Source organism: Pseudorasbora parva, chromosome 12 (assembly GCF_024679245.1).
Source record: "Pseudorasbora parva isolate DD20220531a chromosome 12, ASM2467924v1, whole genome shotgun sequence".
NCBI lineage: Eukaryota > Metazoa > Chordata > Actinopteri > Cypriniformes > Gobionidae > Pseudorasbora > Pseudorasbora parva.
This window is the reverse complement of record NC_090183.1, coordinates 5,230,424-5,291,622: the sequence shown is the minus strand read 5'-3', so window position 1 is coordinate 5,291,622 and position 61,199 is coordinate 5,230,424. Positions and strand designations below refer to the sequence as shown.

General features: G+C 38.0%; 2 protein-coding genes and 2 long non-coding RNA genes across 5 annotated transcripts; 2 read left to right on the top strand and 2 right to left on the bottom strand.

Moving 5' to 3' along the window:
- Window positions 1-22,023: 22,023 nt before the first annotated feature.
- Window positions 22,024-24,482, bottom strand: LOC137093429 (uncharacterized). Its single transcript, XM_067458242.1, has 8 exons — window positions 24,318-24,482; window positions 23,376-23,491; window positions 23,195-23,286; window positions 23,010-23,097; window positions 22,898-22,937; window positions 22,635-22,740; window positions 22,416-22,549; window positions 22,024-22,334 (listed from the first exon to the last, which is right to left on the bottom strand). The coding sequence occupies exons 5-8, from the start codon at window positions 22,928-22,930 to the stop codon at window positions 22,239-22,241; spliced, it is 369 nt and encodes a 122-aa protein (XP_067314343.1). The 5' UTR covers window positions 22,931-22,937; window positions 23,010-23,097; window positions 23,195-23,286; window positions 23,376-23,491; window positions 24,318-24,482; the 3' UTR covers window positions 22,024-22,238.
- A 347-nt stretch (window positions 24,483-24,829) lies between these two features.
- On the bottom strand, window positions 24,830-46,626 carry LOC137093428 (uncharacterized). Its single transcript, XR_010908449.1, has 4 exons — window positions 46,557-46,626; window positions 25,302-25,395; window positions 25,139-25,210; window positions 24,830-25,042 (listed from the first exon to the last, which is right to left on the bottom strand). It is a non-coding gene; the product is annotated as an uncharacterized lncRNA (long non-coding RNA).
- On the top strand, window positions 34,825-40,284 carry LOC137093426 (uncharacterized). 2 transcript variants are annotated; one of them, XR_010908448.1, is made up of 7 exons: window positions 34,825-35,205; window positions 35,320-35,406; window positions 35,496-35,615; window positions 36,525-36,664; window positions 39,581-39,688; window positions 39,767-39,864; window positions 40,002-40,284. It is a non-coding gene; the product is annotated as an uncharacterized lncRNA (long non-coding RNA). The 2 variants fall into 2 exon arrangements; XR_010908447.1 differs by having other exon boundaries at window positions 34,825-35,406.
- A 1,532-nt stretch (window positions 46,627-48,158) lies between the features above and the next one.
- LOC137093761 (protein-glutamine gamma-glutamyltransferase 5-like) lies at window positions 48,159-60,160 on the top strand. The gene is made up of 15 exons (XM_067458607.1): window positions 48,159-48,165; window positions 48,493-48,675; window positions 50,097-50,339; window positions 51,483-51,601; window positions 51,691-51,819; window positions 51,900-52,077; window positions 53,315-53,450; window positions 54,191-54,294; window positions 54,413-54,655; window positions 55,228-55,260; window positions 56,002-56,034; window positions 56,165-56,371; window positions 56,846-57,009; window positions 58,751-58,887; window positions 59,737-60,160. Exons 1-15 carry the CDS (start codon window positions 48,159-48,161, stop codon window positions 59,882-59,884), a joined length of 2,064 nt encoding a protein of 687 aa, XP_067314708.1. The 3' UTR covers window positions 59,885-60,160.
- Window positions 60,161-61,199: the final 1,039 nt, after the last annotated feature.

The window sequence follows — 61,199 nt, the reverse complement described above, 5'->3', positions numbered from 1 at the left end:
TCATGATTTAATATCAATGAGATTTTTTATTTATGTAATGTTTTAAATCTAGATGGTTATTTATGTAAATGATGTGTGACTGTGGCGTTTTAATGCGCATGCGCGTTGGACATTCAAATCGCGTTCTTCAAACCACACTGGAGCAGAGTTGCCATGGAAACGGGGACTCGGAGTCAAACGAGCAGCACTTCCTCAGACGCTGTTTTCACTTGTTTCAGGTGAGTTTAGTCCCTAAAACCACACAAATAATGCACACAACTGTTCCTGACACCTTTCTTACGTTAACTGACAAAATTCTGTTGAATATTTACTTGATAGAAATGGTTTAGTGTCTTCGGGAAAACTCAGCATCTCAACCGTTTTCACAAGAGGGTAACTAACTCTCGATTTGATCGATTGAGCCCTTGTTTATGAGAACTTGAGCTTTTAAATAAATCTTTATGTGAAACTTAAATGTTTTGATAGTTTTGTTAAGGTTTTGCTGCTAATTTGTCAATGGTACGTATCAAAAATCTAAAAGTAAACACTGTAACATTGCTGTTCATCGATGATGTCAGTTACATGGAGCGCGAAAATTAGCTGCAAACTGGTAAACAAATATTGTAAAAATGTTCTGTGATTTCAGGAGGGACAAAATAACCCATCTACAACAGAGGGGAAGATTCCAACATTTCCGGAGGAAGCTGCTGACAGAGCTGTAAGAAACGGGTGAACTGAGGAAGGTAATTTTATATGCATGTATTTCACATAATATTTGACATAATATCAGCATGATTTTAGTTATTTTCTTTAGCAAAATTATACATATTAAGAAGGCTTTGAGATTCATAACATTAGTGACACTGTATGAGCAATATTAAATTAACAAGTAAACCTAAAAACACAAACCCTGTTTATATTAAAACAGGTCACAAAACTATTGAGTTTTACTGGTTTTATCTATAGTGGAGATGAGTGTGATGAGGTTCAGGTGTGAGTAATCAGTATTCGGGAGAGGGAGTGCGCTGTGATTGGCTGGTGTGAGAACCTGGCAGATTAATAACAAATAGAAATTGAATTTAAATCTAAAATCGTGTTCTGTATTGTTAAAGAATTAGTTCACCCCAAAATTAAAATTTCCTGATAATTTCCATCTGTCATTTTCAAAAAAAAAAAAAAAAGCTTTTATATACCTTTTACCTGAAATGCATGACTTTGATGTTGTTTTCCCACTGCGTATTACGGCGGAAAGGTCAGTGCTGACCCAGTGCCGAAAAACTCCATCTCATGTTCTCCTCTAACTTTAAAATTGTCCGACATCGTTGTTTTACCTTTTATTTTTGTAAAGGGTGTTTGATTTAGTCTTTGCACGTTTGTTTTAACACTGGGACGATACTTCCACATACATCACACACGTGACCTTTCCAACGTAATGACGCCACAAAGCCTTACATCATCAAAGTCGAGCATTTGAGGTTAAAAAATATATATACATGTTTATTTATTTTCTACTGAAGGAAGAAAGACATGAACATCTTGGATGGCATTGGGGTGAGTAAAAGAATAGGAATTATCATTTTGGGGTGAACTAATCCTTTAATGTACATTCTTTCTGCTTTGCTTTTGGAGCCATAATAATTTATGGGTTGTGAAAACACTGAATGAATAGACATCATTGCACTTGGACATTATTAAATGGCTACTCGATAGTAAAGTTAAGAATTCCAGCAAGCCGTGTGTTAATGTGGTGTGTATTCTTCTCATTTTAGCTCCTACATCCATTTGGGCTGAAGGTCAAGACAGAACCAAACCAAAGCTGGCCTGTAACCTGCCGGCCTATATGACAGACTTCACACTGACAGCTGCTGGCATGGATGCTGCATCACATGCTTTTGAACACTTTTCCACCTAGAATGTATTCGTCCCCCACCAGGAGACTTCATGTCTTCATTTATTGTGAGTGGATATTATTTTAAACATTATTTAAAAAAAACACTAATTTCTTCTAATTTTTATTGTGTAGTATATGTATTTTTTCGTAAAAATAAAATAAAATTTTAGTAATGTTTTTAAGTAATAAAGTAATTAATTGTTAAGTAATGTTGTTATAATCCTGTTAATTTATGTACAGTATAAATTGCAAACGTATGCTTGTTTTGGGCACATGTTTACAGCTTAGACATTTTAGAGGAGGAAGATGCTGTGTATTTAAAGGTGCTTTAAGTCATTTTTATTTGTACAATGTTATTTTTGTATATAAATCATTATTACAGTGGAACAAATTGCTATTTTTTTATTTGTAAATTAGCAACTGAATTTTTTAACCATTGCACAGCACCACTTTATCAAAAATAATTTACAACTTTTTTTTTTATGTCACATGAGAACACATGAAAGTTTATATTTTTGTTCAGATTATTTAATTTCTGTAATAAAGTTTGTATCATAGAATGGTAACTTTCTGTTGTTATTATTTAGATGTTTGTTGTAACTTAATTACTTAAATGTACTTCAAGATAATTTAGTAAAACCATGGCTGCACTGTGGTAATACAACCAATTTATGGTACATGATCCATGTTTTTTAAAACCATGTTTACTGCAAAAACCATGGTTACTGCAGTCATGGTTACAAGGTTTTACTGTAGTATTACTACTTTTTACTACAATAACTGTAGTAAAACCATGTTTTTTAAAAACCATGGGTTTCGCACCAAAATACCACGGTTACTACAGTCATAGTTAAACTACAGTTTTACTATAGTAAAACCATAGTTCTTTTTCGTAAGGGAAGTTAACCTAACTATGACGACTTCCGCTCTGAGAAACCCGGAAATGTGAAAAGGGTCTAATTCTACTTTTTTTTTTTCTTACAGTGTACCAAGTATTCAGACATAGTAGCCTTGGTACACTTTGCTATCTTTGCTGTGTCCGAATATGCCTTCCCTACCATGTAAAAAGCAAAGATAGCAAAACCGCGTGCGTGTGTGTGCGTGCGTGCGTGCGTGTGTGTGTGTGTGAGAGCGAGAGAGAGAGAAAGACCCAATTGGATCCAATAAAATCCTGTTGAAATTGTCCTACAGAATATGTATGTATTGTCTTATAAGACAATTCTCACAGAATCCAATAGGAATCAGATTATATTTGGAATCTTATTGGAATCCTTTAGGATTTATCCTACGGGATATTAATGTATTATCTTATAAGACAATTCCCAAAAAATCCTATAGGAATCAGATAAGAATCTTAAAGGACAAGACATAAATTATCCTATAAGATTATTTCTAACGGAATCCTATAGGAATCAGATAAGAATCTTAAAGGACAAGACATAAATTATCCTATAAGATTATTTCTAACGGAATCCTATAGGAACGGTTCCAAAATATGATAGAAATTTTTAATGGAATCCTGTACAGATTTCCATTAAAAATCCTTAAGGATTTTTTGACAAGGGTTTTACAACAAAATCCGCCAACTACTAGCCCTAAACTTCTCGGGGGGTTCTCCGGGGGAAAAATGGTGTTTGGGGGGTAAATGTGTGTTATTTTGGCAAGGTTGCCAGCTAAAATTCGCACTCATGGGTCTATATATCACATAATAGTCGCTTCAACCCGCGGACATAGAAAACAACCGCGGAAAAAAACGCGGACTTGGCAACACAGTGCAGTTGAGCTCTGTCTGTTGACATTTGATGCGTCGCTTCGTTGCTCTTATTCAGAGCCGGCCCAGTATGGCAAGCCGTTTTAGCATTAAATACACCTTCGCATACTAGTCATAAATCAGTTTTGACTAGTCATAATTCCAGTTCCAGATATCTCCTCTGCAATTTTGACTAGTCGATATTGCAATTAAGATATCTACAATGTGATTGTGACTAGTCATAATATGGATTGAAGATATCTACAATGTTAATTTGACTAGTCATAATAGACATTCAAGATATCTATAATGCTATTTTGACTAGTCACATTCTTCCATTGACTTCCATTGGAAAATATTTCCAGATATCTTCAAATGAGTTTTGACTAGTAGAAATTGTAGTTAAAGATATCTATAATTGATTTAATACTAGGCATAATTCTAATTAGAGATATCTCAAATTACAATTGCACTAGTCATAATTAAATTAGAGATATCTCTAACTGAATTATTACTAGTAAAAATTATAATTAGAGATATCTCTAACTGGTTTTTGACTAGTCATAATCACATTTAAGATATCTTTAATTCATCAAATTTAAAGATATCTAAAATACATTTGTAGATATCTGCAAATAATTTATTACTAGTCAAATTATAATTGTAGATATCTTGAATTGGATTTTTGTCTAGGCAAAACTTAATACGAGATATCTTGAATTGGAATTCTTCCTAGTCAAAACTCATTTAAAGATATCTGCAATTTAATTATAGATATCTCTGTCTGATTTTTGACTAGAACGATCTTTCTTTGGAGATATCTGCAATTAGCTTTGTGACTAGGAAGAATATAAATGTAGATATCTGGAATTAACATTTTGACTAGTCAAAACTCATTTATAGATATCTTAAACATGCATGCAAATATGCCTGAGCTAAGCCACACCTTAAACATTTTATTAACCAATCCTACCGTGGAAACCGTTGTCATCTGCCATTTTGTTTAAGAATTGTAAAATAAAAGTCCTGCGTCTTTGGTCATTTTAAGCTTATTTATATAGAAGTATGAAAATAAAAAATGTACCTGGGACATGTGTAAAAGTGACATATAATATGCTGAGAAGATCAAGAAGGTTGTTGTCTAATTCTAGGCTATATATTAAAGTAATAAACAAGGTTGAGATGTGCATGCTGTGGATTAAATTGTGTTAGATTTTATTCCCAAACGAACACATTTAAAGCTAAGCATTTGGCCTTATTTCTGGTGCAACATTATATATGTTATAATTTTAAAATAACTTTTCAACGCACTGGCGCTCATCACTCAACACAGCAGAATATCACATCGCAGATCTTTTGCTATAATACAACACACCACTCCCACCTTGTGGATTATTACCTTTATGACACGAGTAAACACAACGCAATATACTAATCAATGTAATCAGTAGCTACATCATGTAAATGTTATTTAAACATTTATTAACCTGTAATCTTTTTTTAAATCATTCTTAAATGTTTTTGACTGGGTCTGCTGGAGACATTTAATCATATGCATCCAAATGTTGTCACTCGTCGATTATTGGTGGAAAATGTCCTCACGTCACAACCCTACACAACAGCGCAGATTTGACTAGGAGCAGGTACAATTCAGATATCTTAAAATAGAGTTGTGACTAGTCGAAATTGAATTAGAGATATCTCTAATTACCTTTGCGTATGTGTGACGCGTCTATTGAAGATATCTCTAACCTCATTACAGATATCTTTAATAGAGTTTTGACTAGTCGAAATGTATTTAGAGATATCTCGAATCAGATTTCTTACTAGTGCAATTATAATTGCAGATATCTCTAATTGTCATTTTGACTAGTCGAATTATAATTATCACTAGTCAAAATACAATTGTTACTATCTTTAAATATATTTATAGATAGTCAGACAAAGGTTTAAATGTTAAAATGGCTTGCGATAGGCCCAGCCACTAAGCGACCCTTGCAATTGCAAAGGGCCCCGTGGCCTGCAGAGGGCCCCCTAGAGAGCGCACGCACCTCGCCTCATCTGTTTGGGGAGATGTTTATTATACTCGAAGCGCAGACTGGGTGCAGGCGTGATTAGACGTCATGCTCGGCCAGATTCGACTCGAGCTTCTTCGGTTGTGGAGCCGCACGCAAAGTTACAAAATTTGACGTGCACACCGCCAAGCGAAACTGGGTCTGGCGCACTCCTCGCGTCAAGTATAAACAAGGCTTAAAGCTACACTGAAGTTGGCCGTTTGATAAATGCAAGTTAATTCTTCAGTTCAATATTTGTGTCTAAAAAAGGCACATAAGTTCCTGTAGAGATAGCAATACACATTCTCCTTTTTTTTTGCCAAATAAATGAAAGCATGTCATCAATGTCTTTCTCTTGCTGTATCAAAATCTCACCTAGCTTTCCTCAGAGATAGTCAAGTTCAGTTTGTGCATGATTACATGATATAACAATTGTGTTGTTAATACTGTATCCTGAATTGTGGATAAGTAAGCTATATATCATATTATGCTGAAGTAAATTTCTGGAGTGTTAACAAGTAAAAGCAAAAGCAAAAACAACAACAACAACCGTACAGAACTTAAAAACCGTGACCCTAAAGCCGTGATACGAACCGAACCGTGGCTTTTGTGAACCGTGCCACCCCTATGTGTACCTAAAGCAGTTTTCATCAATTTTATTTATTGCTTTTGGTATTTATTCAAGTGTATTTTTTGTTAACAGACTGAGAGTCCATTGCTTTTCTTGTTTTTTGGTTGTTTTGGTAATTTATTGTGGATATTTAAAATGTTTTCCGTATCAGAGTCTTTAGAGATAAAAGTTTATTGATCTTAAAAAAGGTGTACCTGCATTATTATGCCATTATCATTATTTTAGATGAAAATGGGTTTAGAACGAAAAATCTTATCATTTATCGCAATAATTTCTTGACCAATTTATTGTCCAGCAAAATTTGTTATCGTGTGCTGTTTTTGCCTTTTAAACTCTGGTGTCAATTAAAAATGTTTCTTTGATGGTCAGTGAAAATCACTTTATCAGTCTTTTTATTCAGCAAGTTCATCCGTGTGTGTTCATTGCACTGCACTGCCATTCAGCTCAGTGGTATCATAATTTTCCTGTTAGACATCAAACATGGAACTCAACTCAAGAACTCAAGGTCTTTTATTGACGTTCTGTACATGCTACCACATAAGAACGAAATACGTACTCAGGACCAGCAGCGTAAAAAAAAGATAATTATCATACAGTAGGCTACATAGAATAATTAAAACATAATTTAATAGACTACAAAATGTTAAAGTAACATAGTAGATATATGTACAGTATAGTTATAAGGAAGTCATTGCTTTTCTTTAGGCCTTACTTAAAACGGTCAAGGGCCTCCAACCAAATTTTGCTTAGGGCCCCCAAAGGTCTAGGGCCGGCTCTGCTCTTATTGGTTTGCTCCATTTCATATGGACAGTTTACATGCTTCCCTCCAGGGCTGGACTGGGGCTAAAATTCAGCTCTGGCATACCCAGCACATCCGGCCCATGAGTTCCCCGTGAATGTTTTTGCTGGGGTTAGGGCCTTAAATTGGCGTATATAAATAAAACTAGGACAAGGACAAATAATGATAGATTTTATCGAATTTGCTGAAAATGCAGATAAACTTAATATTGCTTTTTTTTGTCACACAGAATTCCCTTGACAGTAAAGCAAAGATGATTTTGAGCTAGGAATGCAGTGAAGTAAATTTACTTCTTTTAAATGCTGTCATCATCTACTCACTCTGGTGTCCTTCCAAACCTGTATGACTTCTGTGAAACACAAAATAAGATGTTTTCCCAGATAGCATTGTGACATTGATTCAATGTTGAAATTCCATCAGAATCATCATTTTGGTTGAGGTTGAAATTTCAATGCTAAGTAATATTGGATCAATGTTGAAAATTCAATGCTAAAACCACACTGGGCCAATGTTGAAAATTCACTGCTAAATAATACTGGATTAATGTTGATAATTCCAGGCTTTTCAGTGTTGAAAAGACAAACATTGAATCAATGCTGATGTTTGGTCATCTTAATTCTCTTAAATCTTGAATCTATCTGTCACATTATTCAACATAAGGCAAGTCCAAATCAATTGGGTACATTTCTGTGAATGTGAGCACATTTATTATCCTCAAAGGATATGATGAGTACGCCAACGAGTGTGTGGATTAACAAAGAATACATAAATGTAAATTTTGTAATTGTAAGCCTTTCTTTAACCTTTTTCTGGAAGAGTTAAAATTGTATGTGTGTTTGATTTCTGACTCTTCCAATAAGAAAGCTGTAAAACTGAATCTTTTTAAAAGGTATATTATTTTCCTGCTTACTGGCATGTAATTTTGTCATTCTGTGTTTCATGTTATTATAATAAAAAATGTAAAAAAACAATAAAAACAAAAAACAAAGAACTTCTACCATAAATTTAGTCTATCAGTTTTAAATAAATAAAAATGTAGGCTATTATTATTATTTAAATCATGTAGAATGATTACATTATTTATCTAAAGAATAAAGTTAATAAAGAATTTAGAATATTTGTCCCTATCGAATGCGCCACAATCCAATCCAGTAGGTGGCGGTAATGCACCTTCAAGACAACCACCAATCAGATCAAAGCAAGCGCAGCTGAACCAAGCCTGCAGTCTCCCTCTCATTTACTGAAGCTTTCGCGCCTCGATCGCCCTCCGGTGACCGGTCCCAGTATAGCCGCCCCTCTGTGTTTTCTAATGGACGCGAGGCAAACTAAATAATAAAATTACACTTCAAAAATGTTTCCCCAAAGTTAGTTTATGTCACTGAAGGCAGTTATAATCACGATGATTTCATTTCAGGTGTTCGTTTTAAAAATAAGTTTACTTTGAGTTAGTTATTTGATGCTATAAAAACAGGGGGTGTGACGTCATGATTGACAGCTGAGACTGACGGCTTCTCTGAGTGAAGTTGTCACTGGGGCACTAATGGACTTTTTTCAAAATTTTTGGGAGCAGATTAGAGCTTTAGCTTTAATTTCTACATTTCCATAACTGTTTATTTCACATCAACATAATTAATTGTTCTGCATCTGCGAGAGTGTGGGCGGGCTTTTGATATCGCGGCTGTACTTCCTGCTCTACTTCCTGCTCTCTACTGCGCAACTCCGGTCCTGAAATCGCTACTGCGCAGACTCGGTCCCAAGATGTCCGCGCCGTGCACCCCCGCCTGAAAGCTTCAAATATGGCAAGCGGAAACGGATGATGTCGAGTCGTCCATATTTTTTTATGGTCTATGAGCTGAACAGACTTCAATCGCGAAAAAGAAGCTGTGTCTCATTTCGTTAAATTTCGAAGGCTGCGTCCTCTGGAGGACAGGTCCTGTGTAGGACGCAGTATACGGAGTGTCCTCAATCAGAATTAAACGAGACATCCTTTGTAGGACACACAAGCTGTGTCTCATTTCAGAAGGCTACGTCCTCCGGAGGTCGCATTTGAAGGGTGCATACGTCATAAGGCCGTCTCATTTCAAAAAAGTGAGTAGGACTCTCCAAATGCGACCTTCGAATGCGTCCTTCTTTCTCAGGATTTCAGAGTGTGCATGAGGTGTAGCCTTCGCGGCTGGAAATAACGTCTCGGGTTACTATTGTAACCCTTGTTCCCTGAGAGGGAACGAGACACTGCGTCGTCGAGTGACGACACTCTGGGAACGCCCCCAGCGTGACGGCTCTGAAGTATGAATGAAATCAGCCACCAATCCGATTGGTGCAACGTCGTGACGTAACCGGCGACGGCGTACGCGGAAGCTATAAGAAGGCGCCGCCCCAAACAACAGACAGCCTTTGCGATGAAGCGAGCGCTCTACGTGTAGGTGTGGCGACGAGACGCAGTGTCTCGTTCCCTCTCAGGGAACAAGGGTTACAATAGTAACCCGAGACGTTCCCTATATCGAGGGAACTCAACACTGCGTCGTCGAGTGACGACACTCTGGGAACGTCAATACCCACTATGCCACACCGAGACACGCCCATCCTGGTGTGAAGCTGGATCCCAGGCACACTCAGGACGCAAGCACTCTAGCACCCGGCGTAGCCGGGAGGTCCAGCTTATAAAATCTTATAAAGGTGTGTGGATTAGCCCAACCCGCCGCCTCACAAATCTCAATAAGTGAGGCTCCCGAAAGGAGGGCCACCGAGGAGGCCAAGCCCCTCGTAGAGTGAGCCCTCACGGCCATGGGTGAAGGCATATTGCGCACCCGATAAGCCGTGGCTATCGTCTGCACGATCCAGTTACTAATAGTCTGTCTCGCCGCAGGCAACCCTTTCTTAGGGGGGCCAAAGCACACCAGAAGCTGGTCCGATTTCCTCCATTGAGCTGACCTGTCTAGATAGATCCTCAATGCCCTAACCGGGCAGAGCAGGTGCAGCCTAGCTTCCTCTGCCGTCGCGTGAGGCGGAGGATGAAAAGCCTGAAGAAATACCGACCCCATCCCTGAAGAAGGGACCTTGGGCACGTAGCCCGGTCTGGGATGCAAGATAGCCTTCACCCCGCCCGGGGCAAACTCCAAGCAAGTAGGCGTGACCGCCAACGCCTGGAGGTCCCCCACTCTCCTCAGAGAAGTGATGGCGAGGAGAAATGCTACCTTCAGGGTCAGATTTCTCGCCTCAGCCGACTCCAATGGTTCGAAGGGGGCCTCAGCCAACCCCTCCAGAACCACCGCCAGGTCCCAAGCCGGGACTCTGGGATGAGCCGCAGGCCTCAATCTCCTAGCCCCACGGAGAAAACGCACAACCAAGTGGTGTCTACCCAAAGGGCCCCCTTCCAAAGGCGAGTGGAAAGCCCCTATGGCTGCCACATACACCTTCAGAGTGGATGGGGTCAAACCAGCGGAGAAACGGTCTTGGAGGAACTCCAGTACTGAAGCGATTGCGCAGTCAACTGGGTTCACCCCCCTTTCTCTACACCAGCTAGTAAAGACATTCCACTTTAGGCTATACAGTTTCCTCGTAGAGGGAGCCCTAGAGCTGAGAATGGTCTCAACGACCTCTTGTGGCAGACCCTCCTCTAGGTACTGTGCCCCCTCAGAGGCCAGACCCAGAGGTTCCACAACTCTGGCCTGGGGTGGAAAATCACACCCCCTGCCTGAGACAGCAAATCCCTCCTCAGAGGGACCTGCCACGGGGTCCCGTCTAGAAGTGCCACAATGTCGGAGAACCAAGCTCGGGACGGCCACCGGGGTGCCACTAATAGGAGGCTGATGCCCTCCCAGCGGACTCGCTCTAGAACTCCCGGGAGCAGAATGATCGGGGGAAATGCGTACAGACGCTGCCTCGGCCACGTCTGTGTCATGGCATCCAGCCCTAACGGGGCCGGAGGCCTGAGGCTGAACCACAGTGGGCAGTGGGTCGTTTCTACGGAAGCAAACAGATCCACTTCCACTGGGCCGAACCTCTCGCACATGGCCTCCACCACCTCTGGATGGAGCCGCCACTCCCCGGGCCTCAGCCCCTGCCTCGACAGGACATCCGCTCCCTGGTTCTGGTCCCCTGGGACATACATCGCTCTGAGAGACGACAGTTTCCCCTGGGACCACAGGAGGATCTGAAGCGCCAATTTGCATAGTGGGCGTGACCTCAGACCCCCCTGGTGATTGAGATACGATACCACCGACGTATTGTCGGATCGTATCAGGACATGGTGGCCGTGAAGGTCTGGGAGAAAGCTCCTCAAAGCTTTGTAAACCGCCAACATTTCCAAGCAATTTATGTGCCAGGAGGAATGTTGGGGTCCCCACGAACCCCTCATGAACCGGCCTTCCATGACCGCGCCCCAGCCCGTGAGGGAGGCGTCTGTTGAAAGGATCTTCCTGCAACATAACGCTCCTAACACAGGCCCCTGGGACAGGAACCTCGGATCCTTCCATATAACGAGGGAACGAAGGCATCTGCGCGTTACCCTGATCATACGGAAAGGTTTTCCCCTCGAGGAAAACCCCTTGGTTCCTAGCCACCACTGGAGGGGCCTCATGTATAGCAGACCCAAGGGAATTACGTTGGATGCTGCTGCCATGAGTCCCAGCAGTCTCTGAAACTGCTTCACAGTGCGGCTGTGGCCTAGCTTCACCCTTGAGACCTCCGCCAGTATAGAACCCACCCGTGCGGGAGACATGCTCGCTCGCATCGAGGTTGAGTCCCATACCACCCCGAGGAACGTAGTCCTCTGGGCGGGTATCAACACGCTCTTGGCCGTGTTCAGTCTCAGCCCCAAGCACCTGAGATGGGCTAAAACGACATCTCGATGCCGAATCGCCATCTCGCGCGACTTTGCCATAATGAGCCAGTCGTCGATGTAATTCAGCACACGGATGCCCTGCAGCCTCATAGGGGCCAGAGCTGCATCCATGCACTTCGTGAAGGTGCGAGGGGAAAGAGCTAGACCGAAAGGAAGCACCCGATATTGGTACGCTTCGCCCCCGAAAGCGAACCTCAGGAACTTCCTGTGGGCAGGAAGGATGGAGACATGAAAGTATGCGTCCTTTAGATCTATCGTGACGAACCAGTCCTCTAACTGGATCAGATTCACGATCATTTGAATTGTGAGCATCTTGAACCTGAATCTCCTCAGAGACCGATTCAAGTACCTCAGATCTAATATTGGACGTAAGCCTCCACCCTTTTTGGGAACAATGAAATAACGGCTGTAAAAGCCCGACTCCCTGTCTGGCGGAGGGATCTTTTCTATCGCCCCCTTGACCAGCAGAGACTGTACTTCTTGTTCCATAACCTGCCTCTGGGCCGGGGGGACCACAGTCCAGACCACCCCGCTGAACTTCGGTGGTGGAACTCTGAACTGCAATCTGTACCCCCTTCCCACTGTACTCAGGACCCAAGCAGAAATATTCGGGAGGCACATCCATGCGCCGATATATTCTACTAGGGGAACCAGCCTCTCGAGGCTGGTCTCTGGTACCCACCGAACCCCCTGCCCGACCCCCTGAAGCGGCCACCCGGCAGAGCTTAGTCGGGGAGGATTTTCGGTGTGCGCACGCATTCGCTGCCCCGCCGCAGGTCGATTTCGAGGCGGCTGGGACAGCGCACGTACGCGGGAAAACGATGAGGCCCGAAGCGTTGTTAACGGCGGGAACACAACATCGATTTCCCCAGAGCTGCGGGCTCGGAACGACCTCGGTCGTCCGCCCCCGGGAGGGCCAGCTCTGAGCGATCCCGCCGCAGCTAGGACCGCTTGCCAGAAGCCTTCTTCGCCTGAAGGACTTCCCTCAAGTCGCCCTTCGGCTTAGAAGACTTCTGGCGAGAACGTCGCCTCCTTTGCCAGGCTCCCTCGGGAGGGGCGCGGGAAGCGACGCTCTCCTTTTGCGCCTGTCTGTGGGCGCTGGTGGAGGGCCGGGACTGGCCACCAGAGACCTCCCTGCTGGCTACAGGAGGCCCCTGGCGGCGAGGGAGATACTGCCGGAAAGCCGCCGACTGTTTCCTCACCTCCTGGAATCTCTCGACAACGCTATTGACTGCGTCGCCGAAGAGACCCACAGGAGCTATCGGGGAATCCAGAAGGAAGGATTTCTCCTTCTCCTTCATCCCCGACAGGTTTAACCAAAGGTGCCTCTCCACGCACACCATGCCAGCCATAGAGCGGCCGATAGCACGGGCCGTCTCTTTGGTGACGCGGAGAGACAAGTCGGTAGCTTTCCGCAGCTCTGTAATATCGTCCTGAGACGGACCCTCTCCCTCATCGAGCTCTTTGAGGAGCTCAGCTTGGTATGCCTGCAGTACCGCCATGGTGTGCAGGCAACTACCAGCTCTACCGGCCGCTCGATAAGCCCTGCCCACCAGGGACGACGTGTCCCTGCATGGCTTGGTGGGCAGGACAGGGGCTTTCAGGGACGCTGCTGCCTCGGGAGACAGATAGCTCGCTAGTGCCTCCTCGACGCGAGGCAGCGTCCCATAACCAGCCTCAGCCGCACCCACGACACACCCGAAGTCAAGGACTGGGGGTGTCGATAGGCGCGATGAGTATGGTTTTCCCCATGATTTGCACAACTCATTGTGCAAATCCGGGAAAAACGGCAAGCCCCTGCGTGGCGGCTGAGCACGCTTTTTGAAGAAGCGTCCATCCAACCTGCTCACAGGCTGGACTTCCACCTCTTCCTGTGGCCAGTCGATACTGAGTTTGGCCACAGCACGTGTCAGCACGTCCACCAGCTCTTCTTGAGCGGGAGAGTGAAGAGGTGAATTCACCTGCACTCCGCCCGCCTCCAGGCTGAACTGATCTGATCCCTCGGAATCAGACAGCATCAGCACTGGGTTATCGACCTCGTGGGAAGAAGCCGCAGCGCGGGCTTCCTCACGAGGCGGAAGAGCGTCTGAATCATCGGACGAGGATTGGGAAGATGCCTCAGCATGCCCGCCTCCCGTCGCGAGATCCAGTTGTGAGCCCCAGGATCTACGCCGCCGCGCTGCCTCAACAGACGCGGGACCAGACCCACGGGGCTCGCGAGCCTGACCGCCTTCGGTGAAGACGGCCAGCCGTGAGCGCAGCACCCGGAGCGGCAGCCTCTCACACTCGCTGCAGGCGGCACCCTCAAGCGCCGCCTGAGCGTGCTGCGCTCCGAGACACTGCACACACAGCTGGTGTGTGTCCGAGCCCGTAATGAAGCGCGGGCACGGATGAACACACCTTCTAAACTGCTCGCTTGCCATGCTTTCTCAGAGAGGGACTGATAATCAGACAGACAACAGTAAATAGACAAACAATATTCACACAGAGCGCCTCGCTGAAGAGCAAAGACTGTCTGTTGTTTGGGGCGGCGCCTTCTTATAGCTTCCGCGTACGCCGTCGCCGGTTACGTCACGACGTTGCACCAATCGGATTGGTGGCTGATTTCATTCATACTTCAGAGCCGTCACGCTGGGGGCGTTCCCAGAGTGTCGTCACTCGACGACGCAGTGTTGAGTTCCCTCGATATAGGGAACCCATAATTCTTTGCGTCGCCGTTAACAACCATCATATATATATTTTTATATTATATGAAAAAACTGCACCACTGCCAGATATACATGCGAGCGTTGGTGTGGTGTTTAAAATGTGAGCTCAAGCTTGTTTTTATTCTTAAGCTCTATTACCTCAAACAGATAGTTTTGGTTAACAGGATTACAACGCTTTAGTGCTTTTTAAACGTTTAGAACAGTACATTGCTATCAAGAAAAGAAACATTTCATTGTAATTTTCAAGTTATAAATAATTTTCATTCATATAAACTGGCGTGAGAGCGCAACGAGGCTGAATGTGTTGGCATAGCAACCTGATACTTCCTGCCTGTGTGTCCTACAAAGGACGTCTCGTTTAATTCTGATTGAGGACACTTCGTATACTGCATCCTACACAGGACGTGTCCTCCGGAGGATGCAGCCTTCGAAATTTAACGAAATGAGACACAGCTACAGGCAGGAAGTATCATGTTGCTATGCCAATACATTCAGCCTTGTTGCGCTCTCACGCCAGTTTTTGAACTTGAAAATTATTATGAAATGTTTATTTTCTTGACAGCAATGTACTGTTCTAAACGTTTAAAAAGTACTAAAGCGTTGTAATCCTGTTAACCACAACTATCTGTTTGAGGTAATGGAGCTTAAGAATAAAAACAAGCTTGAACTTACATTTTAAACACCACACCAACGCTCGCATGTATATCTGATAGCGGTGCAGTTTTTTCATATAATATAAACAAAAATATATGACGGTTGTTAACGGCGACGCAAAGAATTATGGGTTATCTCCAGCCGCGAAGGCTACACCTCATGCACACTCCGAAATCCTGAGAAAGAAGGACGCATTCGAAGATCGCATTTGGAGAGTCCTACTCACTTTTTTGAAATGAGACAGTTATAATGGTGAGCGCGTGTTGTGTCATTAACTGTCATAATAGCACTCACGACCGGAGTGGAAACCTAATCGCAAATGGAGTGTGATTGTTTAGCTTTCCCTCCTAGAAACAGCACATTGGATCTCATTCGTGGACTTTAGGACACAGACACTACATAGCGAATGTGTAGTAGTGAAGGTAGACGTAAAGACTTGTGTTAGATAGTTAAAAACACATTCTAATGTGTAGTGATTGTCTATTTCTAGATGTGAATACCCCAAAGCAACCACTAGGTGTCAGTAGCATGACACTTACCATTGATGTATGAAGACCGCGAGTGACTATCATAAGTGAGGTTGTTGATGTTCCTGCACTCGATATGGAAGTTAATAAAAGATAAGTTTGCTTCAAGTAAAATGTTTCTGTACTGAATTAAGAAACATTACATGGTACCAGGAGTGGTGATGATCATCACTAGTCGTCATGGAAAGTGTTAATGTGAAACCGCCTGACGCAGTGAATTGGACTGGAAATATTGATCACGAATGGCGAACGTTTAAACAAAGATTTGCCCTGTACGTACAGGCAGTGGGCCTTGATGAAGCGTCGGATGCACGCAAGATTGCATTGCTACTCACCGTCGCGGGACCCCAGTCAATAGAGGTGTTTAACACGCTGGTGTTTGAACGGGCCGAAGAAGACAAAGGCACATACAACGTGGTCATTGAGAAGTTTAATGCACACTGCTCGCCGAAAAAAAACGAGACTTTCGAAAGGTATGTTTTTCGTTCTCGTCTACAACAGCAAGGAGAGACTTTTGACAGCTTCTTAATGGATTTAAAGTTAAAATCTGGGACATGCAATTTCAGACAGTTGCAAGATTCGATGATCCGTGACCAAATTGTGTTCGGCATCAATGATAAAAAAGTGAGGGAGAGGCTCTTGAGAGAGACAGAGCTAACCATGAATGAAGCAATCCGGATATGTCATGCCAGTGAGATAGCTCTTCAGCATGCTAAAACCTTTGGTGACAACACAAAGATGAGCGGAAGTGACAGTTCAGCTGTAGCTACAGTAACAGAGAAGATGCAGAAATTCAAAATGAGTAAACTGAGACAGCAAAAGGAGAAAGAAATGTTTAACTGTAAGAGATGTGGTAAAAGACACCCACCAAAACAATGTCCCGCCTATGGCAAAGTCTGTGCCAAATGTAAAGGGCAGAATCATTTTGCAAAGCAATGCTTTTCAAAAAAAGGACAAAGTCAAAGGGAGCGTGTGCATGCAGTGGAAGAAACAGCCCTCAGTGACACATTCTTCATTGGAATGGTACAGCAGGCAGATATCGGTCAGGAAAGAACAAGACAGAATGATGTGAATAGTGTTGCACAGGACAAGTGGATGACAGATATGGAAATAAATGGAGTAACAATACTGCTCAAGCTAGACACAGGAGCAAAAGTCAATCTGATTTCGGAGCAAGACATCAGAGCAATGAAAATCAAGCCACGTATAAGTCAGAAAACGGTGCAACTTAAAGCCTATAATGGACAGAACATTACAACGAATGGTACATGCAGACTTGGGGTAAAAGTGAAAAACAGAAAACATCACCTCATGTTTGTGGTGGTTCCAGATGGTCATGATTCTGTGTTGGGAGACAAGGCATGTGAAGACCTAGGTCTAGTAAGAAGAGTATACACCATAATTGATGGAGAAACACAGAACGGTGTGGAATACATAGTTAAACAGTTTCCAGATGTATTTGAAGGGTTTGGAGAATTACCATTCACCTACAAAATACAGTTGAAAAAAGATGCACAGCCAGTAGTTCATGCACCAAGACGGGTTCCAGCACCACTTCGTGATAAGCTGAGGCAAGAGCTGGAAAGAATGACATCCATGGGAGTCATAGAAAAAGTTGAAGAGCCTACAGAGTGGGTTAATTCGATGGTGTGTGTGAAAAAAGCAAATGGTGATCTACGTGTGTGAATGGATCCAAAGGATTTAAACGCAAACATTCAGAGGGAACATTACCAAATTCCAACACGAGAAGAAATCATAAGCGAGATGGCAGGTGCAAAGTTCTTTACAAAACTGGATGCATCTCAGGGCTTTTGGCAGCTGAAACTACATGAAGCCAGCACGAGGTATTGCACCTTTAACACACCCTTTGGCCGATACTCCTTCTTGAGGATGCCGTTTGGAATTTCCTCAGCTCCTGAGGTATTCCACAGGGCTATGGAACACATAATTGAAGACATCGAGGGTGTGCGTGTTTATGTGGATGGCATTGTGTTGTGGGGATCCACAATAGAACAGCACAACAAAAGACTCATGGAAGTCCTACAGCGAGTAAGGAAGTATGGCCTGAAATTGAATAAGGAAAAATGTAAGTTTGGAGCAAAGGAAATCACATTCCTGGGAGATAAGCTGTCAGAGGTGGGTGTGGAACCAGATAAGAGTAAAATACAAGCAATACTCAAAATGCTCAGACCCAAAGACAGAAAGGCTGTATTGAGTGTGATGGGGATGATCAATTTCGTCGGAAAGTTCATACCAAACCTGTCTACAAAAACAGTTTACTTGAGAGAACTGTTACGTGATAAAGGCGAGTTCGACTGGACTGCAGGTAATGAACAAGAATGGGGGACGACTAAAGACACTCCTCACTACAGAGCCTGTGCTGACCTTCTTTGACCCAACAAAAAGGACAAAAAAATCGACAGACGCATCCAAAGATGGGCTGGGGGCAGTTCTGTTGCAGGCGGAGGGAGAGAATTGGAGGCCAGTCGCGTATGCCTCGAGAACGATGACTCCGTCTGAATGCCGATACGCGCAGATAGAAAAAGGTTGCCTGGGCTTAGTGTATGGAGTGGAGAGATTTCACAGCTATGTGTATGGCTTACCGACATTTGTGTCAGAAACAGATCACAAGCCATTAATAGCTATCATTAAAAAGAACTTGAATCAAATGTCTCCAAGAATCCAACGACTGATGATGCGGCTGCAGAGGTATGACATGGAGCTAATTTACACTCAAGGAAAGTACTTAGTTCTGGCCGATGCTCTGTCCAGAGCTGCTGAACAGAGTGAAAAACATGAAAGTTCAACGGAGACTGATGTGACTCAACATGTGAACATCGTAGCTGAGGCTCTTCCGGTCACAGACGCAAAACTCAAACAAATTGCAGAGGAGACTGAGAAAGATAAATGTCTGCAATTGGTCGTTAAACATCTGAATGAGGGATGGCCTAGGGGAGAATGTGCTCAGTACTACAACATCAGAACAGAGTTGAGTGTTGTCAAGGGACTTCTGCTGAGACAGAACAGGATCATTATCCCTCAGTCACTGCAAAAAGAGATGTTGGAAAAACTGCACGAGGGGCACCTTGGAGCAGAAAAATGCAAAAGAAGGGCTAGAAGAACTGCCATCTATTGGCCAGGAATAAACACAGACATTGACAGGATTGTGTCAACCTGTGATATTTGTTTGAAGCATCATGCAAAGCAACAGAAAGAGCCGATGATCATCACTGATCCACCAGATGAACCGTGGCAGAAAATTGGGACTGACTTATTCTTCCTGGATGGACGAAATTATTTGCTTGTGATAGATTATCTATCAAACTACCCGGAGATGGCGTTGCTTCCCAATATATCTGCTGCTTGTGTGATAACACACATAAAATCCATCTTTGCGAGACACGGCATTCCACAGGTGGTGTGCAGTGATAATGGGCCGTGCTACAGTGGCAAAGACTTTCAGAAGTTTGCTGAGGAATATGGGTTTCAACATGTGACATCGAGCCCATTATACCCGCAGTCAAATGGGAAAGCGGAGAAAGGAGTACATATAGTGAAGCTACTACTCAAGAAAGCAGTGGAGAGTCAATCAGATCCTTATTTAGCTCTGCTGAATTACCGGGCTTCTCCACTTGAACACGGCGTGTCTCCTGCAGAAATCTTGATGGGGCGCAGATTAAGAACCACACTTCCTTTCTTAGCAACACCAAGCAAGAACAAGGACCGGAAAAGAAAAGAAAAGCGCCTGAAATGGAGACAAAAAGCTAACTATGACAAGGCATCAAAGAGCCTAGAACCACTCTCCAGTAATGACACAAGACTTGAGGATTGCAGTACCTGGACTAAAAGAGCAAAAGTCCTGGAGGAGGTGAACCCAAGATCTTATACTGTCAGGACAGAGGATGGTCAAATCCTGAGGAGAAATCGGAGGAGTCTGTTGAAAACTAAAGAGACAGTACTAGAGGATACATATACAGGTGACACAGACTGTGCAGACTCAGCAACAACAACTGAAACACTTCCAGAACTGGATAACAAGGAGCCAGCTATGGAAATGCAGTCAGAATGGCTTTCACCTGTACTGAGAAGGTCGAAACGCACAGTAAAGCCTCCAGAAAGACTTGATCTGTGAATAGTGCTCAAAACATAGGCATTTGGGGGTTCATGAAAAAAAAAGGAAATGTAAACTGTTGATTATTATTACTGTGATTGCAATGTAAATAATTCTTGAGATTGTAATAACTTGTTCTTTACCTCTAAAGGAAAGGGGATGTAGTGATTGTCTATTTCTAGATGTGAATACCCCAAAGCAACCACTAGGTGTCAGTAGCATGACACTTACCATTGATGTATGAAGACCGCGAGTGACTATCATAAGTGAGGTTGTTGATGTTCCTGCACTCGATATGGAAGTTAATAAAAGATAAGTTTGCTTCAAGTGAAATGTTTCTGTACTGAATTAAGAAACATTACATAATGGTGTACGCTTGCAGTGTTATGGCAGGGTTGCCAACTTTTAAGTTCAGGTTGGAGTGAGATTTTTTTGGGGCCGATTAGATACATGTATATTTATTAAAGAGCATAAGGCACCTAATGGCATTAAAAATAAACATTAATATTGTTTAGCAACAAAATGACTCTAATTTGCCTCTTTGAATTGGAATTCTCTATTTTAACCTTAATTACTACACTAATTGTAATATAAATATTAGAAGAAATATATACAAATATTAGAAGAAAAATATTTTAAGTGGTTATTTATTGACAATAATTATTGCACAAATAGTATTTAGTACCAAAAGATCTCCTCAAAATATTAAATAAATATAATTTAATGAGTATGAGTGTGACCAATTAGTAAGGAATACCTGAGGGCTAAATACAAGAATAACATTAATGTTAACAATGTTGCATCTCTATCACTTTCCATAATAAAACAATCCTGTAAATATGGCTGACTTAATAATCAATACACACTAAACACTATGCTGTACTGTTTACCAAAACTTGCAGCAAACATCTATATAGTGAAACTGTTGTGTATCCGCTTAAGCCATTTAAATGCATTGGCACAGCGCTAGAAGTATTGAGCGCTCATGGGCCACGAGACCAGCGCGCACCGCAGGGAGACGAGAGCATGCAACTCTGCTTTTCAACGACTCTGGCTTTAACATTATGCCACATTAGCGCCAAAACCCTATTTATTGTTTGAATTTCATTAAAACACATTAAAAAATGTTAAAGCTTAGCTTTGTTTAATATCAAAAGCAGGTTTGGCAATTTGGCGTGAGATTGCTGGGCGGAGTGAGAGCGTGACACAGAGCCTGAAAGCGTGAGTCTCACGCCAGATGCGTGAGAGTTGGCAACCCTGCTATAGCCGCTCTCGTGAACTGCGTGGGGTTAAAAACCCTCAAATGACGTGCAATTTGTCAGTTTACCATCTTGGAAACAACAGGTGAAGGTGAAAGTAAACCTCAATGAAAATAAACAGCTTATACAAAATGTGTCTTTATAATTTGTGTTTATTTATTTATTATTCATAACCGATATATTACAGATTTATGATTTCTGAACCGCATATGCGTAACATTACGCCATAAATAATGTAAACACATCTGGAAATTCTTCATTGCTTCTCTCAGTAGGACTTGTACTTGCACCTTTTAAGTCCAGTAAAACTGTTTAGTAGCCTACTGTAACTTAGGCTAAAGTTGCGTTCACAATTCAAATCATTTCAAAGCTGCATTACGGGCCATACTCTCATATGTCATCCTTTATGATTACGTTACGCTATGAAATTGCGATATGATATATGTTGATTAAACAAATGACCCACAGGCTGAGATCAAGCAATATTATTTTAAATATCAGATACAGACCTTTTCGTTAGGCTATATTAAAAAAAAACTGCGAAAGAGAAATCAATGTGTAGTCCTGTGTGTGGTGCGATCATAGACGGCCGAAGCAGTCGATTCTGTTCTGTTCCCTTCGGAATGTCTGTTTCCCTTTACGCAAACATACTGTCACTCGTAGTTGCCGAGTTACCATGCGTACCGTCAGAAATAACCATGGAAATAACGTGAGCACGAAGCACAACTGGATGTACGGGAAGCCGAAAGGTTCAGAAAGGTTTTTTATTTTATTTTATTTTTTTACTTTTTAGAAGCGAGGGTTTCCAGCTGCCAGTTTAACCCTGCTTATTTCTTGTCAGTTTTAAAATGTATTATCGATTTCAATGTATTGTTTACTAAGGCTTTGGTTAGATGTTCACAGGTGTTTGTCATATTTTATATTTTGAAAGTAAAGACATACTGCTTGTTTTCAGACACTGATTTTCAGGTGTAACGGTTTACCAAAAGTGAAAAATAAACACAAACTCCAAAAACAATTGCTTCATAATAGTCATTTACTGCAAGAAGCACATTTGTATTCATCTTCTGTAGATGGATTGCCCACACACTTCATGTGGAACCAGCGCCCACAGTAGTCACAGGAAATCTGTAAAAAAAAAAAAAATAAGAAAATGTTTTATTATTATTTAGTGTATGCAACACCAACTAAAAATGCAGCCATAGTTACCCATTGGATATCTCCATCTGCATCTTTTGTGTCATCCTCTGCATCATCATCTGCGTCTTTTGCATCATCATCATCTTTGGCATCTTCAAAGATTTCTGCCTCCCCACAAAAGTGGCACAGATCACTTAGGTCATCTATGATGTACAGTACAACACTAATGAAAGTGATGCACATCAAAAAGAATAGGTCAATAACAGTCAAGAGCTTATAAAGCCATACCAGATTGGCGGAGCAAAAATAAAGCAATCTCCATTCTGTATTGGGTTACATCTTGTGGCCTGTTGGAGAAGTCAACTGCAGTGTTTTGCAGAATGTGTTCTGCAAACTAAGGAAGTAACCACAAAAATAAAACTACTGCAAGGTATCATACCATTTTAATGAACATTATTTACTGCCATTTAAAAAAAAAAAAAAACCTTTAAAGTGAAAACGCCACATGACGTAACATCCCTCTGAAGTGGGTGAGGCAGGCTTTCACACACCCATTGTGAAGCTGAAATGCCATTTTCTGTCATCAGGGCTCTACAAACAAGAGTTTTTTCAAGAATACATAATTTCACAATAACACTACATCTGACTGTGGTGCAAAAATACCTTGTTGTCTCCAAACACCTTTTCTTCTTGATGTTGGACTCTCCCACTGAGTCAAGCAGAATGGATTTTTTTTAGATGGGTATACAGCCTAAATAAAATGCAAAAAATATCCAGACAACACGATACGACAACAGGAATATTGGAGAATATCAACAGGAAAACTATTCACTACCACAAATACTTACAACTAGGAACCAGTGGTGGCCCTTGTTCACAATGTTCACGGTGAGGTCAAATTGTGGTCCCTCAGCTTCAGTGACAGATATGCATTTATAACCTTGACAAAAATAGCAAAATTAAACATTAATACAAAATCTTAATGTGCAGATGAAAGGCTTAGCTGTTAAAAATCAATTAAATGTGTACCTCACTCTCCAACTCCTTCCCAGGGCCGATCTGCAAGTCTTTATAAAATAATTTATACGGTCCCACTCTGGACAGCGGTACAAAGCTGTTGTTTCCAGCCCAGGCACTTTTGATATCTACAGAGGATAACCAAAAAGAGCATTGCACCTACCACCATACAAATATATTAGAATTCAGACTAATATGGAGCTTTTCTAAGATCTGACTTTACATCACTACAGCTATACACAGTGTCTGTGTTGTCAGCTGGTACAATTGAAGTGGTGTGGGACACAGGTGAGGAACGTGGCATTTCCAGTGTTGATTTTTTTGACAAGTCCAGTGGAGACAGGGGAGAGGAAATTGTAGATTGTGTGGATGTAGGTGATTGTGGGGGCTGGTTTTCTTGTGACTTAGTGATGGTGAGGTCTACAGGTGGGAGTGAATGGCATGGTCCAGTTTCTTCGTGTGATCTTTTATGTTGTGATTCTTGGGTAATTCTGTGGGGTATCCGGGGGATGTCTTCTTTAAATGGTTTGAGGTGATCGGTGTTGATTTTGGGGAATATCTTCCCCTTTTCATCCCTTAAATCAGCACTTTTTTCTTCAACATGCATTATTTCATAAGGTCCCAACCAGCTGCGCTCAAGCTTGCCCCCTTTACTTTGCTGGGACCTTATGTTTTTTCTTAGGACCTTCTGGCCTAAGGAGAATGGTACCTGATTTACCACCTTCTGTGTCCTGTCCTGTCCTGTCCTGTTTTTTTTTTTTTTTTACTTTTTTTTTGACAATGTTGTCCATTTTCTCCTTTAGAGAAATGGCCTTGGATATTGTGTCCTCTGCAATGACAGATTCCACTGTGCTGTTGATCTTTTCAGAAACAATATTGAAGATTGAAATAATTTCATTAACTTTTAATTGATACTATATGATAGTTATATGGAACATGTAAATTATAACATACCTCATATGTCTCAGGAACCTCACAGGGATATCTTGCCTCCATGCCAAACATTAAGAAAAATGGTGAGTACCTAGTTGTCAGCTGCGTCTTGGTTCTAAGACCAAACATTACCGCATCTAGGTACTCGTCCCATTTTTCAGGCCTTGTATCCACTAGTTTACATAGGGCTCTAGAGTCAGAATCAAAATAAGTTTAAAAGTTATGAGTAACCAGTTGCAAAGGCAACTATTTCCTTGAATATTGCACACCCACCACGCAACCTGTTAATGAAGATTTACCTCTGAATGGTTCCATTTAATTTTTCCACAAGCCCATTTGTTTGTGGATGGTATGGGGCACAGAGGCTTCTCTCCACACTGAGGAAAACATACATTAAAAAATTATTCAAATTGATTAGAATCATAAATGTGCGCAAATCATAATCCAACAAATCTTATGAACATGACATTTCTCATGCATACTTAATTTGGTTCATTCAACAAACTACAAACCTGGTTCACAAACTCAGTGCCTTGGTCTGTAAGTATCCTCTTTGGTGCCCCAAACCTGTAGAAAAAGTTAACGATGCAGCGTGACACAACTGCTGCCGATTTGTTGGGGATGGCATAGGCCTCGGACCATTTTGTATAATAGTCAACAAGGACACAAATGTATTCATTCCCCTGGTTGGTCCTGTTGACTTTTCCCACCAAATCCATGCCCAGCAGTTCCAGAGGTTTATCCACCTTAAAATTAAAATAGCCCAATGAATACATTTCAATTTGGTGGCCTCAAGAATTACCCATCTCAAACTCCATATACATGTGGACAAGTTTACATACACATATTGGGATGTACTTGGGCTCCTGCTTGATGGTCAGTCTGCTGAACTGGCACTGGGCACACTGCAAAACCTAATGTTCAGAAATAAGCAAGAAATTAATTCCAAAACAATCCATTTGTATGTCAAACAGCAAAGTTAAAAGGGAACAATTTAGTATTTACCCATTTATCAATGTCCACCCCTATTCCAGGCCAGTAAAACCTTGCTGAAATGGCAAGCTTTGTCTTCTCCGTTCCACAGTGTGCTCCGTACGGGCTGGCGTGGAATTCGGGGAATATTTGGCCTCTTTTTGTCCAACGACCACTTTTCGTCGTACATTTTTGGAGGAAATGTGGAAAAGTTGGCCGTTGAAAAGGTGTTTAAACTGTTATTGTTCATGGTGAAGCCTGACAAATGAAACAATAGACTTCTTTTTTTTATCTTTTTTTTTATGCATGATGTTATTGAACCTGCAGACAAAATCCTAAAAAAAAGCACATATTTTCTTCAGAAGCCAAACTGAGCAATAATATGCAATATGGTGGAGATCCTGATAGTTATATTGCCAAAAAGTAAGATGATGTCATGCAACACAATGATTTTTTTTTATAAAGGCAAGGCAGACTACTTGCATAGAATGCATACAGTACATGTCAAAAAATTTGAGAAATTAAGATTTTTTTTTAAATGTTTTTGGAAGAAGTCTCTTCTGGTCGACAAATGCTGAATTAATTTAATCAGTAAAAATAAAAATAATAATATTGAGACATTTTATTACAATTTAAATGTAAACAACTGTGAATATGTCTATTTGAATATATAACATGTAATTTATTCCTGTGGTAAAAGGTTAAATTTGTCACATGATCATCCTTCAGAAATCATTCTAATATGCTGATTTGCTGCTCAAGAAACATTTCTAATTATTATTATTAGTGTGTCTTTTACTGTCTATGGTGTGTGGCGGTCTACAATGCATCGCACATCACTCAGCTTGTTTGCCAATGCCAACTGCCAATAAAAACTAACGAAGAAGAATATATACTTCTTCGTCGTTGTCATCAGGGATTGGCGGGCTTTTGTATTTCACCTGCGTAGTAGTTAACTATAGTTAACATGGACACTACACATTTTTTTTAAAGGAACACTAAACCTCACGGCAGAGAGAGATTCTGCGTCAGGCGAAAGTGTTACAGGTTTGTGAATCGCTGTTGTAACACTTGAGTTACATGACTGGATTGCTGGCTAGCTAGCGAGTTAATGTTAGGTGTTAGGCTACTTATTAAGGCGAGACACGACACGTGAAAACATAGTCAATTTTGAGATTTTGGGCCAGTTTACTCCCTTAACATGTAAGCTTCCATGTCAAAATAAAAAAGACAACATTTAAGGTGGTTATTTCATTATATTTTGTCACTGTGCGCCTTCAGATTTCTACCTGAAATTATCCAAAGTTACTCTAACGCGAGCTCCCGTGCCGTCTCCATTCACAGAAGCATGTCATGCCTGGTGTCATTATAAAGATCTCAGTCACACACACAGCGCTGTCTAATCCAAATATGGGCATTTCCTTTGTGGAACTATCCAACTGCGAAAGTTTGCCAGTAGTATCTGATTGGTCATGGATTCTGATATAGCAAATTTGTCAGCTAAGCACAAAGTAAACCAAACTGAACTCTAAAGATGAATAACGATGTTTACACCAAATCCCAATTTTACCTATGCAGGCTAACTTAAAAATAGTCAGATAATGGTTGCCTTTTTATTTGCCAGGGGTTAAAATGAGTCATCCTTAACATTTTTGGTGTTTTGGATTCACTACAGCTGGAGAACAGTTAAATACAAAACAAGTTGTAGGCTCTACTGGGTGATTTTTTTTTCTCTCTCTTTTTTTTTCTTTCTTTCAGATAGTATATAGATGTTTAGGCATTCTTTTATCTCAAACAGCCTGAAAAATAGTGCATTTAGCTGATGTAAATCAAATGGGAAAAAAATCTCCCCGGGGGAGTGTGCCCCCGGACCCCCCTAGGTTTAGGCTAAGCCCCGAATGTTGCAACCCGTTCTCACCCCCAAGGCGTATGGCAAGCCGTTTTAGCATTAAATACACCTTCGCATACTAGTCATAAATCAGTTTTGACTAGTCATAATTCCAGTTCCAGATATCTACAATGTGATTGTGACTAGTCATAATATGGATTGAAGATATCTACAATGTTAATTCGACTAGTCATAATATACATTCAAGATATCTATAATGCTATTTTGACTAGTCACATTCTTCCATTGACTTCCATTGGAAAATATTTCCAGATATCTTCAAATGAGTTTTGACTAGTAGAAATTGTAATTAAAGATATCTTTAATTGATTTAATTCTAGGCATAATTCTAATTAGAGATATTTCAAATTACAATTGCACTAGTAAAAATTATAATTAGAGATATCTCTAACTGGTTTTTGACTAGTCATAATCACATTTAAGATATCTTTAATTCATCAAATTTAAAGATATCTAAAATACATTTGTAGATATCTGCAAATAATTTATTACTAGTCAAATTATAATTGAAGATATCTTGAATTGGATTTTTGTCTAGGCAAAACTTAATACGAGATATCTTGAATTGGAATTCTTCCTAGTCAAAACTCATTTAAAGATATCTGCAATTTAATTATAGATATCTCTGTCTGATTTTTGACTAGAACGATCTTTCTTTGGAGATATCTGCAATTAGCTTTGTGACTAGGAAGAATATAAATGTAGATATCTGGAATTAACATTCTGACTAGTCAAAACTCCTTTATAGATATCTTAAACATGCATGCAAATATGCCTTAGCTAAGCCACACCTTAAACATTTTATTAACCAATCCTACCGCGGAAACCGTTGTCATCTGCCATTTCGTTTAAGAATTGTATAATAAAAGTCCTGCGTCTTTGGTCATTTTAAGCTCATTTATATAGAAGGAAATCAAACGAATGAAAATAAAAAATGTACCTTGGACATGTGTAAAAGTGACATATAATATGCTGAGAAGATCAAGAAGGTTGTTGTCTAATTCTAGGCTATATATTAAAGTAATAAACAATGTTGAGATGTGCATGCTGTGGATTAAATTGTGTTAGATTTTATTCCCAAACGAACACATTTAAAGCTAAGCATTTGGCCTTATTTCTGGTGCAACATTACATATGTTATAATTTTAAAATAACTTTTCAACACAGCAGAATATCCCATCGCAGATCTTTTGCTATAATACAATACACCACTCCCACCTTGTGGATTATTACCTTTATGACACGAGTAAACACAACGCAATATACTAATCAATGTAATCAGTTACATCAGGTCAATGTTATTTAAACATTTATTAACCTGTAATCTTTTTAAAATCATTCTTAAATGTTTTTGACTGGGTCTGCTGGAGACATTTAATCATATGCATCCAAATGTTGTCACTCGTCGATTATTGGTGGAAAATTTCCTCACGTCACAACCCTACACAACAGCGCAGATTTGACTAGGAGCAGGTACAATTCAGATATCTTAAAATAGAGTTGTGACTAGTCGAAATTGAATTAGAGATATCTCTAATTATCTTTGCGTATGTGTGACGCGTCTATTGAAGATATCTCTGGCCTCATTACAGATATCTTTAATAGAGTTTTGACTAGTCAAAATGTATTTAGAGATATCTCGAATCAGATTTCTTACTAGTGCAATTATAATTGCAGATATCTCTAATTGTCATTTTGATTAGTCGAATTATAATTATCACTAGTCAAAATACAATTGTTACTATCTTTAAATATATTTATAGATAGTCAGACAAAGGTTTAAATGTTAAAATGGCTTGCGATACAAGGCGTCAAAATCCGAAGCATGGTCAAGTGCCTTCCGCGTCACAATTAAGACGCTAAAGGTGCCCCTGGGCGTCATTTTGCGACGCTATCGCAAGCCATTTTAACATTTAAACCTTTGTCTGACTATCTATAAATATATTTAAAGATAGTAACAATTGTATTTTGACTAGTGATAATTATAATTCGACTAGTCAAAATGACAATTAGAGATATCTGCAATTATAATTGCACTAGTAAGAAATCTGATTCGAGATATCTCTAAATACATTTCGACTAGTCAAAACTCTATTAAAGATATCTGTAATGAGGTTAGAGATATCTTCAATAGACGCGTCACACATACGCAAAGATAATTAGAGATATCTCTAATTCAATTTCGACTAGTCACAACTCTATTTTAAGATATCTGAATTGTACCCGCTTATGGCAAGCCATTTTAGCATTAAATACACCTTCGCATACTAGTCATAAATCAGTTTTGACTAGTCATAATTCCAGTTCCAGATATCTCCTCTGCAATTTTGACTAGTCGATATTGCAATTAAGATATCTACAATGTGATTGTGACTAGTCATAATATGGATTGAAGATATCTACAATGTTAATTTGACTAGTCATAATAGACATTCAAGATATCTATAATGCTATTTTGACTAGTCACATTCTTCCATTGACTTCCATTGGAAAATATTTCCAGATATCTTCAAATGAGTTTTGACTAGTAGAAATTGTAGTTAAAGATATCTATAATTGATTTAATACTAGGCATAATTCTAATTAGAGATATCTCAAATTACAATTGCACTAGTCATAATTAAATTAGAGATATCTCTAACTGAATTATTACTAGTAAAAATTATAATTAGAGATATCTCTAACTGGTTTTTGACTAGTCATAATCACATTTAAGATATCTTTAATTCATCAAATTTAAAGATATCTAAAATACATTTGTAGATATCTGCAAATAATTTATTACTAGTCAAATTATAATTGTAGATATCTTGAATTGGATTTTTGTCTAGGCAAAACTTAATACGAGATATCTTGAATTGGAATTCTTCCTAGTCAAAACTCATTTAAAGATATCTGCAATTTAATTATAGATATCTCTGTCTGATTTTTGACTAGAACGATCTTTCTTTGGAGATATCTGCAATTAGCTTTGTGACTAGGAAGAATATAAATGTAGATATCTGGAATTAACATTTTGACTAGTCAAAACTCATTTATAGATATCTTAAACATGCATGCAAATATGCCTGAGCTAAGCCACACCTTAAACATTTTATTAACCAATCCTACCGTGGAAACCGTTGTCATCTGCCATTTTGTTTAAGAATTGTAAAATAAAAGTCCTGCGTCTTTGGTCATTTTAAGCTTATTTATATAGAAGTATGAAAATAAAAAATGTACCTGGGACATGTGTAAAAGTGACATATAATATGCTGAGAAGATCAAGAAGGTTGTTGTCTAATTCTAGGCTATATATTAAAGTAATAAACAAGGTTGAGATGTGCATGCTGTGGATTAAATTGTGTTAGATTTTATTCCCAAACGAACACATTTAAAGCTAAGCATTTGGCCTTATTTCTGGTGCAACATTATATATGTTATAATTTTAAAATAACTTTTCAACGCACTGGCGCTCATCACTCAACACAGCAGAATATCACATCGCAGATCTTTTGCTATAATACAACACACCACTCCCACCTTGTGGATTATTACCTTTATGACACGAGTAAACACAACGCAATATACTAATCAATGTAATCAGTAGCTACATCATGTAAATGTTATTTAAACATTTATTAACCTGTAATCTTTTTAAAATCATTCTTAAATGTTTTTGACTGGGTCTGCTGGAGACATTTAATCATATGCATCCAAATGTTGTCACTCGTCGATTATTGGTGGAAAATTTCCTCACGTCACAACCCTACACAACAGCGCAGATTTGACTAGGAGCGGGTACAATTCAGATATCTTAAAATAGAGTTGTGACTAGTCGAAATTGAATTAGAGATATCTCTAATTACCTTTGCGTATGTGTGACACTATCGCAAGCCATTTTAACATTTAAACCTTTGTCTGACTATCTATAAATATATTTAAAGATAGTAACAATTGTATTTTGACTAGTGATAATTATAATTCGACTAGTCAAAATGACAATTAGAGATATCTGCAATTATAATTGCACTAGTAAGAAATCTGATTCGAGATATCTCTAAATACATTTTGACTAGTCAAAACTCTATTAAAGATATCTGTAATGAGGCCAGAGATATCTTCAATAGACGCGTCACACATACGCAAAGGTAATTAGAGATATCTCTAATTCAGTTTCGACTAGTCACAACTCTATTTTAAGATATCTGAATTGTACCTGCTCCTAGTCAAATCTGCGCTGTTGTGTAGGGTTGTGACGTGAGGACATTTTCCAGGAAATTTGACAACATTTGGATGCATATGATTAAATGTCTCCAGCAGACCCAGTCAAAAACATTTAAGAATGATTTTAAAAAGATTACAGGTTAATACATGTTTAAATAACATTGACCTGATGTAACTGATTACATTGATTAGTATATTGCGTTGTGTTTACTCGTGTCATAAAGGTAATAATCCACAAGGTGGGAGTGGTGTGTTGTATTATAGCAAACGATCTGCGATGGGATATTCTGCTGTGTTGAAAAGTTATTTTAAAATTATAACATATGTAATGTTGCACCAGAAATAAGGCCAAATGCTTAGCTTTAAATGTGTTCGTTTGGGAATAAAAACTAACACAATTTAATCCACAGCATGCACATCTCAACATTATTTATTACTTTAATATATAGCCTAGAATAAGACAAAAACTTTCTTGATCTTCTCAGCATATTATATGTCACGTTTACACATGTCCCAGCTACGTTTTTATTTTCATACGTTTGATTTCCTTCTCTATAAAGGAGCTTAAAATGACCAAAGACGCAGGACTTTTATTATACAATTCTTAAACAAAATGGCAGATGACAACGGTTTCTGCGGTAGGATTGGTTAATAAAATGTTTAAGGTGTGGCTTAGCTAAGGCATATTTGCATGCATGTTTAAGATATCTATAAATGAGTTTTGACTAGTCAGAATGTTAATTCCAGATATCTACATTTATATTCTTCCTAGTCACAAAGCTAATTGCAGATATCTCCAAAGAAAGATCTGTCTAGTCAAAAATCAGACAGAGATATCTATAATTAAATTGCAGATATCTTTAAATGAGTTTCGACTAGGAAGAATTCCAATTCAAGATATCTCATATTAAGTTTTGTATGGAAGGCCGTTTCAGCATAAAAACGTTCCAGCGTTACTCGTCGTAATTATATTTTTACTAGTAACAATTCAATTAAAGAGCTCTATAATTCAATTTTTACTAGTAACAATTACAATTACAGAGCTCTATAATTGTATTATTACTAGTAACAATTATGATTATAGAGCTCTCTAAATGTATTATTACTAGTAACAATTATGATTATAGAGCTCTCTAATTCAATTGTTACTAGTAACAATTCCAATTAGAGAGCTCTACAATTCATTTATTACTAGTCATATGTCTCCATTGACTTCCATTCATTTTTAATTATAGAGCTCTGTAATTCAATTGTTACTAGTAATAATTGGGATTATAGAGCTCTCTAATTGAATTGTTACTAGTAACAATTACAATTGTAGAGCTCTCTAATTGAATTGTTACTAGTAACAATTGGGATTATAGAGCTCTGTAATTCAATTGTTACTAGTAACAAATACGATTAGAGAGCTCTCTAATTGAATTGTTACTAGTAACAATTCAATTAGAGAGCTCTGTAATTCAATTATAGAGCTCTGCAATTACACATATCCTTAATGTGTATTTTTACTAGTAATAAATCATTTGAAGAGCTCTGTAATTCAATTGTTACTAGTAATAATACAATTGTAGAGCTCTCTAATCGTAATTGTTACTAGTAACAATTGAATTACAGAGCTCTATAATTGGAATTGTTACTAGTAACAATTCAATTAGAGAGCTCTACAATTGTAATTGTTACTAGTAAGAATTCAATTAGAGAGCTCTATAATCCCAATTATTACTAGTAACAATTGAATTACAGAGCTCTATAATTAAAAATGAATGGAAGTCAATGGGGACATATGACTAGTAATAAATGAATTGTAGAGCTCTCTAATTGGAATTGTTACTAGTAACAATTGAATTAGAGAGCTCTATAATCATAATTATTACTAGTAATAATACAATTAGAGAGCTCTATAATTATAATTGTTACTAGTAAAAATTGAATTATAGAGCTCTATAATTGTAATTGTTACTAGTACAAATTAAATTATTGAGCTCTTTAATTGAATTGTTACTAGTAAAAATATAATTACGACGAGTAACGCTGGAACGTTTTTATGCTGAAACGGCCTCCCATAGTTTTGCCTAGACAAAAATCCAATTCAGGATATCTTCAATTATAATTTGACTAGTAATAAATTATTTGCAGATATCTACAAATGTATTTTAGATATCTTTAAATTTGATGAATTAAAGATATCTTAAATGTGATTATGACTAGTCAAAAACCAGTTAGAGATATCTCTAATTTAATTATGACTAGTGCAATTGTAATTTGAGATATCTCTAATTAGAATTATGCCTAGTATTAAATCAATTATAGATATCTTTAATTACAATTTCTACTAGTCAAAACTCATTTGAAGATATCTGGAAATATTTTCCAATGGAAGTCAATGGAAGAATGTGACTAGTCAAAATAGCATTATAGATATCTTGAATGTATATTATGACTAGTCGAATTAACATTGTAGATATCTTCAATCCATATTATGACTAGTCACAATTATGGAAGGCCGTTTCAGCATAAAAACGTTCCAGCGTTACTCGTCGTAATTATATTTTTACTAGTAACAATTCAATTAAAGAGCTCTATAATTCAATTTTTACTAGTAACAATTACAATTACAGAGCTCTATAATTGTATTATTACTAGTAACAATTATGATTATAGAGCTCTCTAATTGAATTGTTACTAGTAACAATTATGATTATAGAGCTCTCTAATTCAATTGTTACTAGTAACAATTCCAATTAGAGAGCTCTACAATTCATTTATTACTAGTCATATGTCTCCATTGACTTCCATTCATTTTTATTTATAGAGCTCTGTAATTCAATTGTTACTAGTAACAATTGGGATTATAGAGCTCTCTAATTGAATTGTTACTAGTAACAATTGGGATTATAGAGCTCTGTAATTCAATTGTTACTAGTAACAATTACGATTAGAGAGCTCTCTAATTGAATTGTTACTAGTAACAATTGAATTACAGAGCTCTTCAAATGATTTATTACTAGTAAAAATACACATTAAGGATATGTAATTGCAGAGCTCTATAATTGAATTACAGAGCTCTCTAATTGAATTGTTACTAGTAACAATTCAATTAGAGAGCTCTCTAATCATAATTGTTACTAGTAACAATTGAATTACAGAGCTCTCTAATCATAATTGTTACTAGTAACAATTCAATTAGAGAGCTCTGTAATTCAATTATAGAGCTCTATAATCAAATTGTTACTAGTAAGAATTCAATTGTAGAGCTCTCTAATTGCAATTGTTACTAGTAATAATTAAATTATAGAGCTCTCTAATTCAATTGTTACTAGTAACAATTTGATTATAGAGCTCTATAATTAAATTACAGAGCTCTCTAATTGAATTGTTACTAGTAACAATTGAATTAGAGAGCTCTATAATTTAATTATTACTAGTAACAATTGCAATTAGAGAGCTCTACAATTGAATTGTTACTAGTACAAATTGAATTACAGAGCTCTACAATAGCAATTCTTACTAGTAACAATTGCATTACAGAGCTCTCTATTCGGAGACATATCATTATGCTAATCGTGCCTATGCATATTCAACTGGGGTACACAGTAAAATTGGCAGTGTCAAATTTGCAGTGTTAAAAGTTATTTATTCCCAAATAGTTAAATTAACAATATAGAGTGTTAAAGAGTACTCCTCTTTAGTGTAATTATGGTGTTCTACATAGTGTAAATTTTATTTTTACACTGAAAGTGCAAAAGTATTCTTGACTCCGCCCTTCGATGACTGCTGCCTCACCAGACGACGACGCCATTTTATATTCATGCAACCGAGCAGGTAGGTTGAATAGCTTTTCTCTTTCTAAAATGAAATAGTAAATATATTTGTTAATATTTTAGTCAAATATGATGGTGAAAACATTTAGAAATGATTAACGGCTTGTTTTGTCAGGAATAAGGAAGCTCTTCGAGTTCATGAGATGCCGAGATGTACAGAAGAATGAAAGTTTCTCATGCCGATTTGATTTCCTGGATGAAGGTGATTTTACGTTTAAAATAAACTTGTTGGAATGTGCTAATAATTTGTTATATATACGTTTAGCTTCTTTCACTTTGGTTTGTTGACAGCGTTTTTTGAAGTTAGGTGAGATCGCATCCAGTCACGCAGAGGCCTGGTTTTACGACGAGTCTGACTGAAGTTGACGAGGAGGTCTGAAGCAGCCCCGTTTGGTCTTTTTTTCTCCGCAGGTGAGATCATTCTTTAAATGGTAATTTTATATTTGTTTTGAAAGCATTACGTGTGGTGTTACGTTGTGTCCTTTCATCGAAAACGGCAAAAGTGCCTCTGTTATAGAGTACATTAACGCGTAAAGAATAACGTTTTTGTGACACATGTACATTATTAACAGTGTGTTTAAGTGTCTTGTATCGCGCAGTGCAAACAACAAAAGCAGTCTTTTTGCAGACTGAGGAGGGGGGGGGGGGGGCGTTTAAAAACGTTTTATTCGCCCTAAATTTACTCCTAAATATGTACGTTGCTTGTTCTTAGCACTGAATATCGTCTGTAATGTCGTCATATCTGCGTCAAGAAAACAAACGCTGTAACGTTGCCAGCCGTTCAGTTATGACCGTTCAGTTCAAACATTGTGGAAGGGAGTAAAGGCTAATCTGAAAGTCCACCTGTTTTACAATTCAGTTGCCACGTATTTGCGTTCTTTGCAGAGCATTTAGGTACTTCAGCTTGAAATAAGTCTTTATCAATTCATACTGCATGCTATTTTGGGATAAATAATGTCCTAAATATTTAATCTCTCTATGTTTTACTAATATAAATCTCTATTTTCTGTTCCCATTATAAATACCATTAGTTAATAATGGTGAAATAAATTGTAAACATGTCTTAATCTAGTGTAGTACACCAAGTTCATTTTAAGATCCCCTATTACTCACAATAATCATTTAAATTATATAAGTTTATTTAATAATCAGATGAAATAAATATTTAAACTTAAATATAAATAATTTTACAACTTGACACCCATGCCTTTAGACAGCTCTCAGCATAATCAAAATTAAGGGTAATTACAAAATATTTTACTAATTTAAATTGTAGTGCATTACTGAATTTTGGAAATATTTTAAATCCCTTTTCAATAGACTTGACCCAGACCCCTGCAGTGTCAAGTGAAGGAAGCTCCTCTTGTGAGATGGCAAACTGTGACTCTGATGACACTGTTCTTCTGAGGGATGGAAGCCCTTCAGGAAAGCAACAGAATGCTGAAGATGAATCCAGAATGGTAAGTGTCATTATATATTATTCTATGTGCAGTTAAAATTTTTAAACATGACAAATGAACATGAAATATTAACACATTACTGGGCAACCACCCAATATCTGCCTTTGTTTAGACCTGGAATTTATGTGTCTTGGGTGATTGTGTGTATTGACATCAATCACTTCTGTGTTAATTCAAGATAATACATTGAAAATAGTTAACTGTTTAGTTGAACCAAAAGTGTAAAATTGTTGTAATTTCTCACCGTCATGTCATTCCAAACTCAAAAATACTTTTAAGTTAAGCACTTTCTGTCCCTCCACTTGCAGTCCACGCAATTACCACTTTGACGCTTCAAAAATTAATAAAGAGATCAAAAACCAATCCAAATTAACATCCGAGTGGTTTAGTCCAAAATTCTGAACAGGCTCGATTGCTTTATGTATAGATTAAAGGGTTGGTTCACCCAAAAATGAAAAATATGTCATTAATTACTCACCTCCATGTCATTCGACACCCGTAAGAACTTCATTCATCTTCGGAACACAAATGAAGATATTTTAGTTGAAAGCTGATGGCTGAGAAAGGCTTCAGATAGGCCTCCATGGACATTCAGTACATTCCCACTCACAAGACCCATAAAGGCACTAAAAACGTTGTTACAAAGTCCATCTCACTGCAGTGGCTCTAACAGTAATTTCACGAAGCGATGAGAATAGTTTTTGTGGGCAAAAAAATAATCAAAATAACGACTTTATCCACCAAGTTATTGTCTTCCGCTTATGCCTCGGACGTGAACTCACGAAGCACCACGACGCATGCGCGAGAATATGACTCAGATCCGCCGATCGGACGCATGACCCAGAAGCGAGGAACTTTTTTTAAAGTTTTTTTTTTTTTTTTTCTAAAGCACTATCAGCGTAGAATTCAACAGCTTAGATACGCATGTCTTCCCTTCCTCTGCTTGTAAACAAAGTTCCTCGTTTCTGGGTCATGTGTCCGATCGGCGGATCTGCGTCATATTCTCGCGCATGCGTCGTGGTGCTTCATGAGTTCACGTCCGAGGCATACGCAGAAGACAATAACTTGGTGGATTAAGTCGTTTAGATTTTTTGGGGGGCACAAAAACTATTCTCGTCGCTTCGTAAAATTACTGTAGAGCCACTGCAGTAAAATGGACTTTGTAATGATGTTTTTAGTACCTTTTATGGTTCTTGTGAGTGTAAATGTACTGAATGCCAATGGAGGCCTATCTGAAGCCTTTCTCAGCCATCAGCTTTCAACTAAAATATCTTCATTTGGGTTCCGAAGATGAACGAAGTTCTTACAAGTGCCGAACGACATGAGGGTGAGCAATTAATGACATTTTTCATTTTTGGGTGAACTAACCCTTTAAAGCAGCACTTGGCTACTTTTGCTCTCGGGGTCCCCCTACAGTTTGGAAAAAATAATGTCCTCAACTACTGTCGTAAGATCTGTCATCCTACAACGGGGGATGCCATCGCGCGTGCATTTGTTGACATGACAACCCTGATAGCCCTGAACTAGTGATGCGCGGGTCGTCTCATAACCCGCGGACCCCGTATGTCTATTTAATGGTCGCGGGTGCGCGGCGGGTTGTAAAAATATATACAGTGGTGCGGTGCGGGCCAAATCACTTCATAAAAGTGGCGCTGCGGGTTGGTGCAGCACTAACAGTTCCCCTGAACACTGCAAGAGGAGTTCAGCGTTCTTCTGGCGTCGCGTGTGAAATGTCTTCAACCCAGGTAACGTTACAGTGGCATGTTTCAGCATGTCATATGAATATAATTTCATGGGTTTTATTTTTTTCAAACGCCAAATAATCACGATGCTCACGTTTACAAGCCAGCGTCATTATAGTAGTCTATTGGTTACCGTTTTACAGAATCTATATGATACTTCAGTTCAATGTTTGAGTGGTAGCTCACCGTAACAAGCATGACAGCATCGGTCGGGCACGCCTCCTTCAGCTCACGCCGACGAGCAAACGCTGGTCACATGTTGATCCTCGTCCTGCCTTTAATCCCATCACTTTTTTGTTTCCTCTTATTGCTTTCCTCCAACAAAACCTTTTCTTTCTTATTTGTCTCTGCTGCTTCCGACATGACTATATTATCCGACGAACAAAGTTGGGCTCGCACGTCCGAATTTAAGGAAGTGTGTGTGTTGGTGGAAGTGACGTATATGCCGTAAAGCAGTCGAATTTTGTAGTTCTTTTTGTTCTCGGGGTACTACCCGAAACCCGAAGTTTAAAAGTATGATTAAAAACGATACAGACCCCATCAGGCTATGGCAGACGTGTCATTCAACCTATTGTAAGTCGATTTATCATCACAAGAGTCTTAAAAAATATATTATGAAGGTTGAAAAGTCACCTAGTGCTGCTTTAATGTAGACTTTTATTCACATATAAACATTAATCAACTAACGACTATTAATCAACTTTCTTTAGAAGAAAAATATAATTTACTAAACTGCTTGATTCCTTTGGATTAGTTTCACGGTGTCTTTATGAAGTTTTTGAAGTTTCTAAATTTGGCAGTTGCGTAGCTGGAAGGGACAGAAATCTCTGATTTCATCAATAATATCTTTATTTGTGTTTCAAATGAAATTGTGTTGCAGGTTTAGAACATTAGGGTGAGTAATTAACAGAATACATTTTTTGGGGTGAACTAACCCTTTAATAAAATAATGTGGCCTAGACCCTATCAAAACAATCAAATCTCAATGTGTCTTGGGTGTGATTACACCTGTACTTGAGTTGTTTACTTGTGTGTCACCCAAGATGAATGTTAATGCCAGGTGTGAGTGAACGGCGCTACTCTGACAACAATTAACAAAATGGTTCCTGAGAGATATGGTTGTCATTATGCTATGTAACTATTTGATGATGAACTTTGTTTTTTGTTTGTTTAGATTTCTGGTGAGAAGACCAAGGCTAAGTTCCTGGAAAAGCTTTCCCAAGACCTTCAAGGACCTGACTGAAGGAATCTGCTGTGAAAGAGGATGAAACCAATAATTCAGGTTTGACTATAGTTCAAAATAAGATTATCTATATATATTTATGCATTTTTTGCTGAAGTTGTCACATCTGTTATTTAGAATGGTGCAACGATCAATTTCTTCCTTTGATTCCACCATCACCAAAAGACTGTAAGAGACCTGGAAAGATGTCCTCATATCAAGCTGTCATCAAAAAGGTAAATTTGGACATTTTTCACTTCCTATTGTCTGACAATCAATACAAGCCAGTTAGCTTGATTGTATTGTGGAAAACTAATATAAAGACGGTCAATTGAAGAGATGACTGAGTGTTATTTTTGTCTTAGATCTTTAGGCAGAGACTAAAGAACACATTGATTGAACTGAAGAGACCACACAGCCATACCTGCTCGCTGATGGGACAGAGGAACCGCGTTTATTGATGCTACGCAACTGTCGAGTAGCTTTCTGCAATCTTGCTCAAATCTACCCGTCACATTTGTTCATGTCTAGGCAAATTTGATGATTTTACGCGTTTAATTCACTTTTTTTCTTCTTCTGTGCAACACCTCATGAATGTGATTGACTAATTGATCTTTACCTCTTTGCCCATTTGTTAAATAAACTCTGGATTTATACATCTGTCTGAAGATTCTTGATTTTATGTCTGATCTTGTACATTAACACCATGTGATAGTGTAAAATTGCTTGCACTGAACAAAATACTTTATTATTAACACTAATAGTGTAATCCAATGGAATAAAATCAACACAGTTAAACACCCATAGTGTAAAATTTAAACAACAATTGTAAGTGTAATTTTACAATCACGGTGTAAATTTTCTACACTGTAAGGTGCTAGATAAACACTATAAATTCAACACTATAAACTCTACTTTTTACACTATCTAGAGTGGGACCATATATGATCCGAAGGAGCATTAAAATTAACACTAAGTGTTAATTTGACACTGCATTTTTACTGTGTATATAAACAGGCAGATGGGAAACTTTGGTGTTGCAGTCGACAATCTGGTGATTCCTAATGTGGGACACTGAAAAGTCTATGATAAAGGCCAAAATCTATGATAATGATAATAATAATAATGAAAATAGTCTAGTTATTCTCTTGGTTATGGATGGATTGATTGATAATTGAACATCAGACAAATAATACAATATGATAGTTTTTATGCCTTTTTTTAATATAAAGACATTAGCCAACTATTTTCATGGTCTAGGTTATTATATATAATATATATTTTTATATAAAAGAGTTAAGTGCACAGTCAGAATTCCTCACTGTTCTCGTGTTCATTTTACTTAACAAATGCATGCAACCACAACAGGCATAAGCTTATTTGAAGGCAAAATATAAAAAATATCTTGCAACCTGGAGAAAAAAGAAAAAAAAATTATACAACTATACTATACAAACTTTAGGCTAGATTTAACCTCAAGTCACAATTTATAAAAAGGTTTAAGACTATTTGGGCTAATGTTTTCCATTTTACTAAACAACAAACACAATCATTATATTATTGCATAACAATACTTAACACTTGAAATATTTAAAATGAATTTATACTCCTTAATATCAAGTTTGTCAAAACACTTTGGGTGGCTTTCACACAAGGTCCCTCCTTTCTGATAAATTGCTACAGTCTCATATGACTGGACATTTGAGAGGTTATGTGATTTTGATGACATGGCCCCACAGCTTCAGATAATCCATAGTTTCACTGACATTAATATATTTATGTTGGACCTACAAACACTACAACTTAGGTGTCCCACATTAGGCACATTTAGGGCATTTCACCCTATATTATGTCCAGTGATATGGAGTGTTCTTGGCTCTTAGCTTTTCCAATATACAAAGGTGAATTAATATAACGACAAAATATAGGCTTTCATCTCAGGCATCATCTTAATTTTGCTTTAATGGGAACATGATTAATCTGTTACCTAAGTCTGTAAAATATTTCGGGATACTTTCGAACCACGCTACAGGGCTTTTATTTTGAAACGCACTTTTGTAGGCGGAAAATCTGCAATCTGTTTTGCATCTCATGAATAGGAGTTTCTACTAGTAATAATACAATTATAGAGCTCTGTAATTAGAATTGTTACTAGTAAGAATTGAATTAAAGAGCTCTCTAATTCAGTTTTTACTAGTAACAATTACAATTAGAGAGCTCTCTAATTCAGTTTTTACTAGTAACAATTGAATTAGAGAGCTCTCTAGTGGAATTGTAGAGCTCTGCAATTGGATTATTACTAGTAACAATTGAATTACAGAGCTCTCTAATTGAATTCTTACTAGTAATAAATGAATTGTAGAGCTCTCTAATTGGAATTGTTACTAGTAAAAACTGAATTATAGAGCTCTACAATTCATTTATTACTAGTAAGAATTCAATTGCAGAGCTCTATAATTCAATTAGAGAGCTCTACAATCATAATTGTTACTAGTAAAAATTGAATTATAGAGCTCTATAATTGTAATTGTTACTAGTACAAATTGAATTATAGAGCTCTTTAATTGAATTGTTACTAGTAAAAATATAATTACGACGAGTAACGCTGGAACGTTTTTATGCTGAAACGGCCTCCCATACACAATCACATTGTAGATATCTGGAACTGGAATTATGACTAGTCAAAACTGATTTATGACTAGTATGCGAAGGTGTATTTAATGCTAAAACGGCTTGCCATAGTGACGCGTCTATTGAAGATATCTCTAACCTCATTACAGATATCTTTAATAGATTTTGACTAGTCGAAATGTATTTAGAGATATCTCGAATCAGATTTCTTACTAGTGCAATTATAATTGCAGATATCTCTAATTGTCATTTTGACTAGTCGAATTATAATTATCACTAGTCAAAATACAATTGTTACTATCTTTAAATATATTTATAGATAGTCAGACAAAGGTTTAAATGTTAAAATGGCTTGCGATAATGCTTCGGTTTTTGACGCCTTGGGAGTGAGAATGGGTTGAATGTTTACATCGTCTGGCTCCGCCCCTGCTCTGCAGTGGTCAAAAAGGATATAAACAACATTGAATTTTAAAGTAATAAAGCCTATTCTTGAAACCTCGAAGATGTGGATGACGGCAATTAAACTACCACAAGCCCTTGGTGTTTGTCATAAAACAGTAGGTCACTCGGCCGGTGATTTCTCGATTTTTACTTCGGTGGTGGGAGAAAAACACTGACATTCTGGCCCCTGATGAAAATACCTTATGACCCCACGAGAAACAATTCTCAATAGGGCTTAAGCCAGATAAAAATATAGGCTATTTTATAAAAGCTTTAAAGCCCTAAGTCCTCAAGGATGAAATATGTAGGCTACTATGAAGGTTTATTTAAAAAGTAGCCTAAATTACCATTTGGTTTCAACAGTTCTCAGTAAAGTACAGATTCTCAAATATATAGGTCATGTCTGGGTTTTGCTCAATAATTAATTGTTACCTTAATAATTTTATACTGTAGGCTAAGGCTGGACAGTCAGCCGTTTCCTTTCACTTTGGGTGTGATTAAAGTAAAGTTACACATGTGTAAAGAGTAAGTGTGCAGCATCGCCTACACTAGGCCTATAGGACTGTTTTTTTTTTTTATAAATTCCAATGTGTTTAGCAAGACCATTATAACCTTCTGAAGTATCGATAGCCTTGTTTGAGGTCTTTGTGAAGAATGAGTCATTTCAGAAGACGCAACACTGAAGGTGTATGTTTATACAGGGACGGGCCTCAAAGTAACAACGATTCTGCATTAATAACTGGATTAATTCCATTCACAGCCTATAAACTGCACAACACTTGTAAATGTATTCCTAAAGTCAAATCATAAAAACAGCATACATGAATTAGTTTATAGATGTTCCTTAACGTAATTAGTATTTTTAACTTTTAATTTTAGTAATTTTTAATTAAAAAACAAAACACACACACACACAGTTATAAATATGTATATAGTTATAGTTTTTTATATATATATTTTTGTTTTAGTTATTTTAGTACATCAAGTTAAACTGAATGAAAATGAGAACTGTTGTAGCTGAAATAAAATCATTTTTCATATTTTTAAATACAATTTATATATTTTTATATTTTATTTTTTAATTGTAAAATGATTATTATACATTTATATAAAATACAATGTTATTATTATTTTAAAATATTTTATTTCAGTTCACATTTATTTTCTTTAAAGAAACAACAATAGTGTTTATTTTAGATGATTACTTTTATCTTTTTTGGAGGAGGTATCATTTATTTTATATTTTCTTGTGTCTTATGGAGCTGGGGAAAAAAAGGGATTTTGTTGTTCTTGCAGTAAAAAACATTGAATTTTGGTTTTACTAACAACCATGCATTCAGACCACATTCTAATTATAAAAAGATACGTTTTTTTCTACTAATGTCAAAGAGTTCATGAATTTAATTCTCCAGTTGTGAAATCCTCTTCTCTGTAATTACTAATATATGCAGTGGTTATGTTGTCATATAGAGTATTTCGTAATCCTCTAACCAAATGATAGTGTCTTAATCAGGGTTCTTTTGGAAAAAGGCAGAATAGAGGAGTGACGAGGGTGTCACCTGCCATGTCAGCACCACACCTTCTGCATGGAAGAGTTGCTATGTGATAATGCTATATTCACCATATTCACAGAGAGGGTGTGTAATCTCAAGCCCTTTCCATTAGTGTAAAGCACAATGTCAGGCTTTATAGAATGAAGATTTATTATGCACTTATACAACAAAGAAAATATCAAAAAAATCTATTATACCATTTCAGGACTCATTATTAGTCATCTGAGGGTGAATCGCATTAAACCTGTTAAGAGCGAGCATATCTCACCTCATAATCAAAAGAAAGTTTGCATTGCGTAAATCAGCCTTTTTTCTTTTTTTATTCTTTCAGATTTGTTTTTTTTTCCACCATGAGCCCCCCTCATCCCATTCGCATACACTGTATTAAAAAAAATCGGGTCTCAAATTGAAAATCTTCTAGTGCCTACATTTTTCAGTGGGCCAAATTTAATTTCTGTAAATTAAATTGCATCAATTCACAAAAAATAAATTTGACCCACTGAAAAATGTGATCAGGCACTAGAAACTTTTCAATTGGAAAATTCAGGTTTTTTTCTTCTTCTTTTTTTTTTTTTTTTTTTTACAGTGTATGCAAAAACAAACAAAACAGTTATTTACAATGTAATGCATCCTTTTAATATTTGTTATACTGCCTTTGATTTATGCTGATTTATATACAAAATAATTTTTACAGTATTGTATTAATGACAATATTGCTATATGAATGTCAATATAGGCCTATATTTGTATATTTGTATATACACTGAACAGAATTATTAACGCAACACTCTTGTTTTTGCCCCCATTTTTCATGAATTCAAAGATCTAGGAGTTTTTCTATTTACACAAAAGGCCAATTTCTCTCAATTATTGTTCACAAATCTGTCTAAATCTGTGTTAGTGAGCACTTCTCCTTTGCCGAGATCATCCATCCACCTCACTGATGGGCCTACTGTAGACAGCATGATTATTGCACAGATGTGCCTTAGGCTGGCCACTCTAAACTGTTCGGTAACCTATAAATGCAGGCCTTTTAACATGGGGTGTGTAAGGGTGGGTCTCCTACAGTGGCTCAGGCTGCAGGGTTGCCGAACGACTAAAAAAACTTTATCAGCAGCCCGATTGTAGAAAACTACTTTTCTTGTTTTTACCACCCACTGCTACTTATGCCAACGACGGAAAAAAGCGCAGTTACAATAGCAAAATATGTAATAATATATATACACACACACACAAACATATATAAAATATATTTTTATAATGTTGTCAAATCGATTGATTGCGAATGATTGCATCTAGCATAACATTTTGGTTATGTAATGTATTTGTGTAGATATATATATATATATATATTTGTTACAGAAAGTAGACTCGGACAACAAGAAGAGGTTAATGAAAAGTTTTATTCACAGCTTTGAGCAAACAGGTTAACTGGTGAGTACAGAGTTCAATATCTTTGATGTAAAGGTTATGCATATCTTGACTTTTCTTTGGTTACAGGTGCAGGAGACCGTGGATGGGAAGATGGCTGAGAGTATGAGTGCACACACCTCGTCAGGACAATGGTGAATATGTGAGGGGGGGCAGACAGAAGACACATAGGACACAAGACGGGGAGACGCTGGAGATGAATAATGGAGATAGACATTTGAAAGGCATGCTGGAAATAGATATTGGCGATAGATGCTGGAGATTAACACTATGATAGACGCCTGGAGATGAATGCTGGAGATGTACACTATAAAATATATATTTTAAATATGCGTGTCATATTTGTGATGGTTGTAAAAATAATGATGCTTGGTTTTGTGCTCAGTGACCCATTTTGATGTTTGTTTTCGGATTACTGTCCTGTTGGAAGGTCCAAACAGGGCCCATCACATATCTTCAATACTGTGGGCCTAATTTTACTTTTTTTCAGATACATGGCATTATGGATTTGATCAAATACCAACAGATAAAAAATCAAAACCTGACAGCCTGTGCTAGAAATCTTATAATGGGCCATGTTTGGATCTTCCAACAGGACAGTGATCCAAAAACAAACATTAAAATCAAAACAAAATAGGGCCACTGAGCGCAAAACCCAAGCATCTGCCATGGCCGTCCCAGTCCTCTGACCTGAACCCTATGGAAAATAAGTGTCTCAACTGAAGAGAAGAAGCACCAATATGGAGCTGTGAATCTGAAGGATCTGGAGAGCTTCAGTATGGAGGAATGGTCTCTGAGGCCTGTTGCATGAAGCTAGCTGAACAATGAGTTTCAGAGTAGGTTTAGAGTTGACAAATCCAGATAAAACCAACCTGTGCTGCGTTCCAGTTTGTTTTTATCATGCCCTTCACTCACAAACTTCCTTCCGTCTCGTTCACTCGGATGTGCGTCATTGCCTACGTCGCATGAGTGCCCACTACTGGCGGAAACTTTACAATGGACTGAACTGGAACCATAGACAGTAAAAGACTGGAACGCCCTAAGCCCTTGATCACTTGGAATCCACTATGGAGTTGATTTATTATTATTTTTTTCCTTTACGAAATTGTTTAATGCAGCGTTCTTCATGTATATGGATGTGTTTAGGTTGTTTTAAATGTTTTAAAAAATATCATAGAGTTGTTTGTGGTGGGGTAAATTAAACGTGATATGTGGTGACGTCACAATCGCGTTGCATTGTGGTAAAAGAAGCTGCCTGAAGTGTACATATGAAGTAAACTCGCTCACTCGGTCAAAATCGAGGGAGCAAGGGTCTTGCTCAAGGGCTCTAAAACCGGCTCCAGAGACGGTTAGCCGTGTAGTTTCAGTTACCATGGTGATGAACACTGAGCCCGAAAAAACAGAGTTTGCTCAAACTAATCACGAACTTACCTGGGTAACAACTGAATCCAGCTTTGTGCAACAGGCCACTGGTCTCATATCTCAGGTGTTCTCCAAACTCATCCGGCATTAAAGAAGAAGACTCGGAAATGTCATCTTGGGGAAATAAGTATTTAATCAAAGGGGGCAAATAATTGTTCCCAGCATGTTTTGGAGAAAAAACATTTATTTGATTTACCCCCACTTTCAAATATTTTACTCCAATGAAAGGGTAGAATTTAGTTTTTTACTTTTTCACACCAATGTGTGTGTAAGTATATATGTACACACACACACACACACACACACACACACACACACACACACACAACTGTCTAGGCGCAAATAATCAACTTGACACCCCACTATTTTTTTAACATTACAAATCACTCAAAAGTTAATGAGATTTTGGATTGTTATCTGATACAAAATGCGAGTTTAATATTTTATTGCATGTTAGTAAGACGAGGACATGAAAATATACTGCATTGTAGGAATGAGCCAGATTGTGCTAAATACATTACAATAGTGCAGGATTTCATTGTGTATATCAAATTAACCACATGTGTGCACATCCAGTAAACGTCTGGTGGTCATGATAATTTGAATTATCTCATTTGTAATTGGTGGGGCAACAACTCACCGATCTATTTCAGGGAACAATTATTCAAATGGACAGAATGCATCACGCTACCATGTTTCTTTCGTTGTTTTTGTTTTTTGTTATTCTTTGAACATTTCCTTTTATATATATGCACAAAAACTTGTACTTTCACTTTTTTAATCAACCCCAGGCTACTGTCCTTATCTTTGTAGCAATGAATGCAGATTTCTGATCAAATACATCTGTATTATTGCTCAAACGCCTCAACGCGCAGTGCTCTTGAATGAGATTGCATAATTGTTAGAGGTGTTGGTTATTATGAGTTTTGCATTTCGACATTTCGAAGTGAATGTGGTCTGACGACTCAGGGAGGGGCAGAAGGATGACATAAAAGCACAAACGTTGAATCTCAATCTCAATCTGACAGCCAACGACAACAAAGCTGTTTCTCATGGATGGTAAGCTTCCAGTTTTAGAGTTTTTCGTTTAATTTAATTTAATCTGATTACTGCGGCTGCGATTTTTAGACTTTTTTAATATGCCTAGTTGTTTATAAATTATTAATAGCTGTTAATTTTAAACCCTTAAATATTTGTATGGAAGATAATTCAGAAATGGTTAGCCTACTTTTTAAAATAGTATTGAAAATTATATAAATATTTGTTAATTATTTCTTTTTTATATTTAATATGATTTATATTATCTAGGCCTACATATTTGATATTTAGTCATGGCTGTTTTAAATTAGCTCTATTTTTATTTCACGTTTACTATTTTCTACACAGAGTACGAGCTCCGAAATGTTCACCTGCAGAAGAGCCAGAACCAGATCCGGCACAAGACCGACGGTCTGAGCTCCTCCAGCAATCTGGTGCTGCGGAGAGGACAGCCGTTCACCATCCTCATCAACAATGATGGACGGCCATTCGATCCGCTCAGGGAGAAACTAGTCTTCAAAATCGTTCTTGGTAAGTGTGTGTGTGTGTGTGTGTGTGTGTGTGTGTGTGTGTGTGTGTGTGTGTGTGTGTGTGTGTGTGTGCTTGTTATTTATATTGTAATGTAGGCTAATATAATTAATATGTAATATAATGTAACATAAGCCTAAGATCACCAGCCAGCGGTCCCCACAATATAAAAATGATTCATAAACATATAGGCCTACTCAATGTTTTTTTTTTTTTGAAAATTTAAAAATGCAGAATGTTTCCTGTGATGGTACACTGTAAAAAAAAAAAAAAAAAAAAAATCAGGTCTCCAATTGAAGATTTTCTAGTGCCAAATCACATCTAAAAAAATTGTTGGCCAAATTGAATTTTTGTAAAATAAATTGCATCAATTCACAGAAATGTTATTTGGCCAATGAAAAATTTAGATGTGATCAGTCACTAGAAAATCTTCAATTGGACACCTGCATTTTTTTTACAGTTTAGGTTTAGGGGCAGTGTAGGGGGATAGGTATAAAAGTCCTCACAAAGATCGTGAACCAGACGTGTGTGTGTGCGTGCATGCGTGTGTGTGTGAAATAAATGTGCAACATCATCTCACTCTCTCTCTCTATTACGATTCATCAGAAAATAATCATAAATGCAGTTATTCATTTAACTTAGAATCCGCATACATCTGTGAATTGTGAAAGGAATTTTATTTATTTATAAATATTCAGCTAAAATGAGGGAGATACACAGATAAACCTGGTTGTTGTATATTTAAAACACATTCAGTTTATTAGTATAGTTTAAGATATTTCATTTATGTTGTTCACATTATGTTTATTAGTTTGTTCATGTTAAAACTGTAATTTTATATGCAATTCACATCAATCTTAAATTTAGGCCAAAGGTAATTGTTTTGTGTGTGTGTGTGTGTGTGTGTGTGTGTGTGTGTGTGTGTGTGTGTGTGTGTGTGTGTGTGAACCCTTGTGCTTACGAATTGAAAGCAAACATATTTTATGCACTTTATATATTTCTTATTAAATATTGATTATGTTTTACTGTATGTGGGAATTTATGCATGCCATAATAACACATTGCAATTGATGTTATTACATGGCAATGCTTTAACAAAAAATTATAGAAATGGTTAAAAAATGAATCTACTGACTATGCATGTATTTAGATAAAAAATATTAAAGTTTTGGTAGCACTATTTTACAGCCCTGTTTGGCATATACATACTATACTTATAGTAATTGCAATAACTGTGGATTAAGTAGTGCAATCAAAGTATTTTGAGTGTAGGACTGAATGTCGAATGGCTTCTACACAAGTCATGTCATATTAGGGTTATTAATAAAAACAAATCAAATCATTTTATGTGGAAAATTAGTATTTGATTTCCAGAACCATATTTTTTGTTCAATACTGAAACGGGCTCCACTCTGCTCCTGCAGGGCCGCTGGTTGTGGAGGTGCCCGTCTCCGTGTCTGGACAGCCTTCTGCGTCTCAATGGAGTGCTTTTCTGGAGAAGAGCCCAGTGGACCTAAACACACCCCGCATGCTACCCATATCTCTGTTCAGCCCTGCATCTGCGTCTGTAGGAGTCTATACGTTTTACCTGGGAGTCGAGACCCGCTGGAGTGTGAAAACTGTTTTGCTCGGCCAGTTCACACTCCTCTGCAACCCCTGGTGTCAAGGTGAGCCGGTGGAAGAACTAACAAGAAGAACTAACAACTAACACAAGTACTTGAAGACATTTACATTTACGCATTTGGCAGACGCTTTTATCCAAAGCGACTTACATTGCAATTTTTTTTTAAGGTACACTTACATTTTTGTCAATTCTTGCTTTACATTTTTTAATTTTTTTTTATCTCTTATGCTCCCTCTTGTGCATTTATTTGATCAAAAAACAGTCAAAAGTGTGAAATATGCTTACAATTTAAAGGGTTAGTTCACCCAAAAACGAAAATGATTTCATTAATTACTCACCCTCATGTCGTTGGACTCCCGTAACACCTTCGTTCATCTTCAGAACACAAATGAAGATATTTTTGTTGAAAGCTGATGGCTGAGAAAGGCTTCAGAAAGGCCTCCATTGGCATTCAGTACATTCCCACTGACCCACTCACAAGACCCATAAAGGCACTAAAGACGGAGCTACAAAGTCCATCTCACTACAGTGGCTGTTAATGTTACAATGCGACGAAAATAGTTTTTGTGCGCAAAAAAAATAAAAATAATAACTTTATTCGCCAAGTTATTGTCTTCCGTGTAGGTCTCGGACGTGAACTTACACGATAGCAGCACTGTGGAGAACAATGAACGGTGAGAATCTGAACGGTGGAGCTGCGTCATATTCTCGCGCATGCGTCGAGTTGACGTCAGTGAGTTGGTGGATAAAGTCGTTATTTTGATTTTTGTGCGCACAATAACTATTTTCGTTGCATGCCAATGGAGGCCTTTCTGAAGCCTTTCTCAGCCATCAGCTTTCAACAAAAATATCTTCATTTGTGTTCTGAAGATGAACGAAGGTGTTACGGGAGTCCAACGACATGAGGGTGAGTAATTAATGAAATCATTTTCATTTTTGGGTGACCTAACCCTTTAAAATAGCTGTTTTCTATGTGTCCTAGATTATTCATTTATTGAAAAAATTAAATATGACCCCAAACTTTTGAACGGTAGTGTATGTTAACTTGTGATGTCTTTCAATTGCATTTTATAGAACTTCACAAACGTGCAAAACCCTTAGCTGTGGTGAAATCACAGTAATGCACGGCTTGGCTCTCATTTGCTGTCATTATTCAAAGCTCATCTTCTTCTGTGTTATTCTGCAGCGGATTCAGTGTTCCTGCAGTCGGAGGAGCTGAGGAATGAATACATCAGGAATGACAACGGCCTGCTGTTTAAAGGCAGCCCCAGTAACGTCGTCTCCAGATCTTGGTCTTTTGATCAGGTGAGATGTTTGCCTGTCGACTCTGATGGCACAGCACTGAAAAACTGCTTCTCATTAACACCTACTGTCACGCACCAATGCATTTTCAGTATGAAAAGGGGATACTGGACATCTGTATGAAAATGCTGCAGGTGAGTCCTCAATCTCAGGCCGACGCGAGAAAAGATCTGCTCAACCGCAGCAATCCGGTGTACATCGGCCGCGTGGTCTCAGCCATGGTGAGGAGGATCTGCAGTAATTCTCTGCTCTCCGCTCGCTCTCTCATGTGCTAATGTAGTTTTGCTGTCTTTTTGAACAGGTGAACAGTCAGGACGATCGAGGGGTGTTAATGGGAAACTGGTCTGGAAAATACAGCGACGGAATCAACCCCTTGATGTGGTCCGGCAGCGCGGATATTCTCAGGAAGTGGTCGGAAACGCAATTCAGGCCTGTGAAATACGGACAGTGCTGGGTCTTCGCCGCTGTCATGTGTACAGGTGTGACCAATATGAGGTTTATTACACTTTTATTTATCAAAGATGCATTAAATTGATCAAAGGTGGCAGTAAAGGCATTTATAATGTTACAAAAGATTTCTGTTTCAAATAAATGCTGTTCTTTTGGACTTTCTATTCATCAAATGCATCGCAGTTTCCATAAATTGGTTAAGCTGCATAATCAGAAATGTTAATTGAGAAGCAAATCAGCATATCACAATCATTTCTGAAGGATCATGTGACACTGAAGACTGGAGTAATGATGCTAAAAGTCACAGGAATAAATTGCGTTTAAAAACATTTGGCAATAAGATATCACAGTTTTTACTAGCCTGACAAGCCAGACCCACATCACGATGTTTGGTCTGGAAACTCACCATTGACAGCTCAATCTGAGGGGCGGATAAACGGTTGTCTTTTAAACTCCCTCTGCACGTGATAGGATAGCGGTACAACCAACCAGAGCAACGTGAGCAGAGCTCGTTGACAGATTAAACTTTTGCCGTATCCGGTCGGCAAAACTCGAACACATCTTCCCTTCTTAAGAATGACTTCAGTGCCGTTCTTTGTTCTTTTCTCAGAGAAAAGCTTAACTCCAAATCTTCCAGATTCATGGTCAAAGCCGATTCGAAAGACCGCCGTTTGCCAGTTTCTGTGTTTACTAGAAGCACGCAAACGCAACTCGGCTGTCATTATGTTAAGCCCCGCCCACTGACTCTATACACGATGTGATTGGCCCAACCAGAGTTTGGTGTTTACAGCTCAGAAGTGTATTGAGAGTGTATTGAGAGTGTATTGAGAGACTCTCGCGGGCAGATTAGATTTGCTGCTGCTAGGGTGCGTCTAGATTTCTAGGCTAAGCTTTTACTGTATTTTTGATCAGGCAAGGCAAGGCAAGGCAAGTTTTGAGGCTTCTTTCAAAAACATTTAAAAAATCTTACCAACCCCAAAACTTTTGAATGTCCTTTAAAGGTTTAATTTACCCAAAAAACCATACAAACCCGCTGTATGCAGTTATTTTCATATGGTGAAAATGGATGGGGATCTATACAGCCAAGCTTCAGGAGAATTGGCCATTTTCCTTTCATGGACTCAGTTTAGTAAAATAATCTGTGTTTGAAACAGCAAGTGGGTGTGAAATTGTTATGTGTTTGGGTGAAATATTCCTTTAATGGGTCATTGGTAATTGAATTAGTGCTGTTGATGATGGAAATCAAATGTATTTTTTTGTTTTCAGTAATGAGAGCCCTCGGCATTCCAACTCGAGTGGTCACCAACTTTAACTCCGCTCACGACACAAACGCCAACATGGTGATTGAGGAATATTACACAGAGATGGGGGAAAAGCTGTCCATCGGCAATGATAGCATCTGGTGAGTTATGCCCTGAAAGCTAAAAAGTCTTCTTGGGTGCGTCTCAAACAGCTCCCTAGTTCACTAGTCAGGGCACTGATCAGGGAGTCTGCCATTATAACGGCTGTCTCAATCGCAGAACCCTTCCAGGGCACTGAAAGTCTTGCTCCCTAAAATTCCCACAATGCACCGCAAAACCCAGGCTGCTTCGATGGTTACTATGCTCCCTTAACAAAAGTTTTAAAGCGTGAAACTCAAATCACATGAGCCAACTCACTACACGACCGATAAAGACACAACAGAAATCATTATTTTATTACAGTGGGTACAGAAAGCATTCAGACCCCCTTATATTTTCCACTCTTTGTTATTATGGCAGCTATTTGTCTAAATCATTTAAGTTCATTTTTTTCTCATTAATATACAAACAGCACCCCATATTGACAGAAAAAAACTGAATTGTTGACTTTTTTGCAAATCTATTAAAAAAGAAAAACTGAAATATAACATGGTCAAATCTTTTTGTCAATTTTGTAATTGGAAAAATCGCTACTTCATTGTAATGGTAGGACCCTTGGTGATGATTGTGGCAGTCACTATAGCCTATTATATAGTCTACCATAATAAATAATTCAGCCACAATGCTGAAAAAAATGGACAGCAAGGAAGGAGTTACACAAATACACATGAATTGATTGTGGTTGAAATTAATTGTTTCAGCATTTTTAATCTGACGGTTGAAAGGGTTTGGCCTTTTTCAGGAACTTCCATGTGTGGGTGGAGAGTTGGATGACGAGGCCCGATCTGGGTGGAGGTTACGACGGCTGGCAGGTTCTTGACCCCACGCCCCAAGAGCAGAGTGGAGGTCGGTCATGACATTCATGCTTTTTAAACAATAGCTCCAAACTATGCTGTTTTCCCTGCAGTGATATGACGCTGTTCGTGTTAAAACATAAACTGAATGTGGCGATGTTCTGTCACAGGAATGTACCGCTGCGGCCCTGCTGCTGTGAAAGCCGTTTATGAGCAGAAGGTGAACGCGCCATACGACGTACCGTTCGTTTACGCAGAAGTCAATGCAGATGTGCGCAAAATAATCATGAGAAATGGGAAGATATTATCAACCAGCATTGACAAAAAGAGAGTTGGACCCCTGATCTGCACCAAACGTCCCGGACCAGCCATGGCTATGATGGACATCACAGAAGATTACAAAACCGAGAGAGGTAATGTTAAGAAGAAGACAGAAAAAATACATACTGTTACGTAGAGTTTTATTTTTCACATTTAGAAACGGGTTTTTGTACGTTCAGAAATTATGGTAGGGGTCATTTTATCTTTTCAAGTGTGAAATAATTAATCTAGCATCACAAAAATAGACCTATTAAAAACAATGGTTGCTGTTAAACATGTTTATGAAGACATTAGAAATATTTTAACAAAATCAATGTCAACTAAAATACATTTTAACTCTTTTTATTGATGCTTTTCAACAAGAGACATAAACTGTTGCATAGATTTTTATACAAAAATGTAATTTGTTTCACATTTAGATTTTTCAGAGATGAAGTGTGTAATTCATCTAGTATCAGCATCACTAAAATATTTAAAAAAATTATTGTTGTTGTTATTTAACATGTTTCCTGAAGACATTAGAAATATTCAAACAAACTCAACATCCACTGAAATCCGTTTTAATATTTTTAATTGAACTCTTTTCATTGATGCTTTTCAACAAGAGAGATAAACTGTTCTATAGATTTTTATTTAAATAAAACGTCATTTCTTTCACATTTAGATCAACCGGCAAATGATATGTCCAGAACTAATGGTAAGTCATTTCATCTTTCCATTTTTTAGATGAAGTGTGTACTTCATCTAGTATCAGCATCACCACAATATAAAAAGAATGGTTGTTGTTAAACATGTTTCCTGAAGACTTTGAGGAAATATTTAACATAAACTCAATGTCAACTAAAATCTGTTTTGAAATTTTTACAAGAGAGATAAAATAAGGAAAAAGAAAATAAATCATTGTTTTATGTTAACAAAGATATCAAGATGAGAAAAGTATTTCTTACTCTATGAATAAAACTGTGTATGCTGAAGATAAACAGAAATAAGAATACAAAAATAAATATATGCAAAAATATATATAAATATATACAAAATTAATTACAATATAATTCATAATTTAAAATTGATAAGTAGCCAAAAGTGATGTTCAGCCTAGGCTAATGGACATCGTCACCCTTTATTAAAAATTGAATTGATTTTTTTTTTTTTTTTTTAAGATTTTGCATAGTTGTAAGTCAATACTCCATTTGTGATAATAATGCAATAAATCGAAAGCCAAATTGTTCGGACATAGTAGTTTGCCTTTTTTGCCAAATCATTTTGGCAGATAAAAACCTTCATATTTAAAATACATAAAATATTTCCCTCATATTTTGATGTTTTAATCAAACTTGTAGGGTTATTATCTAAATGTGCAATTTGATTTATTAATGTATTTATTATATTTATATATGTTTTGTTATTCATCTGCATTTGAAAAATTACTCTCTTCCAGTTCGAAGTATTGAAGCTGCTACTGAAAGAGTCGGTACGTTTTAGCATTTGGGTTTTTTCCCTCTTAAATACTTCTCTTTGATTGTTTGAGTTATATGACAAACAAATCAATGTTTTTTGATCACACAGTGATTTTTTTTAATTTTGCATGTCTTTTAATGCAGCGCCTCAAGGCATTGATGTTTCTCTCCAGCTTCTGAAAGCCCCTGTACTCGGAGAAATCATTTCTTTTAGTGTCACAATCACTAACAAAGTGGCAATTCCAAAATTGCTGAGAAAACATGTGAACGCTCAGAAAAAAGAGTACCACCGTGATCCCACTGGAACCATCTGGGAGGCTCATGACGATCTGAAGATCGGCCCGTATGAAAGTAAGAATTCTGCCAAGAGAACTTATATGCTTTTTTCCATGTTCATCATCTTTCTTTAGTGTATAATGTTGCAGTTTGAGCATGAAAAAGCTCTGCAAAGTTACAAAACACAAAGAGAGTTATCAGTGTCGATGTTTCTGAACTCTTGAGTTTTTTCCGGGAACGAACACTCACAATATTCCTCATTTAAATAATCACAGGCAGAATAAAAGGGTGGGCCTGGTTGAGATAGTTAGTTGTGAGTTGAAACGCCTGTAAGCACTTGACCAATCAGAGCACACTGTGTTTTTTAGAAGGAGGGGCTTCGTAGAGACAGGAATTAAACAGAAGGTTACTGACAGACTGGGAAGAGTCAAGTCACCTTTACTTCTATAGTGGTTTATACAATACAGATGGTTTCAAATCAGCTTTAAAGTGATAACGGGGAAATTATTTAACGATGCAAAATGATTCCTGTTTGTTGTTCTCCACCAGCTGTGACTGTAAAACATGAGATCTCCTTCGACGAGTACATGATTCAGGAGGCTGCGGAGGATAACCTGGTTAACCTGGCTGTGGTTATAGAGGACGTGAAGTCTCAGGAGAGAGTGCTGGCTTCAGAAGAGTTTAACATCTGCAGCCCTTCCCTCAATATACAGGTATTGTTGGCCAATCGTAGACATAATATATATATATATATATATATATATATATATATATATATATATATATATATATATATATATATATATATATATATATATATATATATTAGGGAGGCACAATATAACATTTTTGGCTAATATCGATAACCGATAATTCTTTATATTTAAAAGCAGATAACTTATATATTTGCCAATATATCCTTATTTTTATATCATTTCCGAGGGACTGATTACAAAACCAAAACTCTCACCATTAAAAGCCATGTCCCAAGCACACAATTATTCTGTTCTCAATATAATTTTATGTAGCTTGTATGACAGACTATATACAGCTGCACATGTTGCACTTCTCTGTATTTTCCTTTTCTCAAGTGATTCCAATCATATTTCAAGCAATTCAAAATCATCATGACGGACAGTGCCCATCTGAAGCGTCTCAGTCGAAGGAAATAAACCATTATTCATCTGCTTTGATATATAGTCTTATATAACTTTTTTTAATCGGGCGCATGTGTGTAAAATCAAGCACTAGGCATCCAGATTGCTTCTACAAACATTTTTGAAAGAAATGGACAAGCGTGGTACTGTGATAGGTTGCCACCTGTGCAATAAGTCTCTTATATTCTAATATTCTACAGTACACTTTTAGTGGCATTATAACAAAGTGGAAGCAATTAGGAACAACAATCGGGCGAACGGAAGTCGCCAACTTCAGTCAATAGCTACAGACCTCCAGACTTTGTGTGGCTTTCAGATTAGCTCAAGAACAGTGTGTAGAGAGCTTCATGGAATGGGTTTCCATGGCCGTGCAGCTGCATGCAAACCTTACATCACCAAGAGCAATGAAAAGCGTCAGAAGCAGTGGTGTAAAGCACGCCGCCACTGGACTCTAGAGCAGTGGAGACGTGTTCTCTGGAGGGGAGTGACGAATCACGCGTCTGGCAATTTGGGCAGGTCTGGGTTTGGCAGTTGCCAAGAGGAGGGATTATGGTTGTTTTTCAGAGGTTGGGCTTGGCCCCTTGAAAGGAACTCTTAAAGCTTCAGCATAACAATACATTTTGTACAATTACATGTGCCCAACTTTGTGGGAGCAGTTTGGGGATGGCCCCTTCCTGCATGACTGCACACCAAAGCATGGTCCATGAAGACATGGATGAGCGAGTCTGGTGTGGAGGAATTTGACTGGCCTGCACAGAGTCCTGAGCTCAACCCGATAAAACACCTTTGGGATGAATTAGAGTGAAGGATGCGAGCAAGGCCTTCTCGTCCAACATCAGGGCCTGACCTCACAAATGCGCTTCTAGAAGAATGGGAAAAAAATTCCCATAAGCACACTCCTAAACCTTGTGGAAAGCCTTTCCTGAAGAGTTGAAGCTGTTAGAGCTGCAAAGGGTGGACCAACTCCATATTAAACCCTACAGATTAAGAATGGGGTGTTATTAAAATTAATGCGCATATAAAGGCAGGCGTCCTTAAACTTTTGGCAATGTAGTGTATATATATATATATAGACCCCTTTTCATACCAATCAATTCCCAATGGACAAGGCAGAGTCTCATCCTACAATGGGTTGCAAATACATTTTCTTGAAATGAAGCAAAGCAGTGCACATTTTGCGACTAAATTAAATGGTTTTCAGATATTTATAAACACGTGTATCTCTCCAAAATCATAGTATATTATAAAGATATGTATTATACATTTTTTGGCATAACAACCCTGTGTTTTCTTCCAGATTCAAAATGAGCATTCAGTCAGCATTAACACACAGCAAGTTGCAGTGGTGACCTTTACCAACCCGTTCAAGGTTGCAGTGAGCGGTAAACTCATCGTATCGGGCTCTGGACTCTTCGAGGAGACATTCCAGATGAGGTACATCAGGTGTTTCATTTCAGTTTTTGAGCGACCACCAAATGAATGCACAACGATGACCATGTAGTTTAGTTAAATTACTTTTTTTTCAAATACATTTCCCAAACATGCCCAGACAAACTGATTTATCTGCCCCAAACACACGCCATTGGTTGATAGTGTGTTGGGCTGATCGGGATGTTAAAAACAAAAATGTTCAAATTTACCATATTACCTTAGTGAGTTTACTTGGATAAATGATACATTAATATTCAGTAAAAAGGAATTAAAATAACTTAACTCTTACACTGTTTAAAAAGACCCTTTATTCATAAATTTAGATTTAACAGTAGTAACAGTCACTATACTAACTTTGGTATTTTGGCGCACACATTATTCCCATGGTGCATTTAGCTCACATACCTGGGAAGTGACACTGAAGGGCGGCAAGCATTCGATGTTCACACAGTTTATATCAGTAAAGTGGGAGGAGATGTTCCTGACATTTTTGACATATTTGTCTTTTGTATCTTTAATATCAGTTCAACTACAGCTGTGTCTGTTAAAAGTGTCAGTACAGACTTGTCAGTCAGCATTTCTGAAGAAGTAAAATCACTGTATGTACATCCTGTGTGTTAAACCTGCAAATTTGCCATATGCAATTTAAACTGAGATTTAAAGTATTAGAGGAACAGAATTAAAGTTAATCTATCTTAAATGTAAATTAAAGCCAGGATCAAAATGATGATTACTATATAAACTGTGATTTAATCTAGATTTAAGATGAATCGGCTTTTTTGTGTGAATCACTAACTCTAAACAGGAGCAGTAGTAATAGTGATTTAAATGTACTGTGCTTTTGTATCTCAGCCTCATGATCCAGCCTCGAGAAACCATGAGGAGATCCGTGCGTTTCATTCCCAGGACGACAGGTGCCAGGATGCTTCAAGCTAGCTTATTGTTGACGGATCAGTCCACCGTCCTCCGTGGATTCAAGACCATCAATGTTCAAGCTTAGAGTGAAAGACCTTTAGAGATGATTGTGAATCTGCAACATGATGTATACTTGCTTGAAACACCTTTACAAATCATTGCTTTCTATGTGTAAAAAGTTCTGTAATTGAGTCTCTCTGAATGGTAAAACTTTATTTTGGGGTTCATTTCTTACTAACTAGTTAGTATGCATATTACTAGGATATTGGCTATTTATTAGTATTTATAAAGAACATATTAATGCCTTATTCTGCATTAACATATTCTACATCCCATAATGGCCCAATACATAAACTTAACAACCACCTTACTAACTATTCAGAAGTAATAAATAATTAGTTTACTGAGTTAATAGTGATTATAAGTGTTCTTCACATAAAGTGTTACCCTCTGAATTGTGTGTGCTAAGTTTATATTGGCAAAAGCCTGAAAATAAATTATTTTTTCCTTTTATGTCCATGCATTATGTTTGTTTGCGATCTGTCCACATGCATTTGCCACCAGAGGGCAGAATAGTTAAGCCATTCACACCGGAGACTTTCAGGTTCAGTGAGTACGCACTTACTGCAAGAAACTCATTACATGTATTTTAGAAAAGGTCTGCCAATTTATCATTGAAGAAATAGAAAGACTACACAAATCCTTAACTTTTGAGGTAGGCTATAGTTTTCTGTGCCAGGGGTGGATTTTAGTTACGCATTTTGACTTCTTGTTGCATGTCACGTAAAACTGCACTGGAAACGTCTTACATCCTAATTTTTTACTATTCAAATGTGTTTTATGCATATATTTTATTTTTTCCATCAGTGTTCTATTGACGGTGTTAAATGGCTTCAGACAGGGTTTAGATTAAGCCAGGATTAGGCCCTGGAATAACACATTATTGGTGTGCATCTTGAGACAAAATGGATTGTCACAAAATGGATAAGCTATTTTAAGATATAGATTAGTAATCGCTACATTCAGTTAAAACAATGTTGTTGTTGTTTTGTCTACACTAGGCTTAAACCTTAACCAATCTTAAATACTCTCAAATCCGCATGAGAGGAAGTATGAGAAACAGTAACGGTGATGCTAATACTGCTAATTATTAGCACCATGAAAACGTGAGTTTTCCCCATGCCTCTGTACAACTCTGCTGTCTGTGTTTCACTGGGGTTGGTGGTGTTGTGTTCTCCTGACAGCAGATGCAGCATTTATTGATCTGTCTAATGGAGGAGTAAGAGGCAACTGCTCAGTGCAACTGCTCTATTGTGTTTCTGTCCCTGCAAGGCTGACAAACACACTGTGCACAAAGCAGCAGTCACTAACACAGAATAAAAGTAACAAACTCACAACAA

Coding starts and splice junctions, on each gene's coding strand:
- LOC137093761 (XM_067458607.1), top strand. Junction 55,261..56,001: donor TGATATGTCCAGAACTAATG/GTAAGTCATTTC, acceptor ACTCTCTTCCAG/TTCGAAGTATTGAAGCTGCT. Junction 58,888..59,736: donor GAGGAGACATTCCAGATGAG/GTACATCAGGTG, acceptor TTTGTATCTCAG/CCTCATGATCCAGCCTCGAG.
- LOC137093429 (XM_067458242.1), bottom strand. CDS start 22,930: ATGACAGAAAATGGCATTTCAGCTTCACAATGG. Junction 22,741..22,897: donor GCATTTCAGCTTCACAATGG/GTGTGTGAAAGC, acceptor TTACTTCCTTAG/TTTGCAGAACACATTCTGCA. Junction 22,335..22,415: donor CAGATGGAGATATCCAATGG/GTAACTATGGCT, acceptor TTTTTTTTACAG/ATTTCCTGTGACTACTGTGG.